Source organism: Gymnodraco acuticeps, unplaced genomic scaffold, assembly GCF_902827175.1.
Source record: "Gymnodraco acuticeps unplaced genomic scaffold, fGymAcu1.1, whole genome shotgun sequence".
NCBI classification, from domain to species: domain Eukaryota; kingdom Metazoa; phylum Chordata; class Actinopteri; order Perciformes; family Bathydraconidae; genus Gymnodraco; species Gymnodraco acuticeps.
Window position 1 is genome coordinate 1 of NW_022990903.1, and position 69,451 is coordinate 69,451.

Below are 69,451 nucleotides of genomic sequence, written 5' to 3' on the forward strand. Positions count from 1 at the left end.
ATGTTTGCAAGTTCAGAAAGTGACCATTGTAGAAATGCTTAGTATAATCGTTTTTTTTTTTCAAGTTCAGTTTGGGACAGAGAGTAAATGAGTGGACAACGTTTGGATAGTTATTTAGGTTAGACCATTTCCGAGTTTGTCGTGGACCAGGAGTGATAGATTGACTGGAGACTTCACATGTGAAAGTAATCGGAATAAATTCTTATTTTTTTTTAATAAACAGTGCAGCTGCATTGACTTAATAAGCTACATTAACTGGCCGAGTATGGGATTGAACCCATGACCTTGGCGTTATTAACACCAAAAACGGCTTCTAACCATCTGAGACTAAACAGGCCTACCTTATTAGATTTTTGAAGCGAGAAAAGTTAAAAAAAAGGTACTGTTCAAAACGGTAAAATATCGGTGCAAATTGTTGAATCGTCAATCAGATCTGATCAAATCCCAGTTTGGAGTGTGGTGGAGAAGAGATAGCTTGAAAAGTAGACAGCAGATTTCACGAGAGCTAGTTGTTGGAATACTTGCTTTTCTTTCACAAAAGGAAATGGTCTACTATTGGACCAGAGGGTGTTTTGAATGATGTCAAATTTGCAGGAAGGATTAGATCAATGACTGAGGCTAGATATTTCAACCACGAAGGGACTCGAACCCTCAATCTTCTGATCCGAAGTCAGACGCCTTGTCCATTAGGCCACATGGTCACAAAAATTGCACCTTTCACAATTCACAAGTGCCATTGTTCATCTGCTAATTTAAACTAATGTTTGCAAGTTCAGAAAGTGACCATTGTAGAAATGCTTAGTATAATCGTTTTTTTTTGCAAGTTCAGTTTGGGACAGAGAGTAAATGAGTGGACAACGTTTGGATAGTTATTTAGGTTAGACCATTTCAGAGTTTGTTGTGGACCAGGAGTGATAGATTGACTGGAGACTTCACATGTGAAAGTAATCGGAATAAATTCTTATTTTTTTTTAATAAACAGTGCAGCTGCATTGACTTAATAAGCTACATTAACTGGCCAGTATGGGGATTGAACCCATGACCTTGGCATTATTAGCACCACGCTCTAACCATCTGAGCTAACCGGCCTACCTTAGTAGAACTTTTGAAGCGAGAAAAGTCAAAAAAAGGTACTGTTCAAAACGGTAAAATATCGGAGCAATTGTTGATCGTCAATCAGATCTGATCAAATCCCAGTTTGGAGTTAGTGGAGAAGAGATAGCTTGAAAAGTAGACAGCAGATTTCACGAGAGCTAGTTGTTGGAATACTTGCTTTTCTTTCACAAAAGGAAATGGTCTACTATTGGACCAGAGGGTGTTTTGAATGATGTCAAATTGGCAGAAAGGATTAGTTCAATGACTGAGGCTAGATATTTCAACCACGAAGGGACTCAACCCCTCAATCTTCTGATACGAAGTCAGACGCCTTGTCCATTAGGCCACATGGTCACAAACAATGAACAAGTGCCATTGTTCATATCCTAATTGAAACTAATGTTTGCAAGTTCAGAAAGTGTCCATTGTAGAAATGCTTAGTATAATCGTTTTTTTTGCAAGTTCAGTTTGGGACAGAGAGTAAATGAGTGGACAACGTTTGGATAGTTATTCAGGTTAGACCATTTCAGAGTTTGTCGTGGACCAGGAGTGATCGATTGACTGGAGACTTCACATGTGAAAGTAATCGGAATAAATTCTCACTTTTTGAAATAAACAGTGCAGCTATATTGACTTAATAAGCTACATTAACTGGTCAGTATGGGGATTGAACCCATGACCTTGGCTTTATTAGCAGCACACTCTAACCATCTGAGCTATCCGGCCTACCTTTGTAGAACTTTTGAAGCGAGAAAAATTAAAAAAAGGTACTGTTCAAAACGGTAAAATATCGGAGCAATTGTTGATCGTCAATCAGATCTGATCAAATCCCAGTTTGGAGTTGGTGGAGAAGAGATAACTTGAAAAGTAGACTGCAGATTTCACGAGAGCTAGTTGTTGGAATACTTGCTTTTCTTTCAAAAAAGGAAATGGTCTACTATTGGACCAGAGGGTGTTTTGAATGATGTCAAATTGGCAGGAAGGATTAGTTCAATGACTGAGGCTAGATATTTCAACCACGAAGGGACTCGAACCCTCAATCTTCTGATCCGAAGTCAGACGCCTTGTCCTTTAGGCCACATGATCACAAAAAATACACCTTTCACAATGCACAAGTGCCATTGTTCATCTCCTAATTTAAACTAGTGTTTACAAGTTCAGAAAGTGACAATTGTAGAAATGCTTAGTATAATCGTTTTTTTTTGCAAGTTCAGTTTCGGACAGAGTGTAATGAGTGGACAACGTTTGGATAGTTATTCAGGTTAGACCATTTCAGAGTTTGTCGTGGACCAGGAGTGATAGATTGACTGGAGACTTCACATGTGAAAGTAATCGGAATAAATTCTCACTTTTTGAAATAAACAGTGCAGCTGCATTGACTTAATAAGCTACATTAACTGGCCAGTATGGGGATTGAACCCATGACCTTGGCGTTATTAGCACCACACTCTAACCATCTGAGCTAACCGGCCTACCTTATTAGAATTTTTGAAGCGAGAAAAGTTAAAAAAAGGTACTGTTCAAAACGGTAAAATATCGGAGCAATTGTTGATCGTCAATCAGATCCAGTTTGGAGTTGGTGGAGAAGAGATAGCTTGAAAAGTAGACTGCAGATTTCACGAGAGCTAGTTGTTGGAATACTTGCTTTTCTTTCAAAAAAGGAAATGGTCTACTATTGGACCAGAGGGTGTTTTGAATGATGTAAAATTGGCAGGAAGGATTAGTTCAATGACTGAGGCTAAATATTTCAACCACGAAGGGACTCGAACCCTCAATCTTCTGATCCAAAGTCAGACGCCTTGTCCATTAGGCCACATGGTCACAAAAAATACACCTTTCACAATTCACAAGTGCCATTGTTCATCTCCTAATTTAAACTAGTGTTTGCAAGTTCAGAAAGTGACCATTGTAGAAATGCTTAGTATAATCGTTTTTTTTTGCAAGTTCAGTTTCGGACAGAGAGTAAATGAGTGGACAACGTTTGGATAGTTATTCAGGTTAGACCATTTCAGAGTTTGTCGTGGACCAGGAGTGATAGATTGACTGGAGACTTCAAATGTGAAAGTAATCGGAATAAATTCTCACTTTTTGAAATAAACAGTGCAGCTGCATTGACTTAATAAGCTACATTAACTGGCCAGTATGGGGATTGAACCCATGACCTTGGCATTATTAGCACCACGCTCTAACCATCTGAGCTAACCGGCCTACCTTAGTAGAACTTTTGAAGCGAGAAAAGTTAAAAAAAGGTACTGTTCAAAACGGTAAAATATCCGAGCAATTGTTGATCGTCAATCAGATCTGATCAAATCCCAGTTTGGAGTTGGTGGAGAAGAGATAGCTTGAAAAGTAGACAGCAGATTTCACGAGAGCTAGTTGTTGGAATACTTGCTTTTCTTTCACAAAAGGAAATGGTCTACTATTGGACCAGAGGGTGTTTTGAATGATGTCAAATTCGCAGGAAGGATTAGATCAATGACTGAGGCTAGATATTTTAACCACGAAGGGACTCGAACCCTCAATCTTCTAATCCGAAGTCAGACGCCTTGTCCATTAGGCCACATGTTCACAAAAATGCACCTTTCACAATTCACAAGTGCCATTCTTCATATCCTAATTGAAACTAGTGTTTGAAGTTCAGAAAGTGACAATTGTAGAAATGCTTAGTATAATCGTTTTTTTTGCAAGTTCAGTTTGGGACAGAGAGTAAATGAGTGGACAAAGTTTGGATAGTTATTCAGGTTAGACCATTTCAGAGTTTGTCGTGGACCAGGAGTGATAGATTGACTGGAGACTTCACATGTGAAAGTAATCGGAATAAATTCTCACTTTTTGAAATAAACAGTGCAGCTGCATTGACTTAATAAGCTACATTAACTGGCCAGTATGGGGATTGAACCCATGACCTTGGCGTTATTAGCACCACGCTCTAACCATCTGAGCTAACCGGCCTACCTTATTAGAATTTTTGAAGCGAGAAAAGTTAAAAAAAGGTACTGTTCAAAACGGTAAAATATCGGAGCAATTGTTGATCGTCAATCAGATCTGATCAAATCCCAGTTTGGAGTTGGTGGAGAAGAGATAGCTTGAAAAGTAGACAGCAGATTTCACGAGAGCTAGTTGTTGGAATACTTGCTTTTCTTTCACAAAAGGAAATGGTCTACTATTGGACCAGAGGGTGTTTTGAATGATGTCAAATTTGCAGGAAGGATTAGATCAATGACTGAGGCTAGATATTTCAACCACGAAGGGACTCGAACCCTCAATCTTCTGATCCGAAGTCAGACGCCTTGTCCATTAGGCCACATGGTCACAAAAATTGCACCTTTCACAATTCACAAGTGTCATTGTTCATCTGCTAATTTAAACTAATGTTTGCAAGTTCAGAAAGTGACCATTGTAGAAATGCTTAGTATAATCGTTTTTTTTGCAAGTTCAGTTTGGGACAGAGAGTAAATGAGTGGACAACGTTTGGATAGTTATTTAGGTTAGACCATTTCCGAGTTTGTCGTGGACCAGGAGTGATAGATTGACTGGAGACTTCAAATGTGAAAGTAATCGGAATAAATTCTCACTTTTTGAAATAAACAGTGCAGCTGCATTGACTTAATAAGCTACATTAACTGGCCAGTATGGGGATTGAACCCATGACCTTGGCATTATTAGCACCACGCTCTAACCATCTGAGCTAACCGGCCTACCTTAGTAGAACTTTTGAAGCGAGAAAAGTTAAAAAAAGGTACTGTTCAAAACGGTAAAATATCCGAGCAATTGTTGATCGTCAATCAGATCTGATCAAATCCCAGTTTGGAGTTGGTGGAGAAGAGATAGCTTGAAAAGTAGACAGCAGATTTCACGAGAGCTAGTTGTTGGAATACTTGCTTTTCTTTCACAAAAGGAAATGGTCTACTATTGGACCAGAGGGTGTTTTGAATGATGTCAAATTCGCAGGAAGGATTAGATCAATGACTGAGGCTAGATATTTTAACCACGAAGGGACTCGAACCCTCAATCTTCTAATCCGAAGTCAGACGCCTTGTCCATTAGGCCACATGGTCATAAAAATGCACCTTTCACAATTCACAAGTGCCATTCTTCATATCCTAATTGAAACTAGTGTTTGAAGTTCAGAAAGTGACAATTGTAGAAATGCTTAGTATAATCGTTTTTTTTGCAAGTTCAGTTTGGGACAGAGAGTAAATGAGTGGACAAAGTTTGGATAGTTATTCAGGTTAGACCATTTCAGAGTTTGTCGTTGACCAGGAGTGATAGATTGACTGGAGACTTCACATGTGAAAGTAATCGGAATAAATTCTCACTTTTTGAAATAAACAGTGCAGCTGCATTGACTTAATAAGCTACATTAACTGGCCAGTATGGGGATTGAACCCATGACCTTGGCGTTATTAGCACCACGCTCTAACCATCTGAGCTAACCGGCCTACCTTATTAGAATTTTTGAAGCGAGAAAAGTTAAAAAAAGGTACTGTTCAAAACGGTAAAATATCGGAGCAATTGTTGATCGTCAATCAGATCTGATCAAATCCCAGTTTGGAGTTGGTGGAGAAGAGATAGCTTGAAAAGTAGACAGCAGATTTCACGAGAGCTAGTTGTTGGAATACTTGCTTTTCTTTCACAAAAGGAAATGGTCTACTATTGGACCAGAGGGTGTTTTGAATGATGTCAAATTTGCAGGAAGGATTAGATCAATGACTGAGGCTAGATATTTCAACCACGAAGGGACTCGAACCCTCAATCTTCTGATCCGAAGTCAGACGCCTTGTCCATTAGGCCACATGGTCACAAAAATTGCACCTTTCACAATTCACAAGTGTCATTGTTCATCTGCTAATTTAAACTAATGTTTGCAAGTTCAGAAAGTGACCATTGTAGAAATGCTTAGTATAATCGTTTTTTTTGCAAGTTCAGTTTGGGACAGAGAGTAAATGAGTGGACAACGTTTGGATAGTTATTTAGGTTAGACCATTTCCGAGTTTGTCGTGGACCAGGAGTGATAGATTGACTGGAGACTTCACATGTGAAAGTAATCGGAATAAATTCTTATTTTTTTTTAATAAACAGTGCAGCTGCATTGACTTAATAAGCTACATTAACTGGCCAGTATGGGGATTGAACCCATGACCTTGGCGTTATTAGCACCACGCTCTAACCATCTGAGCTAACCGGCCTACCTTAGTAGAACTTTTGAAGCGAGGAAAGTCAAAAAAAGGTACTGTTCAAAACGGTAAAATATCGGAGCAATTGTTGATCGTCAATCAGATCTGATCAAATCCCAGTTTGGAGTTGGTGGAGAAGAGATAGCTTGAAAAGTAGACAGCAGATTTCACGAGAGCTAGTTGTTGGAATACTTGCTTTTCTTTCACAAAAGGAAATGGTCTACTATTGGACCAGAGGGTGTTTTGAATGATGTCAAATTGGCAGAAAGGATTAGTTCAATGACTGAGGCTAGATATTTCAACCACGAAGGGACTCAACCCCTCAATCTTCTGATACGAAGTCAGACGCCTTGTCCATTAGGCCACATGGTCACAAAAATGCACCTTTCACAATTCACAAGTGCCAAATGTTCATATCCTAATTGAAACTAGTGTTTGAAGTTCAGAAAGTTACAATTGTAGAAATGCTTAGTATAATCGTTTTTTTTGCAAGTGCAGTTTCAGACAGAGAGTAAATGAGTGGACAACGTTTGGATAGTTCTTCAGGTTAGACCATTTCAGAGTTTGTCGTGGACCAGGAGTGATAGATTGACTGGAGACTTCACATGTGAAAGTAATCGGAATAAATTCTCACTTTTTGAAATAAACAGTGCAGCTGCATTGACTTAATAAGCTACATTAACTGGCCAGTATGGGGATTGAACCCATGACCTTGGCGTTATTAGCACCACGCTCTAACCATCTGAGCTAACCGGCCTACCTTATTAGAATTTTTGAAGCGAGAAAAGTTAAAAAAAGGTACTGTTCAAAACGGTAAAATATCGGAGCAATTGTTGATCGTCAATCAGATCTGATCAAATCCCAGTTTGGAGTTGGTGGAGAAGAGATAGCTTGAAAAGTAGACAGCAGATTTCACGAGAGCTAGTTGTTGGAATACTTGCTTTTCTTTCACAAAAGGAAATGGTCTACTATTGGACCAGAGGGTGTTTTGAATGATGTCAAATTTGCAGGAAGGATTAGATCAATGACTGAGGCTAGATATTTCAACCACGAAGGGACTCGAACCCTCAATCTTCTGATCCGAAGTCAGACGCCTTGTCCATTAGGCCACATGGTCACAAAAATTGCACCTTTCACAATTCACAAGTGTCATTGTTCATCTGCTAATTTAAACTAATGTTTGCAAGTTCAGAAAGTGACCATTGTAGAAAAGCTTAGTATAATCGTTTTTTTTGCAAGTTCAGTTTGGGACAGAGAGTAAATGAGTGGACAACGTTTGGATAGTTATTTAGGTTAGACCATTTCCGAGTTTGTCGTGGACCAGGAGTGATAGATTGACTGGAGACTTCACATGTGAAAGTAATCGGAATAAATTCTTATTTTTTTAAATAAACAGTGCAGCTGCATTGACTTAATAAGCTACATTAACTGGCCAGTATGGGGATTGAACCCATGACCTTGGCGTTATTAGCACCACGCTCTAACCATCTGAGCTAACCGGCCTACCTTAGTAGAACTTTTGAAGCGAGGAAAGTCAAAAAAAGGTACTGTTCAAAACGGTAAAATATCGGAGCAATTGTTGATCGTCAATCAGATCTGATCAAATCCCAGTTTGGAGTTGGTGGAGAAGAGATAGCTTGAAAAGTAGACAGCAGATTTCACGAGAGCTAGTTGTTGGAATACTTGCTTTTCTTTCACAAAAGGAAATGGTCTACTATTGGACCAGAGGGTGTTTTGAATGATGTCAAATTGGCAGAAAGGATTAGTTCAATGACTGAGGCTAGATATTTCAACCACGAAGGGACTCAACCCCTCAATCTTCTGATACGAAGTCAGACGCCTTGTCCATTAGGCCACATGGTCACAAAAATGCACCTTTCACAATTCACAAGTGCCAAATGTTCATATCCTAATTGAAACTAGTGTTTGAAGTTCAGAAAGTTACAATTGTAGAAATGCTTAGTATAATCGTTTTTTTTGCAAGTGCAGTTTCAGACAGAGAGTAAATGAGTGGACAACGTTTGGATAGTTCTTCAGGTTAGACCATTTCAGAGTTTGTCGTGGACCAGGAGTGATAGATTGACTGGAGACTTCACATGTGAAAGTAATCGGAATAAATTCTCACTTTTTGAAATAAACAGTGCAGCTGCATTGACTTAATAAACTACATTAACTGGCCAGTATGGGGATTGAACCAATGACCTTGGCGTTATTAGCACCACGCTCTAACCATCTGAGCTAACCGGCCTACCTTAGCCTGTTAAGCCCGAAGGTCCCCGCCGGCGGGGACCCTGGGTCTTTTTTTCACGATACTGTGTCTCAGGGGATCTTAATATTTAAGAACCTATTAATGTGTTATACCAGATTAACAGAAATAATCTCAGCTAACTGCCGATACAAACCATGTTTACCAAAACAAAACACAAGTCTCACAAGAAGCATCTAAATTACCCCTGAGCGAAAAATGCTAACGGACATTGGCACAGAACTCAAGATAAAAGTACCCTTATTACTTATCATAGCTGCACATACAATATATCCGATTAAAGCTGAGACTCCATAGATTATGTAGGTATATAGTATCATCACTGAGTGATCCGGACTCGCGACAGGGGAAGCAAATACAGTCATCACAACACGTACCTTTACGAAGCTTCTAGGGAGATCGTCTCACAAGTAGCTGTCAATCTGATCAAAGTACGTGTTCAATGGCATTAAAATGAGAAAAAACGCGGCTGAATCTGTTAATCCATAGGTTCTTAACGTCCATGTATAAAAAACTGATTGAATTTATAATCCATAATTCCATTTTTATGTAAAGATCGGAGAGTAAATGCTAGCTGCTAATGGTAGCCACCACAGCTAGCTGCTGCTTCCGGTCTCGGCGATGCAGCAGTCTCACACATAAACATGACCAAATAAGGACTATGTGGGAGTTCCCCTCGATTCCATTGGCTCTGACTGTCAGAAAGAGATGTCACATGTCAAAATCGAGCAAGGGGGGCCAGAGATATGGAAAATCCATCCAAATGGCCCCAGAAGAGGGTTTTTTTTTGCTAAATCTGTCTAAAAAGGTCAAATATCACTTGTTTTGCATCAATCTTGATACAGGGTACTTATTATATGTTGTACTTTGGATTCCTAAAGCTTTTAGTCTACTAACCCATCATCCAAGGTTAGTTTTCACTATAAGTACAACATATTTTTTGGACGGACACTATAATTTACAGTTTTTTACCATGTTCAATCTGAATTTTCTTTAAAATAAAAAACATCTATATTGAATCTGACTCTTCTACATCCAACTCACAGGTTTATCATTACTTTGAGAAAAAAGATTATTAATGTAACCCTTTTAGAAGGGAAGATATTGTCATTTGTTCTGGGAATGTCATTTTCGAGCCTGAAACCTGAAAAACAGGCTCGGGGTTTAACAGGTTAGTAGAATTTTTGAAGCGAGAAAAGTTTAAAAAAGGTACTGTTCAAAACGGTAAAATATCGGAGCAATTGTTGATAGTCAATCAGATCTGATTAAATCCCAGTTTGGAGTTGGTGGAGAAGAGATAGCTTGAAAAGTAGACTGCAGATTTCACGAGAGCTAGTTGTTGGAATACTTGCTTTTCTTTCAAAAAAGGAAATGGTCTACTATTGGACCAGAGGGTGTTTTGAATGATGTCAAATTCGCAGGAAGGATTAGATCAATGACTGAGGCTAGATATTTTAACCACAAAGGGACTCGAACCCTCAATCTTCTAATCCGAAGTCAGACGCCTTGTCCATTAGGCCACATGGTCACAAAAAATACACCTTTCACAATTCACAAGTGCCATTGTTCATCTCCTAATTTAAACTAGTGTTTGCAAGTTCAGAAAGTGACAATTGTAGAAATGCTTAGTATAATCGTTTTTTTTGCAAGTTCAGTTTCCGACAGAGAGTAAATGAGTGGACAACGTTTGGATAGTTATTCAGGTTAGATCATTTCAGAATTTGTCGTGGACCAGGAGTGATAGATTGACTGGAGACTTCACATGTGAAAGTAATCGGAATAAATTCTCACTTTTTGAAATAAACAGTGCAGCTGCATTGACTTAATAAGCTACATTAACTGGCCAGTATGTGGATTGAACCCATGACCTTGGCGTTATTATCACCACACTCTAACCATCTGAGCTAACCGGCCTACCTTAGTAGAACTTTTGAAGCGAGAAAAGTAAGGTAAAATATCGGAGCAATTGTTGATCGTCAATCAGATCTGATCAAATCCCAGTTTGGAGTTGGTGGAGAAGAGATAGCTTGAAAAGTAGACTTCAGATTTCACGAGAGCTAGTTGTTGGAATACTTGCTTTTCTTTCACAAAAGCAAATGGTCTACTATTGGACCAGAGGGTGTTTTGAATGATGTCAAATTTGCTGGAATGATTAGATCAATGACTGAGGCTAGATATTTCAACCACGAAGGGACTCGAACCCTCAATCTTCTGATCCGAAGTCAGACGCCTTGTCCATTAGGCCACATGGTCACAAAAAGAACATCTTTCACAATGCACAAGTGCCATTGTAGCAGAGATGCGTGCAACGACCTGGGTCTCTGAGCGGGGAAAGGACAGAATTAATTGGGTGTCATCAGCGTAGCAGTGGTAAGAAAAACCATGCGGGCTAATGACTGATCCGAGCGAGTTTGTGTACAAGGAGAAGAGGAGGGGACCAAGTGCAGCTGCATTGACTTAATAAGCTACATTAACTGGCCAGTATGGGGATTGAACACATGACCTTGGCGTTATTAGCACCACGCTCTAACCATCTGAGCTACCGGCCTACCTTAGTAGAACTTTTGAAGCGAGAAAAGTTAAGTAAAGGTACTGTTCAAAACGGTAAAATATCGGAGCAATTGTTGATCGTCAATCAGATCTGATCAAATCCCAGTTTGGAGTTGGTGGAGAAGAGATAGCTTGAAAAGTAGACAGCAGATTTCACGAGAGCTAGTTGTTGGAATACTTGCTTTTCTTTCACAAAAGGAAATGGTCTACTATTGGACCAGAGGGTGTTTTGAATGATGTCAAATTGGCAGGAAGGATTAGATCAATGACTGAGGCTAGATATTGTTCAAAAAATCTTGTATATTACTTTTTTCTCAGGTACCTGGCAACCGGTGACTCGTACAGGACCATAGCATTCAGCTATCGGGTCGGGCATGCAACAGTGGCTGTCATCGTCAAGGAGGTTGCGGGTGCCATCTGGACCGCGCTGGTCGAGGAGACCATGCCGGTACCACAGACGGAGGACTGGAGAGCCATCGCTGCTAGGTTTCAGGATCGCTGGATCTTTCCAAATTGCGTTTGTGGCATTGATGGGAAGCACGTGGTGATCCAGGCTCCGGCAAATTCTGGGTCCCTCTACTTCAACTACAAGTCCAGCCACTTCTTGGTACTTTTGGCTGTCGTGGATGCTGAGTACCTCTTCAGGGTAGTGGATGTCAGAGGTTTTGGAAGGAGCAGCGATGGTGGGAGCCTGCGGAATTCCGCTTTTGGAGAGAGCCTCAGAGATGGCAGTCTGCAGCTACCACCTGACACCGTCATCCCAGGAGCAGAGCGGGTGGGCCTTCTTCCCCATGTGTTTGTTGGAGATGAGGCTTTTCCGCTGCTGGACAACCTGCTGCGTCCGTTCCCTGGACGTCAGCTCACGCGTGAAAGGAGGCTGTTCAACTACCGCCTCAGCCGGGCCAGGTTGGTGGTTGAATGTGCGTTTGGCATCCTCTCATCTCAGTGGAGAATGTTCCGGCGTGTCATCACCACCAGCCCGGAGGTAACAGAGTTGTGTGTGAAGGCCACCTGTGTGTTGCACAACTTCCTCCGCAGGAAGACGATAGGAAGGTCATCACGCACACCTGTCGTCCCTGTCGTCGCAGAGTCGAGTGATGAAGCTCCAACCCTGCGCGATGCACCTATGATGGGCTCAAACAACGCCACACGCCGATCCATCCAACTGCGGGAGACCTTCTGCTCCTATTTGAATGAGGAGGGTGTAGTGTCATGGCAGCATAAAGTGGTGTAGGGTCACCATGGCTCCTCCAAACCAAAAGCTCTTTTAAGAGCTACCCATTTTCTTAAAAGAGCAAATATTCCAAATGAGCCATTTTTAAAATCAAACATTCCTAATAAACATGTTTCTTGAATTGATATTATTATATCATGATATGACTAACAACCTTTTTCTTTCAGCCCTGTTTTTACTGATAAACCACTCATAATTTCAATAGGTTTTCACATGACCAATTACAGAAGAAAGCACATTATATATACCGACATACATGAAGCTTCTGGTATGTTGCAACTGACAAACCACATGAACAAGTGAAGACACAGTATAGCCATAACATACTTGAAATAATGTTTTATTTGGTGAATTTGAGTGTGTGTGATGAGTGATGAGTGTAAAAAAATGTAATGTGGATCAGTATGTGTGAAAAAATTATTAAATTATAAATTGTCCTGCTGGTCCACGTCAACAATTATTTGGTGTACCCCGAGGCGGACTCTTGCCCTCTGTGCCCTTGTCATCTGCCTCATGGTGGGCAAGAGGCTCTTGAAAAATTGCAAGTCCTCGTTCTCCTCCACCACTGGTGGGGTTGGCTGGGCAATTGCTGGGTAATTGCTGACAGCAGACTTCGTTCAAATGAGGACATCTCCCTCCCCCTCCCCCGTGTTTTGCCCCGGACCTCAGCATTCTCCTCCTGGCTGACTGCTGCTGGCTGACTGGCGGACTGGCTGGTGGACTGGCTGGCTGACTCACTGTCCACCTGGCTCTCTTCCTCTGCCACCAGGGTGGATGGAGGCAGGGTCTGCCGGGGGACATTGCTGGACGTCTCACGGTCTATGATGAATGGGGTTAAAAACCCCATCACTGCCATGAAACGCCAGGGCTTGTACCCCCCTGCAGACCCTGCCCCGCTTCTTTTGGCCTCCTTCTCCATATTATTTCCCTTGCGGAACCTGTCCCTCAGACTCTTCCATCTCTTCTTGCAGACATTATCTAATAAAATGAAATGAAATAATAAAGTTAATAAATAATAAAGTGAATTTCTTGAATTTACTAAATTATTCCTCCATTAATGAATGCTATTTGTATGCTACATTCCATGCTGGCTAAATATACTGTCTATGCTTGATAGCTGTGAATCAAATCAAGTTTGATTTATATAGCACATTTATAAACGATTTTTGGTCGAGCCAAAGTGCTGTACATATAATACAATTAGCCTACAGTAGAGACACTTTACAGCAAATACAACAGCACAGATTGTTCAGAATATCAGTATGAGAAAAACGACACCCTCTGCATGTATTATATGTTATATATTATGCTTATACTTATTATATTATATATAATATTTTTGTATTAATATACATTATATGTTATGCTACATTACTAGCTGGCTAAATATACTGTCTATGCTTGATAGCTATGCATGTATTATATGTTATGTTATATATTATGCTTATTATAATGTTTTTTTATTATTAATATATATTATATGTTATTATGCTACATTATTAGCTGTCCATTCAATGCTAAAACGAAGTAAACTGGATATAAACTCCCCAAACAGTTGAAAACCTACCAGTTTCACCAACTGTCTCTGCCACCTCCCGCCATGCCTGGTTCCTCCGGTTTAGGTCCCGGTAGGTGAACAGAGTACAGTCATACAGGACTGGGACATTTGCCACAGCAATGATTAATTTGTCCTCCATTTTATGACATATGGAAAATAGTCAAGACCTGCGGGATCAGCATACACGCGGTTTGATTGGCTAGCGCTTGTACTGGCGGGAATTGCAAAAACGGGATTTGATTGGCTGACGCCAGCTTCGAGAAAGCATCGAGCCTCAAAAGTTGAACAATGTTCAACTTTTGAGGCTCGCGACGCTTGCAACGCCTTGCCAAGCTACCATCAATGCAGTTCGGCGAAGTTTGAAAATATCCTACGTCACCCCATTCAAATGAATGGGCGAAGCGTTGAAAGCATTTTTTGACGCCTGTAGTGTAGACGGGCCGTAAGTGAATGGACAACGTTTGGATAGTTATTCAGGTTAGACCATTTCCGAGTTTGTCGTGGACCAGGAGTGATAGATTGACTGGAGACTTCACATGTGAAAGTAATCGGAATAAATTCTCGCTTTTTGAAATAAACAGTGCAGCTGCATTGACTTAATAAGCTACATTAACTGGCCAGTATGGGGAATGAACCCATGACCTTGGCGTTATTAGCACCACGCTCTAACCATCTGAGCTAACCGGCCTACCTTAGTAGAACTTTTGAAGCGAGAAAAGTAAGGTAAAATATCGGAGCAATTGTTGATAGTCAATCAGATCTGATCAAATCCCAGTTTGGAGTTGGTGGAGAAGAGATAGCTTGAAAAGTAGACTGCAGATTTCACGAGAGCTAGTTGTTGGAATACTTGCTTTTCTTTCACAAAAGGAAATGGTCTACTATTGGACCAGAGGGTGTTTTGAATGATGTCAAATTTGCAGAAAGGATTAGATCAATGACTGAGGCTAGATATTTCAACCACGAAAGGACTCGAACCCTCAATCTTCTGATCCGAAGTCAGACGCCTAGTCAATTAGGCGACATGGTCGCAAAAATGCACCTTTCACAATTCACAAGTGCCATTGTTCATATCCTAATTGAAACTAGTGTTTGCAAGTTCAGAAAGTGACCATTGTAGAAATGCTTAGTATAATCGTTTTCTTTGCAAGTTCAGTTTGGGACAGAGTGTAAATGAGTAGACAACGTTTGGATAGTTATTCAGGTTAGACCATTTCCGAGTTTGTCGTGGACCAGGAGTGATAGATTGACTGGAGACTTCACATGTGAAAGTAATCGGAATAAATTCTCACTTTTTGAAATAAACAGTGCAGCTGCATTGACTTAATAAGCTACATTAACTGGTCAGTATGGGGATTGAACCCATGACCTTGGCGTTATTAGCACCACGCTCTAACCATCTGAGCTAACCGGCCTACCTTAGTAGAATTTTTGAAGCGAGAAAAGTTAAAAAAAGGTACTGTTCAAAACGGTAAAATATCGGAGCAATTGTTGATCGTCAATCAGATCTGATCAAATCCCAGTTTGGAGTTGGTGGAGAAGAGATAGCTTGAAAAGTAGACTGCAGATTTCACGAGAGCTAGTTGTTGGAATACTTGCTTTTCTTTCACAAAAGCAAATAGTCTACTATTGGACCAGAGGGTGTTTTGAATTATGTCAAATTGGCAGGAAGGATTAGTTCAATGACTGAGGCTAGATATTTCAACCACGAAGGGACTCGAACCCTCAATCTTCTGATGCGAAGTCAGACGCCTAGTCCATTAGGCCACATGGTCACAAAAGTGCACCTTTCACAATTCACAAGTGCCATTGTTCATATCCTAATTGAAACTAGTGTTTGCAAGTTCAGAAAGTGACCATTGTAGAAATGCTTAGTATAATCGTTTTCTTTGCAAGTTCAGTTTCGACAGAGTGTAAATGAGTGGACAACGTTTGGATAGTTATTCAGGTTAGACCATTTCAGAGTTTGTCGTGGACCAGGAGTGATAGATTGACTGGAGACTTCACATGTGAAAGTAATCGGAATAAACTCTCACTTTTAGAAATAAACAGTGCAGCTGCATTGACTTAATAAGCTACACTAACTGGCCAGTATGGGGATTGAACCCATGACCTTGGCGTTATTAGCACCACGCTCTAACCATCTGAGCTAACCGGTCTACCTTAGTAGAACTTTTGAAGCGAGAAAAGTAAGGTAAAATATCGGAGCAATTGTTGATAGTCAATCAGATCTGATCAAATCCCAGTTTGGAGTTGGTGGAGAAGAGATAGCTTGAAAAGTAGACTGCAGATTTCACGAGAGCTAGTTGTTGGAATACTTGCTTTTCTTTCACAAAAGGAAATGGTCTACTATTGGACCAGAGGGTGTTTTGAATGATGTCAAATTTGCAGAAAGGATTAGATCAATGACTGAGGCTAGATATTTCAAACACGAAAGGACTCGAACCCTCAATCTTCTGATCCGAAGTCAGACGCCTAGTCAATTAGGCCACATGGTCTCAAAAATGCACCTTTCACAATTCACAAGTGCCATTGTTCATATCCTAATTGAAACTAGTGTTTGCAAGTTCAGAAAGTGACCATTGTAGAAATGCTTAGTATAATCGTTTTCTTTGCAAGTTCAGTTTGGGACAGAGTGTAAATGAGTAGACAACGTTTGGATAGTTATTCAGGTTAGACCATTTCCGAGTTTGTCGTGGACCAGGAGTGATAGATTGACTGGAGACTTCACATGTGAAAGTAATCGGAATAAATTCTCACTTTTTGAAATAAACAGTGCAGCTGCATTGACTTAATAAGCTACATTAACTGGTCAGTATGGGGATTGAACCAGTGAGCTTGGCGTTATTAGCACCACGCTCTAACCATCTGAGCTAACCGGCCTACCTTAGTAGAATTTTTGAAGCGAGAAAAGTTAAAAAAAGGTACTGTTCAAAACGGTAAAATATCGGAGCAATTGTTGATCGTCAATCAGATCTGATCAAATCCCAGTTTGGAGTTGGTGGAGAAGAGATAGCTTGAAAAGTAGACTGCAGATTTCACGAGAGCTAGTTGTTGGAATACTTGCTTTTCTTTCACAAAAGCAAATAGTCTACTATTGGACCAGAGGGTGTTTTGAATTATGTCAAATTGGCAGGAAGGATTAGTTCAATGACTGAGGCTAGATATTTCAACCACGAAGGGACTCGAACCCTCAATCTTCTGATGCGAAGTCAGACGCCTAGTCCATTAGGCCACATGGTCACAAAAGTGCACCTTTCACAATTCACAAGTGCCATTGTTCATATCCTAATTGAAACTAGTGTTTGCAAGTTCAGAAAGTGACAATTGTAGAAATGCTTAGTATAATCGTTTTTTTTGTAAGTTCAGTTTCGGACAGAGAGTAAATGAGTGGACACCGTTTGGATAGTTGTTCAGGTTAGACCATTTCAGGGTTTGTCGTGGACCAAGAGTGATATATTGACTGGAGTCTTCACATTTGAAAGTAATCGGAATAAATTCTCACTTTTTGAAATAAACAGTGCAGCTGCATTGACTTAATAAGCTACATTAACTGTTCAGTATGGGGATTGAACCCATGACCTTGGCGTTATTAGCACCACGCTCTAACCATCTGAGCTAACCGGCCTACCTTAGTAGAACTTTTGAAGCGAGAAAAGTAATGTAAAATATCGGAGCAATTGTTGATCGTCAATCAGATCTGATCAAATCCCAGTTTGGAGTTGGTGGAGAAGAGATAGCTTGAAAAGTAGACAGCAGATTTCACGAGAGCTAGTTGTTGGAATACTTGCTTTTCTTTCACAAAGGGAAATGGTCTAGTATTGGACCAGAGGGTGTTTTGAATGATGTCAAATTTGCAGGAAGGATTAGTTCAATGACTGAGGCTAGATATTTCAACCACGAAGGGACTCGAATCCTCAATCTTCTGATCAGAAGTCAGATGCCTTATCCATTAGGCCACATGTTCACAAAAATTGGACCTTTCACAATTCACAAGTGCCATTGTTCATATCCTAATTGAAACTAGTGTTTGCAAGTTCAGAAAGTGACCATTGTAGAAATGCTTAGTATAATCGTTTTTTTTGCAAGTTCAGTTTGGGACAGAGAGTAAGTGAGTGGACAATGTTTGGATAGTTATTCAGGTTAGACCATTCCCGAGTTTGTCGTGGACCAGGAGTGATAGATTGACTGGAGACTTCACATGTGAAAGTAATCGAAATAAATTCTCACTTTTTGAAATAAACAGTGCAGCTGCATTGACTTAATAAGCTACATTAACTGGCAAGTATGGGGATTGAACCCATGACCTTGGCGTTATTAGCACCACGCTCTAACCATCTGAGCTAACCGGCCTACCTTAGTAGAACTTTTGAAGCGAGAAAAGTAAAGGTACTGTTCAAAACGGTAAAATATCGGAGCAATTGTTGATCGTCAATCAGATCTGATCAAATCCCAGTTTGGAGTTGGTGGAGAAGAGATAGCTTGAAAAGTAGACTGCAGATTTCACGAGAGCTAGTTGTTGGAATACTTGCTTTTCTTTCACAAAAGCAAATGGTCTACTATTGGACCAGAGGGTGTTTTGAATAATGTCTAATTTGCAGGAAGGATTAGATCAATGACTGAGGCTAGATATTTCAACCACGAAGGGACTCGAATCCTCAATCTTCTGATCCGAAGTCAGACGCCTTGTCCATTAGGCCACATGGTCACAAAAATTGGACCTTTCACAATTCACAAGTGCCATTGTTCATATCCTAATTGAAACTAGTGTTTGCAAGTTCAGAAAGTGACCATTGTAGAAATGCTTACTATAATCGTTTTTTTTGCAAGTTCAGTTTGGGACAGAGAGTAAATGAGTGGACAACGTTTGGATAGTTATTCAGGTTAGACCATTTCCGAGTTTGTCGTGGACCAGGAGTGATAGATTGACTGGAGACTTCACATGTGAAAGTAATCGGCAATAAATTCTCACTTTTTGAAATAAACAGTGCAGCTGCATTGACTTAATAAGCTACATTAACTGGCCAGTATGGGGATTGCACCCATGACCTTGGCATTATTAGCACCACGCTCTAACCATCTGAGCTAACCGGCCTACCTTAGTAGAACTTTTGAAGCGAGAAAAGTAAAAAAGTAAAGGTACTGTTCAAAACGGTAAAATATCGGAGCAATTGTTGATCGTCAATCAGATCTGATCAAATCCCAGTTTGGAGTTGGTGGAGAAGAGATAGCTTGAAAAGTAGACTGCAGATTTCACGAGAGCTAGTTGTTGGAATACCTGCTTTTCTTTCACAAAAGGAAATGGTCTACTATTGGACCAGAGGGTGTTTTTAATGATGTCAAATTTGCTGGAAGGATTAGATCAATGACTGAGGCTAGATATTTCAAACACGAAGGGACTCGAACCCTCAATCTTCTGATCCGAAGTCAGAAGCCTTGTCCATTAGGCCACATGGTCACAAAAATTGCACCTTTCACAATTCACAAGTGCCATTGTTAATCTGCTAATTTAAACTAATGTTTGCAAGTTTAGAAAGTGACCATTGTAGAAATGCTTAGTATAATCGTTTTTTTTGCAAGTTCAGTTTGGGACAGAGAGTAAATGAGTGGACAACGTTCGGATAGTTATTCAAGTTAGACCATTTCCGAGTTTGTCGTGGACCAGGAGTGATAGATTGACTGGAGACTTCACATGTGAAAGTAATCGGAATAAATTCTCACTTTTTGAAATAAACAGTGCAGCTGCATTGACTTAATAAGCTACATTAACTGGCCAGTATGGGGATTGAACCCATGACCTAGGCGTTATTAGCACCACACTCTAACCATCTGAGCTAACCGGCCTACCTTAGTAGAACTTTTGAAGCGAGAAAAGTTAAAAAAAGGTACTGTTCAAAACGGTAAAATATCGGGGGAATTGTTGATCGTCAATCAGATCTGATCAAATCCCAGTTTGGAGTTGGTGGAGAAGAAATAGCTTGAAAAGTAGACAGCAGATTTCACGAGAGCTAGTTGTTGGAATACTTGCTTTTCTTTCACAAAAGGAAATGGTCTACTCTTGGACCAGAGGGTGTTTTGAATGATGTCAAATTGGCAGGAAGGATTAGTTTAATGACTGAGGCTAGATATTTCAACCACGAAGGGACTCGAACCCTCAACCTTCTGATCCGAAGTCAGACGACTTGTCCATTAGGCCACATGGTCACAAAAATTGCCACTTTCACAATTCACAAGTGCCATTGTTCATCTGCTAATTTAAACTAGTGTTTGCAAGTTCAGAAAGTGACAATTGTAGAAATGCTTAGTATAATCGTTTTTTTTGTAAGTTCAGTTTCGGACAGAGAGTAAATGAGTGGACACCGTTTGGATAGTTGTTCAGGTTAGACCATTTCAGGGTTTGTCGTGGACCAAGAGTGATAGATTGACTGGAGTCTTCACATTTGAAAGTAATCGGAATAAATTCTCACTTTTTGAAATAAACAGTGCAGCTGCATTGACTTAATAAGCTACATTAACTGTTCAGTATGGGGATTGAACCCATGACCTTGGCGTTATTAGCACCACGCTCTAACCATCTGAGCTAACCGGCCTACCTTAGTAGAACTTTTGAAGCGAGAAAAGTAATGTAAATTATCGGAGCAATTGTTGATCGTCAATCAGATCTGATCAAATCCCAGTTTGGAGTTGGTGGAGAAGAGATAGCTTGAAAAGTAGACAGCAGATTTCACGAGAGCTAGTTGTTGGAATACTTGCTTTTCTTTCACAAAGGGAAATGGTCTACTATTGGACCAGAGGGTGTTTTGAATGATGTCAAATTTGCAGGAAGGATTAGTTCAATGACTGAGGCTAGATATTTCAACCACGAAGGGACTCGAATCCTCAATCTTCTGATCAGAAGTCAGATGCCTTATCCATTAGGCCACATGTTCACAAAAATTGGACCTTTCACAATTCACAAGTGCCATTGTTCATATCCTAATTGAAACTAGTGTTTGCAAGTTCAGAAAGTGACCATTGTAGAAATGCTTAGTATAATCGTTTTTTTTTGCAAGTTCAGTTTGGGACAGAGAGTAAGTGAGTGGACAATGTTTGGATAGTTATTCAGGTTAGACCATTCCCGAGTTTGTCGTGGACCAGGAGTGATAGATTGACTGGAGACTTCACATGTGAAAGTAATCGGAATAAATTCTCACTTTTTGAAATAAACAGTGCAGCTGCATTGACTTAATAAGCTACATTAACTGGCAAGTATGGGGATTGAAACCATGACCTTGGCATTATTAGCACCACGCTCTAACCATCTGAGCTAACCGGCCTACCTTATTAGAACTTTTGAAGCGAGAAAAGTAAAAAAGTAAAGGTACTGTTCAAAACGGTAAAATATCGGATCAATTGTTGATCGTCAATCAGATCTGATCAAATCCCAGTTTGGAGTTGGTGGAGAAGAAATAGCTTGAAAAGTAGACAGCAGATTTCACGAGAGCTAGTTGTTGGAATACTTGCTTTTCTTTCACAAAAGCAAATGGTCTACTATTGGACCAGAGGGTGTTTTGAATGATGTCAAATTTGCAGGAAGGATTAGATCAATGACTGAGGCTAGATATTTCAACCACGAAGGGACTCGATCCCTCAATCTTCTGATCCGAATTCAGACGCCTTGTCCATTAGGCCACATGGTCACAAAAATTGCACCTTTCACAATTCACAAGTGCCATTGTTCATCTGCTAATTTAAACTAGTGTTTGCAAGTTCAGAAAGTGACAATTGTAGAAATGCTTAGTATAATCGTTTTTTTTGCAAGTTCAGTTTCGGACAGAGAGTAAATGAGTGGACACCGTTTGGATAGTTGTTCAGGTCAGACCATTTCAGAGTTTGTCGTGGACCAGGAGTGATAGATTGACTGGAGTCTTCACATGTGAAATTAATCGGAATAAATTCTCACTTTTTGAAATAAACAGTGCATTGACTTAATAAGCTACATTAACTGGCCAGTATGGGGATTGAACCCATGACCTTGGCTTTATTAGCACCACGCTCTAACCATCTGAGCTAACCGGCCTACCTTAGTAGAACTTTTGAAGCGAGAAAAGTAATGTAAAATATCGGAGCAATTGTTGATTGTCAATCAGATCTGATCAAATCCCAGTTTGGAGTTGGTGGAGAAGAGATAGCTTGAAAAGTAGACAGCAGATTTCACGAGAGCTAGTTGTTGGAATACTTGCTTTTCTTTCACAAAAGGAAATGGTCTACTATTGGACCAGAGTGTGTTTTGAATGATGTCAAATTTGCAGGAAGGATTAGATCAATGACTGAGGTTAGATATTTCAACCACGAAGGGACTCGAACCCTCAATCTTCTGATCCGAAGTCAGACGCCTTGTCCATTAGGCCACATGGTCACAAAAATTGCACCTTTCACAATTCACAAGTGCCATTGTTCATATCCTAATTTAAACTAGTGTTTGCAAGTTCAGAAAGTGACAATTGTAGAAATGCTTAGTATAATCGTTTTTTTTGCAAGTTCAGTTTCGGACAGAGAGTAAATGAGTGGACACCGTTTGGATAGTTGTTCAGGTTAGACCATTTCAGAGTTTGTCGTGGACCAATAAGCTACATTAACTGGCCAGTATGGGGATTGAACCCATGAACTTGGCGTTATTAGCACCACGCTCTAACCATCTGAGCTAACCGGCCTACCTTAGTAGAACTTTTGAAGCGAGAAAAGTAATGTAAAATATCGGAGCAATTGTTGATCGTCAATCAGATCTGATCAAATCCCAGTTTGGAGTTGGTGGAGAAGAGATAGCTTGAAAAGTAGACTGCAGATTTCACAAGAACTAGTTGTTGGAATATTTGCTTTTCTTTCATAAAAGCAAATGGTCTACTATTGGACCAGAGGGTGTTTTGAATGATGTAAAATTGGCAGGAAGGATTAGTTCAATGACTGAGGCTAGATATTTCTACCACGAAGGGACTCGAACCCTCAATCTTCTGATCCGAAGTCAGACGCCTTGTCCATTAGGCCACATGGTCACAAAAATTGCACCTTTCACAGATAGCTTTAGATAGTTTGGGCACACTAAGTTACCAGCTTCCGCCACTAATGGCCTTGGATATGTCATGCCCTGGAGTCCTCAGACAACAGAGAAGGAAGTGTCCCAGTGTACCCACAACACAGACCATCTGTGACCCAGTATTGACCGGTCACAGAATGGGAACAATAACATTATTGGCTGAAGCAGCCTGTGTCCTTAAAGGAGGTAAACAGACGTCAAGGTTTGTCCTGTATGTCACATCTTGGCGTCTATGATAATTATTTCCCTAACAGTCCTCTCTTTTTATCATTTATGATAACCTAAAAACATTAGCCTAATAATAATTTGGTCAATAATTAACTCAATAGGCGTCTCCAGATTCGAGTGTGGTCTCACCTTACATTAATTACATCACAAAGTAGAATAAGATTGAAACATTCAATCACAATGATTGATACAGCCAATCATAATAGGAAAAATCATCTCTCATCAGTGGTTTGATCATCTTTTGTCAAAAGCATAATAATTCAGGTTAGACCTGAATTAGCCACCTGTGAAATTGCACCTTTCACAATCAGCCACCTGTCTGTGAAACTTTCTCAACATGTCGGTCAGATATTTTACATAGTTAGTCATGTAATCATCTGTCCACAAAAGAGTAAGTTTATGGGGTGTTACTGGGGGACTGGACCCTGTCGACATTACCCTTCCCATCAATACTTCGTGGGGGCTAAGCCCTGTCGTAGCATTCGGTGTGTTTCTGATGGAGCACAGGACTAGTGGTAGTGCATCTACCCATTTAAATCCTGTGGTCAACATTGTCTTGGTGAGTTTCTCCTTTATGGTCAAGTTCATTCTCTCAACCTGGCCTGAGCTCTGTGGGTGATAGGGAACGTGCAACTGCCATCTGAACCCTAACACTGTAGCTAGACTCTGGGTTATCTTAGAGACGAATGCTGGACCTCTGTCACTGTTAATCCCTGCTGGAACACCAAATCTAGGAATAACATCTTTGAGAAGACACTTTACAACTGTTCTAGCGTCTTCTTTTCTGGTTGGGTAAGCCTCTACCCATTTGGAGAACTGGCACACTATTACCAAGAGATACTTGCAACCTTGGCATGGTGGCATGTGTGAGAAGTCGATTTGCATATTTACAAAGGGCCCAGGCGGGGGTACCAGGTGTTCGTGTTGGACTGGGCCACTTTTCTTTCTTGTCTGCTGGCATGTCATGCATCTATCTACTAGGGCCTGTGTCGCTAGTGTGATGCCTGGGGCAAACCATTGTGATTGTATAATCCCATTCATCCCTCCTTTTCCTACATGTGTAGAGCCATGAGCAACATGTGCCAAAACATGGAGGAACGAGCGGGGGCAGACCATTCGGCCATCTGGGTGGAGCCACAAGTGTACAACTGCGCAGCCATAAGTCTTTCTCCCTAGCATCAGCGCGGGCTTGCATGTCTGCCACATCATTAAAGGAAGGCAAACAAATGGGTTCTGCAGGTTGTGTGGAGGGACATTGGAGCACCATGGAGGAGGAGGAAATGGCCGCTTGTTTAGCCGCCGTGTCGGGTAACGCATTTCCGTGTGAAATAGGATCAACAGAGTTTGTGTGAGCAGCACATTTAACTACTGCTAGCTGTGCTGGGAGCAGGATAGCGTCTAACAGTTGAGCCACTAACGCATGATGTTGAATAGGCTTACCAGCCGATGTTAAGAAACCGCGCATTTTCCACAGGACTCTAAAATCGTGGCATACCCCGAAAGCATACCTGGAGTCTGTGAAAATGGTCGCAACTTTATCTTTAGCCAAAATGCACGCTCTGAGTAGAGCATACAACTCTGCCGCCTGAGCCGACGTGCCATTGGGCAACGCTCGGCTTTCTAAGACTTCCCAGTCGTTCACAACAGCATAGCCAGCTAAGCGTAATGTGTCAGACGGTCTGCAGGCAGACCCGTCTGTGTACAGAATCATATCTGAATTTGGGATTGGAGTTTGCAACATATCAGTTCTGGGAGAAGAAGACAGATCAATGGTTGTGATGCAGTCATGTGTTAGATCAAAGTCTGGTATTGGGACCAGTGCGGCTGGGTTCAGAGGAGGGGAGCGCCTGAGAGTGATGTGCGGGCTTGAAAGAATGACCGCCTCATAACCAGAGCGCCTTGCTGCTGTCATATGCTGAGTAGCAGAGGTGTTCAGAATGTGCAAAACTGCATGTGGGACATGAACTACACAGTCATTGGCCAGTACAATGGGAGAGGATTGCTTGATAACTATTGCAACTGCGGCCACTGCTCGCAGGCATGAAGGCATACCAAGTACCACAGGGGAAAGTCGAGACGAATAATACGCCACAGGCCGAAAATTAGAGCCATGCTTCTGTACCAAGATGCCCGTTGCAAAGCCCCCCTTTTCATGGACGTGTAGATGAAAAGGTTGATGGTAATCAGGGAGACCCAGGGCCGGAGCCGATGTGAGGGCCTGCTTTAAGTCCTGAAAAGCAGTGTGCATGTCCTCAGACCATTGAACAATGTTAGGGGCGGCCTGCAGAGTGGCAGCACGCAGGACGGAGTCCATAGCAGCGTACTCATATATCCAATGTCTGCAGTAGTTTGCCATGCCCAAGAAGGAAAGCATCTCCTTCTTTGTGTGCGGTGGTGGCACTTTGTTCAAAAGGCAGACTCTCGCAGGTGAGAGGAGGCGGTGTCCATCTCTCAGAATGTGACCCAAATACGTGACCTCAGTCTGGCAGTATTGCAACTTGGCCAGGGATGCTCTGTGTCCGCATTCAGAAAGTCTTTTCATGAGCAGAATGGAGTCGATGCGACAGGCGTCTTTGATAGGGGATGCAATCAACAGGTCATCAGCATACTGAAGCAAGGTACTACCTCCTGTAAGGACCAGTGTCCAGATCTCTCTTAACAGCTGCTGCGTACACAGTAGGTGATTCAACAAACCCCTATGGGAGGCGCGTGTATGTGATCTGTTTACCTCTGAAAGTGAACGCAAACAGATACTGGCTTTCTGGATGCAAAGGTATAGAGAAAAATGCTGAACAAAGATCAATGAATGTGTAGTGTGTGCTGTCTGGAGGCAAAGAAGCAAGGATTGAATTGGTGTCCGGCACAATGGGTGCTGTGGGAATGACAATGGCATTAATAGCTTGCAAATCTTGGACAAAACGCCACTCCTCAGGGCGGTTGTGCTTTGGGATTGGCAAAATTGGTGTATTGCAGGGGCTGGAGGTGTAAACCAGGACCCCCTGAGCGAGTAGCGACTCTATTACCCCTGTAATGCCCAAAATGGCTTTTTGGGGTAAGTTGTACTGTCTGATCGCTGGCAATCTGGCATTGGCTTTAAGTGTCACTCTGTGAGGGGGTGCAGACTTTACAAACCCCACATGGTTCTTGTGTTTGGCCCATAAGGTGGCTGGGACCTCTGAAAAATCTGAAGGGGGGCCATACTCTGTGGGGAGGGGTGGTTGAAAGTGAGAAAATGTGCTTTGGGGGAGACAGATGGGCTTAGGGAGACGTAGCATGTAATGTTCCTCCCCTAGGTTGATCAGATTAGGTGTGTGTGTGCGTGGGAGAGAAGCTGTTGCAACTTCTAGCCGGGCCTGGCAGTGGGCTGCCATGGCCCCCACCTCCTCAGGACTACTGCCTGTAGTGACAGCTAGTGTGACGTGTGGGGCAGTTTCTACAACATGAAGGCCCTGTTGTGAGGGTGTGAGCCTAATAGGCAACGCGCACCCCTGTGGACCTATAAATAGAAAATGCTCGCATTCCAACCGATCTGACCTATTGCAAAAACTCCTCACTGACAGTGCATACTCACTTGATGGGTTAAATGCAGCTGTGCAGTGACAATGTAACACAGGCCTCATAGATGACATCATAGAGGTGCATGCTGGGGAAATGCTAGCAATGTTTTGAATTCCCTCTGTGGAAAAAATGGAAAGCATTTGGAAATCTGGAAATGACCAACAATAAAGATTGTTTAGAGATGATTGTATGAATTGAACAGCCTGATATACTCTGCTGTCTGGTATTGTAAATTACAGCCCGTCTGGTGTGCAATGTATGGTTGCTTGTAGCTTACACAGTAGGTCTCTGCCCATTAGGTTAATTGGGCTGCCATCTGAGATAATGAAAGAGTGTTGCACCTGTGATCCATCAACGGAAATATTAGTTCTCTCTGAAATAGGCTCTGCTATTGGAACGCCGGAAACGCCTACAGTGGTAACAAAACTGTTAGTTGCTTTACACACTTGCTCCTTTGTTCGTACAGCTGATAATGTGGCACCACTGTCAACCAAAATGTCAACAGTTGTGCCATTAACCTCAACCGGCATCATTGGATCTTCGCGGGGGTTATTGGAAAGGCGAATAGTTGCTGCTTGAATGGAGATTTTTTTGTGTTATTGATCCTATTCCTCCATGGCCTCCCTATTGTTCATTATAGCCACCCTGTGCTGCGGCATACTGCCCCTGCTGGGCCTGCCTGTCATAGTGTGGAAAGTGGCTGTTGGACATAGGTGGGGGTGGTGGGGGAGGCGGCAGTGCGGGCTGCAGGGGTGGGGGCAGGGCAGGCAAATTGTGTGTGTGCTGCTGTGCTCCCCACCTCCTAGGACATTTCCCTGCCCAATGATCAGTGCTGCCGCAGACGTGGCATTGCATTTGTTTTTGGGGGTTCCTGTTTTGCTGCTGCCTGTTCTTGTTTTGATAACCTTGTGACTGTCCTTGGTTCTGATACTGTGGTGTGCGGTTTTGTCCCTGAGTCTGCTGGGAGTTATTCTGACCTTGATAAGCCTGTGTGCTGCTCTGAGGAAGATGTTGCAGCACCTGGGCCGTTCGGGGAATCAGACAAATCTGGCTTCTGTGTAGGGCTCGCATGGTGGCAATAGTAACTTTCCAGGTTTTTATCTGCCAATCAGGGGTGGCTAACATGTAAGCTTGAGCTGTCTCTGGGATAAGGTTATGCAATAAGCTCTGTACTGCAAACAAATCATTGATCTCTCTTTTAATGCCTGCATTGTTGTCCCACACTGTTATGAATCTCTGGATAAAGTCTGGCACTGTCTCTGTAGGGCCCTGGATGCAAGCCATCACTTGGGAAAAGTCAGTGTGAGTTGTAGCACATGCTTTGATAGCCTTAGCTCCGTCAGCTTCTAGCCACTGAGTGAGGGACTGTGTTACAGGCCAATCTCCTGCGTTTGTGCACACTGGAAATTTAAACTCATCTTTGCATGCTGGCCATTCGGCTTTGTATGTGAGGACGATCAGCTGTTTAACATCATGCACCAAACAGTTATAGACCATACACACATTAGTCAGCCATGATAGATATTCATCTGGGTTTTTAGTGGGGTTGGGGGCGTGTCTTGTGACATCGATAACCTCTGAGGGAGTCCATGGTTTAAATACCGGGACTTCTCCTATCAGGATTTTCGGGGCATTGTGTGTTTCACTGGCGGCAGCGGCTTGTTGTGCTTCCTGCGCTGCACTATGTGTCTCTTGCTCTTGCGCAGCCTGTGACGCCTTTCTTGTGATCATTTTTCCCCTGAGTGCCGCTATCTCCTTAGATGTGAATTGGCGTGGTGTGTGTGCTGCTCTGCTGGGTTCTAAACTGAGCGGAGGAGGAGGAGGAGGGGGAGGAGGAGGAGGAGAAGAAGAAAAAGAAGGAGGGGGAGGGGGGCTTTGCGCTGGAGATGGCCCTGTCTCTGCTGAAGACTGGCCACCTGAATAACCAGAAGCCTCACCTCCGCCCCTGTAATCTGCCATTTCCTGTAAACCTGCGTTTCGCTCTGTGTGTGCGTCAAGTATTTCTTGCTCCCTTTCCATTTCCCTCTTCACTTCTATCTGTCTGCTGTTTATGATAGCTGCAACTGCCTCCAACAAGTCGTTATCTGAGTTTCTGGCAATATGATTTATTTCTTTTGTCTCTGTGGTGGGGATTACTTTGGGGCAGAGAGTTACAGTGTGCTCCTTGATAATGCTCTGTGTTAGTTGGACCCCTGCGTCTGTCAAGATGCTAATCACTTGGGACGGGAGGGGCGCTTTGCCCTGGCGCCTAAGCCAGTCAAACATTATAGCCTTAGCTACGGCCGCTACATCGTTGCCATGTCTCTCTCTTATTCTGGACATGATATCTGCTCTGACGTCAAAAGCGGCTTGTAAGCTGAGTAAGTGACAACCTGCAACACATTTGGAAACATTATCAAGCAGTCTTCTGAGTTCACTAGAGCCCCATTCACATCCACCTTCACTTTCACTCTTTTTACCCACAGACATCCATGCTCTCACGCTTTGTTTCATGTACACTTTGTCCCAAGCTGGGTTAGGATCATCATCTACAATCTGAGAAGCCTGCCGCAGCACACTCATATCAAAAGTCCCTGTGTATGGCCAGTCAAACGGGGTTCTCCCTATCTGATTGTTCTGTTGTGAGAATTCGCACATCGATGCTGTAAAAGGCATCACATGATTCCAGCCTACAGCTCTGCCGACTATCCCAGACGGCATATTTGGGGAAAACATGTGTGTGTAGTTCTGTTTGTCTGTTGCGAATTTTGGTAGGTGTGATGGTTGATTATCGTATGTTTGAGTTTTAGTTTTAACAACCGGCTCAGGTGTGGACAGATGATTACCCATGTTTGTGGTTAGTATTTGAAGATCAACACTGCAATTTGGACAAACAAACATGAGCTCACTAATAAACACCAGGGTGACAGCAAAGCTCTTCAACTCAATATTAGTCCGGATTTTAGAGAGATCTTAGAGGGGGTGGGGAATTATCTCCAGTGGGGCGTCTTCTTACGCCTCACCCTTGTATACAAGTGATTTATCCGTGCCTGAAAGCCGTCCAAGAGCGATAACTAGCTTATCCTCTTGCGACAACCACTAGGCTATTTGTTTCTAGTGGCGCTGTGCCCCCCCGATCGGAGCCCACAGACTTTTTCCCTGCCCTTTCTCTCCAAACAACAGCTCAGTTGACTGTAGTCCGTACGACCAGCCTATATATACTTGCTATCGAGTTCACCTCAAGGTGAAACACAGTTTGCCTATGCTTGCTTGCCACTACACACCACTGATCAATTAGCCTATCATTTTTATGTATGCACTCCTGACCGCCACCTGCTCCAGAGAGCCGTAGCGCATCGGGTGATGCACGCACTTCGCGCTGGCCCGTCTTACTATGAGAAAGCGGTCCTAAACAACGAGTGCTTTTAGACCGTCCCGTTTGAAGGACGGCGATGCCGTGAGTTAAAGCCTAGACAAAAAACTGTGATTTTCTCCCTCTCAGCTATACTGCCCCAGCTCCACAAACACGGGGGAGGTATTTTTACACACACTCCCAAGGCTGCAGCCGGAGCCGTTTTTACAGAGAGGTGATAACAGTATGGTATCTCTTGGCTGCTTATTTTCAACTGCTGTGCTGGCTACTAAGACCCTCAAAATCCGGCGATTTGTCCAGTACAAATCTTTTGCATTGCTTTCAATTCACACAGAAGCTCCACCTCACTGATGCCCTTTCTTTAAGGTCTCTCTAAACATGAGCTGTGCATGCTTGTATGGCACTTCCGTCCCGAGCAGCATACACAGAGGAAATCAGCCAGGACTGAGTCCCCAGACACTGATTCCCTAGGTTTAACTATCCCCAAATGTTCATTAACCAAAAGGAAACGCAGCTGCTCAGTTTCACAGGTAATTTTAGGATACCGTCAATCACAGAGTCTGGCAAGGCAATTCAAAATGTAGATTTGAAATCACACTTACCAGCTCTGAAAATGTGTTGGTTTCCTGCCGACAACGCCAATTTGTAGAGGAAACTTCTGTGTAGCAATGCAGTGGAGTCACCGACTCAGGAAGGAGACACGGGAAGAGCAGGAGCTTTGATGTCAAACCACTGTGATTTATTTGGAGTTTCTGGCCAGAGTATTCACATCACAAGTCACGGCAGTCACGGTGAGACTGCACGGGTGGGTTGCCACGTCAATTCTGGGGAGCCTGTCTCTTGCTAGCCCATTTAACTGGTTCCACAGAGAGTCATCAACATGTTTTGATAAGATAGCTTTAGATAGTTTGGGCACACTAAGTTACCAGCTTCCGCCACTTATGGCCTTGGATATGTCATGCCCTGAAGTCCTCAGACAACAGAGAAGGAAGTGTCCCAGTGTACCCACAATACAGACCATCTGTGACCCAGTATTGACCGGTCACAGAATGGGAACAATAACATTATTGGCTGAAGCAGCCTGTGTCCTTAAAGGAGGTAAACAGACGTCAAGGTTGGTCCTGTATGTCACATCTTGGCGTCTATGATAATTATTTCCCTAACACATAGTATAATCGTTTGTTTTGCAAGTTCAGTTTGGGACAGAGAGTAAATCAGTGGACAACTTTTGGATAGTTATTCAGGTTAGACCATTTCAGAGTTTGTCGTGGACCAGGAGTGATAGATTGACTGGAGATTTCACATGTGAAAGTAATCGGAATAAATTCTCACTATTTTGAATTAAACAGTGCAGCTGCATTGACTTGATAAGCTACCACACTCTAACCATCTGAGCTAACCGGCCTACCTTAGTAGAACTTTTGAAGCGAGCAAAGTAAAAAAAAAGGTACTGTTCAAAACGGTAAAATATCGGAGCAATTGTTGATCGTCAATCAGATCTGATCAAATCCCAGTTTGGAGTTGGTGGAGAAGAGATAGCTTGAAAAGTAGACAGCAGATTTCACGAGAGCTAGTTGTTGGAATACTTGCTTTTCTTTCACAAAAGGAAATGGTCTACTATTGGACCAGAGGGTGTTTTGAATGACGTCAAATTTGCAGGAAGGATTAGATCAATGACTGAGGCTAGATATGTCAACCACGAAGGGACTCGAACCCTCAATCTTCTGATCCGAAGTCAGACCGCTTGTCCATTAGGCCACATGGTCACAAAAATGCACCTTTCACAATTCACAAGTGCCATTGTTCATCTCCTAATTGAAACTAGTGTTTGCCAGTTCAGAAAGTGACCATTGTGGAAATGCTTAGTATAATCGGTTTTTTTGCAAGTTCAGTTTGGGACAGAGAGTAAATGAGTGGACAACGTTTGGATAGTTATTCAGGTTAGACCATTTCCGAGTTTGTCGTGGACCAGGAGTGATAGATTGACTGGAGACTTCACATGTGAAAGTAATCGGAATAAATTCTCCCTTTTTGAAATAAACAGTGCAGCTGCATTGACTTAATAAGCTACATTAACTGGCCAGTATGGGGATTGAACCCATGACCTTGGCATTATTAGCACCACGCTCTAACCATCTGAGCTAACCGGCCTACCTTAGTAGAACTTTTGAAGCGAGAAAAGTAAGGTAAAATATCGGAGCAATTGTTGATAGTCAATCAGATCTGATCAAATCCCAGTTTGGAGTTGGTGGAGAAGAGATAGCTTGAAAAGTAGACAGCAGATTTCACGAGAGCTAGTTGTTGGAATACTTGCTTTTCTTTCACAAAAGGAAATGGTCTACTATTGGACCAGAGGGTGTTTTGAATGACGTCAAATTTTTTAGGAAGGATTAGTTCAATGACTGAGGCTAGATATTTCAACCACGAAGGGACTCGAACCCTCAATCTTCTGATCCGAAGTCAGACGCCTTGTCCATTATGCCACATGGTCACAAAAAATGCACCTTTCACAATTCACAAGTGCCATTGTTCATCTGCTAATTTAAACTAGTGTTTGAAGTTCAGAAAGTGACAATTGTAGAAATGATTAGTATAATCGTTTTTTTTTGCAAGTTCAGTTTGGGACAGAGAGTAAATGAGTGGACAACTTTTGGATAGTTATTCAGGTTAGACCATTTCAGAGTTTGTCGTGGACCAGGAGTGATAGATTGACTGGAGACTTCACATGTGAAAGTAATCAGAATAAATTCTCAATTTTTTAAAGTTCTACTAGTTCTGCAGCTGCATTGACTTAATAAGTTAAATTAACTGGCCAGTATGGGGATTGAACCCATGACCTTGGCGTTATTAGCACCACGCTCTAACCATCTGAGCTAACCGGCCTACCTTAGTATAAGTTTTGAAGCGAACAAAGTTGAAAAAAAGGTACTGTTAAAAACGGTAAAATATCGGAGCAATTGTTGATCGTCAATCAGATCTGATCAAATCCCAGTTTGGAGTTGGTGGAGAAGAGATAGCTTGAAAAGTAGACAGCAGATTTCACGAGAGCTAGTTGTTGGAATACTTGCTTTTCTTTCACAAAAGGAAATGGTCTACTATTCGACTAGAGGGTGTTTTGAATGATGTCAAATTTGCAGGAAGGATTAGTTCAATGACTGAGGCTAGATAATTCAATGACGAAGGGACTCGAACCCTCAATCTTCTGATCCGAAGTCAGACGCCTTGTCCATTAGGCCACATTGTCACAAAAATGCACCTTTCACAATTCACAAGTGCCATTGTTCATATCCTAATTGAAACTAGTGTTTGCAAGTTCAGAAAGTGACAATTGTAGAAATGCTTAGTATAATCGGTTTTTTTGCAAGTTCAGTTTGGGACAGAGAATAAATGAGTGGACAACGTTTGGATAGTTATTCAGGTTAGACCATTTCAGAGTTTGTCGTGGACCAGGAGTGATAGATTGACTGGAGACTTCACATGTGAAAGTAATCGGAATAAATTCTCACTTTTTGAAATAAACAGTGCAGCTGCATTGACTTAATAAGCTACATTAACTGGCCAGTATGGGGATTGAACCCATGACCTTGGCTTTATTAGCACTACGCTCTAACCATCTGAGCTAACCTGCCTACCTTAGTAGAACTTTTGAAGCGAGAAAAGTTTAAAAAAAAGGTACTGTTCAAAATGGTAAAATATCGGAGCAATTGTTGATCGTCAATCAGATCTGATCAAATCCCAGTTTGGAGTTGGTGGATGTTACGTTCCCACTTGGCTAGGGTACAAACGGGAAACGACACGACCAGATTGGATTTGGTATATTTGTTACCGGTGGTTTTATTGTTACTGAAACTAAGTAAAATGATGGTCACACAGATTGGCCCCACAACACGGGTCAATCTGTCACTATAACACAACACAAAGGGTCTCCAAAAGAGAGTTGCCCCGCTATAGAAAGAAAAACAAATCTCACTACTCAAGTGGAAACAAGCAATAAACAAAACGAGACTGTGGAAACACACAGCTGGTGCGGGTCTACAGGTGCTAATCACCTGGCTCTACGCAATATCCACTCACAGGAACGCTGGTCTACAGGTGCTAATCAACCTGGATCTAAGCAGTATAAACACACAGGAATGCTGGTCTACAGGTGCTAATCAACCTGGATCTAAGCAGTATACACACACACAAAATCCCTACGCTAACACAGAACCCGACGACACACTGCTACTCAGTGTGCTCGCCTAGAACCCTACTATAGAGACTGCTAATCAGTGGAGCTAATACCAAAGACACACGCTAAATCTCAGAATTCACAGAATGAAGGCTTATCACAAGGATAGGGTTGAGGCATCTGACACAAAATACAGAGCCTCCCGACTGTTGTCCGTGCTCAGCCTTTATACTCCTCCCCCGGATGACGTGGCAGAAGCGAGCAGGGGTTGGGCGACGTCTGTCCAATCCCCGCGGATGTTGAGCGGTCCGGACGGTCAATGACAGCAGAGGAACTGCACAGCTCATTTACATACACAAACAGACTTAAGCTCACAAGGTAGCAGCGGCTGTAACAGTGGAGAAGAGATAGCTTGAAAAGTAGACAGCAGATTTCACGAGAGCTAGTTGTTGGAATACTTGCTTTTCTTTCATAAAAGGAAATGGTCTACTATTGGACCAGAGGGTGTTTTGAATTATGTCAAATTGGCAGGAAGGATTAGTTCAATGACTGAGGCTAGATATGTCAACCACGAAGGGACTCGAACCCTCAATCTTCTGATCCGAAGTCAGACTCCTTGTCGATTAGGCCACATGGTCACAAAAAATGCACCTTTCACAATTCACAAGTGCCATTGTTCATCTCCTAATTGTAACTAGTGTTTGCAAGTTCAGAAAGTGACAATTGTAGAAATGCTTAGGATTATCGTTATTTTTGCAAGTTCAGTTTCGGACAGAGAGTAAATGATTGGACAACTTTTGGATAGTTATTCAAGTTAGACCATTTCGGAGTTTGTCGTGGACCAAGAGTGATAGATTGGCTGGAGATTTCACATGTGAAAGTAATCGGAATACATTCTCACTTTTTGAAATAAACAGTGCAGCTGCATTGACTTAATAAGTTAAATTCACTGGCCAGTATGGGGATTGAACCCATGACCTTGGCATTATTAGCACCACGCTCTAACCATCTGAGCTAACCGGCCTACCTTAGTAGAACTTTTGAAGTGAGCAAAGTAAAAAAAAAGGTACTGTTAAAAATGGTAAAATATCGGAGCAATTGTTGATCGTCAATCAGATCTGATTAAATCCCAGTTTGGAGTTGGTGGAGAAGAGATAGCTTGAAAAGTAGACAGCAGATTTCACAAGAACTAGTTGTTGGAATATTTGCTTTTCTTTCACAAAAGGAAATGGTCTACTATTGGACTAGAGGGTGTTTTGAATGATGTCAAATTGGCAGGAAGGATTAGTTCAATGACTGAGGCTAGATATTTCAACCACGACTCTTAATGGCAGTTTGTGATGTTGAGGCTATTTCAGTGAAACAAGGCTGTTTTGAACATTTTGACAGATTTATGCTTACATTCTCTGAGAAAAGTTACTGAAAGATACACTTTTGTGTATAAAAGCTGAAAAAGTAGATAATGAAGTACTTTGTTTTAGTAGATTTCGTCAATTATCTGACTCTTAATGGTCCTCTCTAAATTTGATTCTGGGTTTGTTTTAAATGATTTGTGCTTTGTGTGTACAGACACACAGAAAACACTGAAAAACACAAAAAGAAGGACTGTAATACACATGTATCAGACACGCTCCCCTTGCTATAATGAAGACAACAGTTTTTAAATGTAAAAATCCACTTTTTTTATTTTTTCACACACAAAATCAAATAGTTATACTGATTGTAACATCCCCAGGACCGTCTCCAGCTTAGAATTCCCCATATTACTGGAGATATCGTGATGGAGTTTTTTCACTTCAGTCAAAATATTCATGTGTATGCTGTTTTCGACACAAAGATGCATTACATCTACAAACAGAGCATACAATGAGAGCATATGATACACTTTTGATGTTTGTTTCATTTCTGAGATAATGTTACAGAATGTTTCGGAAAATGAAGATTCCAGGACCACTTTAAATGTTTCGTTTACAATCGTTTCCCAATGATCTGGAATAGTACTGCCAGAACGAACGATATCCAGAATGTCTTCCAGTTTACAAACTTCAGCCATTCTTTTTACACAGGGGTCACTACTCGTTCTGTTTTCAATCGTCCTCATCACCACACTTATTAAAAGGGTATTGATTACATTCTGATCAATATATACAGAGCGTTTTGCATAGTAGTTTCCCATTTTTATTTTACTTAAAGAAAAAAGTCACTGTATCGAACAAGTCTTCAGTCAACTGCTGGTTGTTAGTCTTCTTCTTCTTCTTCTTCTCCATCCAACTCGGCATGGATCTTTTCAAGTCTCTCCTTGAGGCGATTGCAATTTTTGAGATTGTGAAGAAAAGCCTCCGAAGCGCCTTGGATCCTCCAATCATCCGTGAAAATGTCTTTATCAATAAGAGTCTGGTCGATCTCAGTAATGAAGTAGGTGAGCCAGAGTCTTTTCATTAACGCGTTGTAATTGTTTCTGAAGAAAAAAATCGGGCATGTCATTCAGAAAATCGTGTTGCCTCTGGCCGGGGTGACTGACTCGGCACTCGTTGAATATTTCTTCTCTGTACCGATGTATCACCCTCTCCAAAATATCAACCAACACCGATTTCACTGTGTCCATAAACAGAGACGTCTTGGCCCAAGGAGCGAAATCAGTAGCAGTAGTATTGCAAGATTCGGTTGTCCAAAATGGTGGTGATGATGGTAGTCCAGGAGTCTGTTCCTGGCTGCAACTCGAGGGGGGAGTATTGGTTTTTCTCAGATCCGTGGCTAGTTTACAGCGGTCGTCTTAGTGGGGTCCTTCGTTTTAGATGATTTGCTGAGTGGAGGGTGGGGCTTATTGCGTTGAATGGGGGGAGTCATTTATAGAATTGAGAGTTTTAAAAAAAAAAAAGTTCTTTAAACCATGTAGCTTTTTCATCTATCATCTCCAACCAAGCAGCAATAGGTCAACATTTAAGAATAAGTAATAGTTTGTCAAGATTTTACGGAAAAAGTCAAAAAAGTATAGTTTGTCAGAAATATGGAAAAGTCATTGTGTACAAATAGTATGTTGAAAATCAAAAGAAAGAAAACTCAATTCATTACAAATTAATGAATATTTGACCCTGTTCTAAAGTTTTGCACCCCTTAATGAAAAACCCATTCCTTACCAAGTACTTCATATTATACCCTTTTGTTAAGTGTTGCGTACATCAAGGTGTATCTTAAAGTATCTTGGTAGCAGAAAATAACTAAAATATGTAAGGTTATCAGAAAAGAAAAAACCTTGTTTAACTGAACAAGTGTTGCATACGCCAAAGTGTGTCTAAAAGTATCTTAGTAACACAAGAAAAGAGAAAAAAGCATTGATGTTAACAAAAACTGTATTGTTCCACTGAAATAATAAATAAATAATTTCAAAAAGTGCGTTTAAAAAAAAAATGTATTCAGATAAAGTATTGTGTTAGACCAGTGCTTCTCAAAGTGTGGTCCGCGGACCACTGGTGGTCCGTGAGCGCCCCCTAGTGGTCCGTGAGTATATTGGTAAAATGTCACATTTAAAAGAAATACATTTATTTAAGTTTTTCGCACTCTCGCGGGAATATCTCCGCAATGGAATGAGCTTAAGTTTCACTTTTGATTGCATGAAATAGCCCAGATAAACACCTTCATCACACATTTTGCCACTTGTTTGTACCATTTTCAGGCGATTTGTAAAAAACGATGTGTTTTTGGATATTTGTGGAGTTAGGTGGTCCGCGAGTGTTTTTGTATTAGTTAGGTGGTCCTTGGTATGAAAAAGTTTGAGAAACACTGTGTTAGACTATTAAGTCCAAGATGGTTACATTTACCCCCTAAACCATTTGTATTATATTTTTGTTTTCCTAATAAAGACAGAGTCACCTGAATTAATTTAGTCCCTCTGTCAGAAATCTTGGAGTCATCTTTGACAACTGTTTTAAATTTGATAAACAGATAAGCTCAGTTGTCAAGACCAGCTTCTTCCAGCTGCGGCTTCTGGGGAAGGTAAAAGCCTATCTTCCTAGTAAGGAATTTGAACAGCTAATCCACTTATTTATAACGTCTCGCTTAGACTATTGTAACTCCCTCTATATTGGTGTTGACAAGTGTTTGATCCGTCGCCTGCAGCTGGTCCAAAATGCGGCTGCAAGCCTTCTTACTGGGAAGAGACGTTATGACCACATCACACCCGTTTTGGCAGACCGTCATTGGCTTCCTGTCAGTTTCAGGATCCAGTTCAAGTACTTACTTGTTGTTTTGAAATCATTGCATGGACTGGCACCACATTACCTGTCTGAGTTGTTGCACCACCATGCTCCAGCTAGAGCATTGCGCTCAGCTCAGCAGAATATGTTGGTGGTTCCTCGGAGCAGGAAAAAAACCAGAGGTGACAGGCAGGGGCATCCCCTGGGGTAGGCATCCGGGGCTTTAGCACCGGATGTTTTTTCTTTAGCCCCGGACAAATTCTCCCTCAATAATATAATACATTAACCTACTTTACCTATAGGACGGACGGCAGAAGTGTAATTTCCTATGTTCAGTGAATGCAACACAGAGGCAAGACGACGCCACCAGACCAATCAGAGAGTTGCATGGAAATAAACGTGTTTTATTGGCTGACAGGTACGTCTGTGACAATGTTTAAACTTTAAATTGTCAGCCCCGGACGCGGAGATTCTGAAGATGGACATTAGACATTTTTTTAATAAAAAAGACGGCAATTCTCAAGTGGTGGCTCACACAACAACCCCAGAGCCACCACCTGAGTCAGGTGAACAAGGTATGTACCTGTCAGTAAACTTACAAGTTATGCGAACATGTAAGCAAAGCATAAATTACAGCTACGTTGACGTTACTTTGAATCGCGCGGGTAAGCTAAACCGTTAGCAAGTAGCTATAGCTAGCCAGATATATTAAATAAACACTTTGTCATACAATATAAATGTTGTGTTTTTTAGCGTTACTTGGTGATTTCAAAGAAAGCTCTCTGGGAAATGTTGACTTACTGTCAGTGTTCGACATGAAGCTAGAAGCTACCTTACAGTAAGTAGTACACAGTTGATCCTGATTCCTTACTCACAGTTGGTGATTACTTTCCAGCATTTCAATGGACAGCATATAAAAAGGACATGTGAGCTTCATTGCTTAAGAGATCCTCACATGCTATCTCTTTTAAAAAAGAAGTGTCCAGTCAACAACAAAATATCAGTGATCGTATAGTGATAGTATATTTTTCACAAGCGATGTGAAACATTAAACTTAAAAAAACTCTGTGAGGGCCAAAGATATTCTACAAAATAATATTTAAAAACATTTTAGTTATATTTTTCATTAGTTTTACCAAAATAACTTGATTTAATTGTATTTAAAATAACATTTCCAAAGAAATAAATCCTTCGAATCTGCCTATTCAGTTTCTGTTGGAATGTGAAGGGTTAAATGAAAGAAGCCCCTCTCTGCGAGTCTGTGAAGACAGGAGCTGTTGGACTTCCAGCTATGAATTCACAGAGGGCCCGCTATAGTAACTAAAACGAGAGAGTAATGTCAAATGACAGTACAATTGACCAATCATATCTTCCCTCTAAATGGGTGGGTGTTATTATCGCGGACTTTATGACAAGTTCTGCCCGCTGTGCAACTTTTATTGTTTCCATAGCAACAACAACTTCCTGTCAACAGCGTTAACTCGCCTTCAAAATAAAAGCATGCCAAATTTCACTTAAGACATATGTAACCAATGTATAACTTCACTTGTTTATATTTCAGTAAAATCATTGTCCATACTTTATTTGTAAAACTTGTCACTGTCACTTTATTTTTTAGATGCTTTTATTTTGAAAAGTACGTTTTATTTTGGTACTCTTGGCACCGGCACATTTCTGCAGACTCGCGCTACTTTCCTCAGTTAGCTTCAGGCCCCACTGAGGAGAAGTAAGTGGAACGAGTGGTGTCATAAATGTTGTATTTTATATGTTAATAGATTGTTTAATGTTACACTTCACACAAGCCAAACCTATTTGCAGTTAATATCTATATTTTGCCGTGTGTGACTGTAGTTTATATAATGTGCAGCGCTTCAAACAGTGTTTGGGAGCTTTCTAAAGTTTAGCTATATGCTAACCTAACATGTGCGTGTTTTCTTCCACTGAAGGTGTGAAGTTAGAAAGCTGATGAAGCCATTTCCTGCTTTAATTATTATATTCTGTTTTGCACAGGTATGTGGGTATTCTTTTTGTATTTTGTAACTGTAAATTGTATTGTTTGTTATGGAAGTGTAAATTAATGGTTATATTTGTGTATATTGGTTTACAAGGAAAAACTGGTTTGCCACCATGGATAGATGTATATCTGTTAATTGTATTATTTAGAACTCTGTATACTTTCCTGAGTTAGCTTCAGGCCCCACTGAGGAGAAGTGTGAAGTTAGAAAGCTGATGAAGCCATTTCCTGCTTTAATTATTATATTCTGTTTTGCACAGAGAATAAATCCTGGTTGGCAAGAAAGAAGTCGTTCTCATTTACACAACATAACACAACGCAGAGATCACATGTGGCGTCAAACCAGACCGGTTACAGTGGTGCCGTGACCCGGATTCACAGTGCTTCAGACTGTTCCATCGTCGTTCCTGAGGCTGTGGATCAACACCAGCTTGGTCACCAGAGGTTGCTACACGCTGCACACTTACTTTCATGTATTGAAGAGAAGGAATTACATAGAGGAAACTGTTTTTTTTGTTTTGTTTTTTTTCTCTCTGTAATTATTTTTACATTCATTGTTTAGAGAGTACATTTGTCATTTCTGTATTTTATTGTATACTGAATTTTGAAGTTTGGTATACAGGGTTAAAAATGACATATGTTACTGGTAAAATGGATGAGGACAATGTTCTAACTGACAGTTTTAGTTTCGGTTTTGGAAGAGGGAAACCCATCAGCGGGTACCCTTTTATACCAGTCAGAGGTACAGCTAATGTAGATTCGCCAGCTTTTTGTTCTACTCGCTTGCCAGGTAATGTAGCATCTCCTCAGAGGGAGGAGGATTCACATTCAAGCCTTCCAGATACAAATGATGCAGCTTTAAATAACCTGATAACACACATTGCTCAGCAGATAGGACAGACTATAAGAGATCAGTTAAGGGGGGAATGTGAAGAGAGGGGTGTTGGCCAGTTACCCAGTGACCACACTTACCTCAACTTGACTGGTGCAAAGTTAGTGTTGCAGTCAGATGTGAGAGAGCCTCCAGTCTTCAGAGGAGATGGATCTGACAAGAATACAGTCTGTGAGTGGGAAGAGTTAATGGGAGTGTATTTCAGGAAACGAGCCACACCTCTGAGAGAACAGCACATTGAGATAATGTCTAAGTTAATGGGCAAGGCTAAAGACATAGTGAGGATAACTGAGGAGCTGCCCATCCATGAAGCCTCAAGATAACCCACAATTGATCTATGACATCCTCAGACAACACTTTAGTGATGTGACCTATTCATGTATGCCCATGGCTGATTTCTACAGTACAGTTCCAGTGGCAGGAGAGTCCCCCGTAGAGTACTGGCTTCGGCTAAACAAGGCAGTTGATGCAGCGGAGGAGGGCTTGAAGAGGCTAGGGCGGAAGATGGAGGATTCTTGTCAGGAAGTAGCGATGATGTTTGTCAAATACTGCCCAGATCCCACCCTTGCTGCTGTTTTCAAGTTTAAGGCACCAGATAAGTGGACAGCTAGTGAAATCCAAGAGCATATTGATCGCTACCAAACTGAAATGAAAGAACAGGTGCTTTCCAAATCAAAGAGAGTTAAACCAGTGACAGTTCATGTCCAGGTTTCCGCACCTGACGTTTCAGAGATAGTATGTCACACACGGGAGCCATCTATGCAAGGTGAGGACAGCACAGCATCCAAGCCCTCTTGTAATGATGACTGTATGAAAATGTTAGTCAGTTTATTTGACAGAGCATTGTCACAGAACAACCAGGTTACACACAAACCACTCCCCTCTGATCCATTTCAACCGAAAGCCTGCAGGGTCTGCCAGTCTCTAGATCATTCCACCCTTGCACACTGCAGGCAGAAACGCCTCTGCTTAGTGTGCTTCGAGCCAAACCACATCAAGAAGAACTGTCCTAACTGTCAGGCTGGCCGAGGTTCTCCGGCTTTCCCGCCACAGAATTCTCAACCTTTAAACTAACTGGCCCGCATTTAGTGAGGGAATGTGTGGGAAACAGAGAAGAAACCCTCAACAGTGGTGATATTGAAACTCATTATATAAAAGCATGCGCAGCAGCACCAGCCGATGCTAAGGTAATAGTGCAAAATACACAGAGAGTGGGCCCTTTTGATGAGTTGTTTTACACCCCTGTTAGCATTAACAACACATTTCAGGTGCAGGGGATGCTTGACTCTGGTTCCATGGCTTGTACTCTCAGCGAGCAGGCAGAGCAGAAGATGTTGAGTGAGAATATACTCTCAGAATCCATTCCTTTGACTCAAGAGATTGTGCTAATAGGCTGTGGAGGGACACTTAGCAAACCCAAGTGTATGTACGAAGTGGAAATGAAACTGTATGGGGAGAGCTGTATCGTACCTGTCCTTGTGGTGCCTGGCCAACGAGATGACTTAATCATAGGCACAAATGTCATCAGATTTATCATGCATCAGCTGAAAATAACCAGTGACTATTGGCGCCTGGTTTCCAGTGGCGATCTTCTCCCAGAGTGTGAACAGTTCCTTGATCTCATGGCAAACTCATCCAGGTGGAGAGGCGAGGAGCTTCCAGACAGAATCGGGACCGTTAAACTCCAGCATGCGGTTACGCTGTTGGCTAAGAAAGAACATCTTGTTTGGGGTAAGTTGCCAAATAACGCTCCCATGTCTCCAGGCAGCACAGTAATAGTTGAGCCCACCTCATCCAAGTGCATGCCTCGTAACATCATGATCGGTCGTGTTATTACACCATTGTGGGGTGACAGATGGATCCCAATGAAAGTCACAAACGTGTCAGACAAGCCTATCACCCTGAAAAGAAACAGCAAGTTGGCCGACGTGTTCCCCTGTCTAGCTGTTGAAGAGTTTGAGGTTTTTCAAGGTACCAGCCAACTCAACAACGTTAAGGAGGAGGAAAGTCATGGCAAGGCTAAACCTACAGATTTCAAGCAGCGACTACAACAGGTTGGACTGACTGAGGTTGATATCGATCAGTGCCAGGCTGGCCGAGGAGGAAAAGAGAGGTTGGTCGCGCTGCTTGAAAAGTACAATGACATTTTCTCCAAACATGCTCTGGACTGCGGTGAGGCAGAGGGCTTCATGCACCGCATCAGGCTCACTGATGAGAGACCATTCCGTCTCCCTTACCGGCGGGTGCCACCAGCCCATTACCAGAAACTGCGACAGGTCCTTTCAGAAATGGAAGAACAGGAGATCATCAGGAAGTCAGTAAGTGATTATGCCTCTCCCCTCGTACTTGTGTGGAAAAAAGATGGCAGTTTGAGACTCTGCACAGACTTCAGGTGGCTGAATGCAAGGACGCTCAAGGATGCGCACCCATTACCACACCAGTCAGACTGCTTGGCTTCCCTGGGTGGGAACACCTACTTCAGCACAATGGATCTGACCTCTGGCTTCTATAACATCTCAATGGCAGAGGAGGACAAGAAATACACTGCATTCACTACTCCAATGGGACTGTATGAATTCAACAGGATGCCCCAAGGTTTGTGCAACAGTCCTGCCTCATTCATGCGCATGATGCTCAGCATATTTGGAGACCTGAACTTCAGCAGTTTGCTGTGTTATCTTGATGATCTGCTTGTGTTTGCTGCAACTGAAGAAGAGGCGTTGGAGAGGCTGGAGGTTGTTTTTCAGCGGCTCAGGCTTCACAACCTTAAACTGAGTCCAAAGAAATGCCACCTGATGAGATCTTCAGTCAAGTTCCTAGGTCACATTATAGATGGTAATGGAGTGGCTATGGATCCAGCAAAAGTTGAGGTCATATCAAAAATGTCAAAGTTGGACCTGATGGAAGACGATGGTTGCACACCATCAGTAAAGAGGATAAAGTATTTTCTGGGGATGGTGTTCTACTATCAACATTTTATCTCTAACTGTTCTGCTATGGCCAAGCCACTGTTTGCTCTTACTGCAGGCCAAAAGAGACGAGGGAGAGTCAAACTAAACTCCAATACCGGCTCCTTCAGGAAACTGAAACCCTCTGATTGGACAGAGGAATGTGATGCGGCTCTTTGTAATCTGAAAGACAGTCTCTTGAGCTACGTCGTCCTCTCACACCCAGATTTCTCTCGCCCTCTGATTCTATCTATTGATGCCTCTCTGGACGGGCTAGGGGCCGTGCTATCACAGATACCAGCTGGTGAAGAGAAAGCACGTCCCATTGCATTTGCAAGTAAGACTCTCAGTGGCTCTCAGAAGAGATATCCTGCCCATAGGCTTGAATTTCTGGCCCTGAAATGGAGTGTGTGTGAACAATTTATCCATTGGTTAAAAGGCCATGAATTTACAGTATGGACTGATAATAACCCTCTTACCTACATCCTGACGAAACCGAAGCTTGATGCGTGCGAACAGCGCTGGGTGTCTAGGCTCGCTCCTTACACATTCGACCTGAGACATATACCTGGCACCAAGAACATAGTGGCTGATGCTCTCAGCAGAGATCCTTTCGCAAGATCAGTAAGCCACAGGCTCATCACAGAGCAGTACAGTCACCTTCTTGCTGAAGCCGAGGGTGTTAGTCACGACGGCATTCAAGACACTTTCCGACTCAAAGTCCAGTGTCAGCGGATGAAGAAGTTACCTGGTGGCAGCATTAAGTCTCAATCTGACCCCCTCATGTGTCACAGTGATTATGTAGCAGTCAAGGCTCTTTTGGATGTTCATGCTCAGTGGGAGATTGCTGCCGAGACGAGAGCTGTGGAGTTGGCTCAGACTGTCCAGGATCTGTTGCTGCCGGGCCAAGACTCCCTTCCTGTGTTCTCGTTAGAGGAACTCAAGCACAGTCAGGAATTTGATCTCATTATTTCAAAACTCCTACCATTTGTGCTTCGCAACCGCCGTCCTTCCAGACGTGAACGATCAGGACTAGATGCCAAAGTTATGGTTCTCATCAAACAATGGGAGAGACTGAAGGTTCAGAATGGTGTCCTCCATCGGGTCACCAAGGATAATTTCAGTAAACAAAAGAGGCATCAGTATGTTCTGCCTGACAGTCTTAAAGAAAAAGCATTACATGGCATTCATGATGTTGCTGGGCATCAGGGACAGGCTAGGACCTTGCATCTAGCAAGACAGCGGTTCTTTTGGCCGAAGATGGAGTCTGATGTCAAAGAGTATGTCAAATGCTGTCAAAGGTGCATTCTGGCGAAGACACCAGAACCCTCGGCTCGAGCCCCACTTGAAAGCATCAGGACGTCTGCCCCCATGGAGTTAGTGTGCATAGACTTCTGGAGTGCGGAGGATAGTAAGCAGCACTCAGTGGATGTTCTTGTCTTGACAGACCACTTCACAAAGCTAGCCCACGCTTTTCCATGCACTAATCAGACTGCAAAACAGGTCGCCAAGAAGCTGTGGGATCACGTGTTTTGTGTGTATGGCTTTCCAGAGCGTGTTCACTCCGATCAGGGAGCTAATTTTGAGAGTGAGCTCATAGCAGAATTGCTCAAACTTTCCGGAGTCTCCAAATCACACACTACTGCATACCATCCAATGGGAAATGGAGGAACAGAAAGATTCAATCGAACACTTGGGAATATGCTGCGGTCTCTCTCTCTAAAAGAGAAACACAAGTGGCCTCAACAGATACAAGCTCTGACTTTTGCATATAATGCAACAGTACATGAAACAACAGGATATGCACCGTTCCAGCTTATGTTCGGCAGAACCCCGAGGCTCCCTGTGGATGTGATGTTCAAGCAAGTGTTGCATGATCCAGTGGTTGTTGATTACAAAAGCTATGCCAAAACGCTCATGTCACATCTTCATGAAGCAGTAAGAATTGCCCAAGAACACAGCATCAAAGAACAGGACAAACAAGCAAGTGGTTACAACAGAAAATTGAGAGGCATTCACCTGAACTTAGGGGACAGAGTGCTCATTGCAAACAAAGGTGAGAGAGGAAAGAAGAAACTGGCTGACAAATGGAGTGCAATTGTGTACACAGTTAAAGACAGAAACCTGCAGACACACACATACAAGCTGGTGGACAGTAGTGGAAACACTAAGATAGTTCATCGAAACCTGGTCTTAGACATCAGCTTTTTGCCTGTGGTGACAACTGGAGAATAATTGTGTGATACTGAAGTGGAGGAAAGGTCGTATACGACTGATTCCCTGGACTTTTTGGAGGAGGAGGAGGATTCAAGAGGCAGGACCAGTACGTGGATAATGAGTGGATCAGAGGAAACCCGGAGTCAAATGATTATGAGTGAACGATCGTCTGAGGTGGATCAGTCAAGTCAGGGCATTCCAGAAGTGGACTGGTCTGCAGATGGTCCAATTCAGTGCTTCCCAAATGACCAGAACCGGTCCAGCAGAGACACTAACTTCGACAGTTTAGTTGCAGGGGCTGACTCAGACTCATCATTCATGTCACATGTACATTCAGGACACCTAAACACTCAGTCACATCCTGCAGACACAGGTCATGTCACAGTTACACAGGTACAATCGACAGTAGAAACTGAACCTGTAGTCAGGACAAGGGCAGGCAGGGTTAGCAAAATAATCAATCGACTCATTGAGTCCATGGTCCAAAAGCCTTTTGATTTAAGGGGTTTTGTGAGTTCAGTTAACAAGAGATCTCAGTCACTTCTTACACTGTTTTAAAGTGACAAGCTTGTAGTTTTTTGTTTTTGTTTGTACCTCTGATCTGGTGAATATGCCTTTTTAAGGGACAATGTCTAATGTATGTGGTTTGTGTAATATGTTACATGTTTGAGAGTAGCAGGGAGTTGTATGGTGTACAAGGCATCATATTGATCTAGGAGGGACTAAGGCTTGCTCTCCCTTATGTTTTCTCTGAACCTATATAGTAGGTGGCTTTTACAGCCGATGGTAAAGCTAAGAGTTTTTCAGTTAACCCTGCACAAGTTTGATGTCAGTTGTCTTGGAGGTCAGAATGGTTTATTCAGAGGTACACTATGGTCTGGATTTTTGCGAAATATAGGAGGGGTGTATGTAACCAATGTATAACTTCACTTGTTTATATTTCAGTAAAATCATTGTCCATACTTTATTTGTAAAACGTGTCACTGTCACTTTATTTTTTAGATGCTTTTATTTTGAAAAGTACGTTTTATTTTGGTACTCTTGGCACCGGCACATTTCTGCAGACTCGCGCTACTTTCCTCAGTTAGCTTCAGGCCCCACTGAGGAGAAGTAAGTGGAACGAGTGGTGTCATAAATGTTGTATTTTATATGTTAATAGATTGTTTAATGTTACACTTCACACAAGCCAAACCTATTTGCAGTTAATATCTATATTTTGCCGTGTGTGACTGTAGTTTATATAATGTGCAGCGCTTCAAACAGTGTTTGGGAGATTTCTAAAGTTTAGCTATATGCTAACCTAACATGTGCGTGTTTTCTTCCACTGAAGGTGTGAAGTTAGAAAGCTGATGAAGCCATTTCCTGCTTTAATTATTATATTCTGTTTTGCACAGGTATGTGGGTATTCTTTCTGTATTTTGTAACTGTAAATTGTATTGTTTGTTATGTAAGTGTAAATTAATGGTTATATTTGTGTATATTGGTTTACAAGGAAAAACTGGTTTGCCACCATGGATAGATGTATATCTGTTAATTGTATTATTTAGAACTCTGTATACTTTCCTGAGTTAGCTTCAGGCCCCACTGAGGAGAAGTGTGAAGTTAGAAAGCTGATGAAGCCATTTCCTGCTTTAATTATTATATTCTGTTTTGCACAGAGAATAAATCCTGGTTGGCAAGAAATAAGTCGTTCTCATTTACACAACATAATACAACGCAGAGATCACATGTGACGTCAAACCAGACCGGTTACACATACAACTGCAACGAAAGTAACAAACACAATGCAATATCCTTTTCAATTTCAAAGAACACAAATAGGGTTATTTACAGGTGTTGTTTTGTGTGGTCGAGGGTCGCTTTCATTGATGCGTTTTGCACCCCGGGCCGTTGTTTTGATATTCCGCTGAAGTATACTCTGCTGTGACATAATAACTCGAGGGAAGGGGTGGGGGTCAGAGGGCCTAGGTATAAAAGTCACGGCTCGCCACTGCAAATAGCCAATCACACAAAAAACATATTGCTGTGACTGTGAGCATTACATAATTAACATTAAACTAAACAAATGTGACCCACACAGTGTGTGATCACAATTTTATGTTTATATTTAATATCATTTTAGAAACCTGTTTAACAATGGACAGCAGGGGGCAGTAGATGGCAGGTTAACACTGCCGTAAACGGGTTTGTTGTGATTAGCGCCTGCCATAAACGGACTGATGTGGAGACGGTGCTGCCGTTGGCTTGCCATTCTGGCAAGACCCGCCAAACGAGCAGCTAAGAATTTGGTTGTTCATCATTTCTCCTGTTTTGCAGGTCAGTTTTGTGTACATATTGTCACAAGTGTTATAAGAATCCACGGTAGTGTTGTGTCACGATGTCCTAGTGTTTGAAGTGGTGTTTGGACGTTATTTATTGTCTTCAATGCTGCGTAGGAGACTGCCTCGTGGTTGCTGTGTGCGTGTGTGTGTAATGGCGGTCGCTATTTTAATGTAGCATAACCAGTGTTGGGACTAACGCGTTACAAGTAACGCGTTACTGTAACGCCGTTGTTTTTGGCAGTAACTAGTACTCTAACGCATTACTTTTTAAATTCAGTAACTCAGTTACCGTTACTACATGGCGCATTACTCCGTTACTGCGTTAGTTTTTGTATGTAGTCAACAGCCAGGCAAACAGAGATGAGAACTGTACTTAAGTACAGTACTTCAGTAAATGTACTTTGATACTTCCTGTGTCACATGCGGAGACGCGCTGTGGGCGTGTTTGTGTTGTTTACTAACAAGACTATCATGGCGGCGGCGGAGCTCAAGTCTAGTTTCTCCACCTGGAGATATTCTCACTATTTCACTTTTGTCGAGCACAAAGAAAAGAACGTTTTAGTTAAATGTAAGTTGTGTCCTGGCGGGTCAAAGATCCTATCTACTGCCCAAACCAGTAATTCAAATCTCTTAAAACATCTGCAAAAACAACATGCTGGGACGAAGCTAGTAGCTAAGACCACAGAGACTCAGCCGACGCCACTCCACCTCCACCTAAGCAACAGCGGCTGGATTTTAACCAAGGGACTGCTAGCCAGGGAAAAGTCGATAAAGCCATTGCACGGTATGTTGTAGAACACATGCAGGCTATTGCTACAGTGGAGTCACCCGCTTTCAGGGAGCTAGTTAGCATGATAGCATGTCGGGGCGGCACACGGCATATGGGACGGAAAACTTTTTCCAACTACCTGGAGAAAGAATATACAAAAATGGAAAGCCAGCTAATATCGATGCAATCCAGATTGCATATAATGCATGTCAAGTTGATCAACAGATTGTATTATTCTCCAATGCAATAACAGTACTGAAATGAAGGCTATAAGGGCATTAATGGGAGCCCTTTTTTGCAGGTAACGAAAACGTTACTTTTCACAGTAACGCATTACTTTTGGGTGTAAGTAACTAGTAAAGTAAATGAGTTACTTTTGACATGAAGTAACTAGTAATGGTAACTAGTTACTGGTTTTCAGTAACTAGCACAACACTGAGCATAACTGAGCTTTGATCAAAGTGAATGCAAGTAAATGTAATTGTTTACAGCTCCTATACATTTTGTACTTACATATTTTCCAGGTTTATATCCTAAGTATTTTGTGTGTGTGTTGTGTCAAATGGTTAAGGGCATTATCAATTGTGTGTGTGTTGTGTCAAATGGTTAAGGGCATTAACAAATGTGTGTGCCAAATGAATAATAAATTCTGGCAAGACCTGCCAAACGAGCAGCTAAGAATTTGGTTGTTCATCATTTCTCCTGTTTTGCAGGAATACTATCTGTCATCGCGCCCTGCATAGCAGGGCTTGGTACACAAACACAACAGTACGTTATTGTCCTTAGAAAATAAAAACATACATTTTGTCCACCGACATAATACAGGCACCTTACCCTCAAGAGATCCTCACGTGCTATGAGAATCTCCCACAATCCATTGCCGTAACAAAGCTAATGCAGGCATACGTTTGTGACACTAGATGGCGCAATTGTGTATGTGCGTTTGGGGAGTCTTGCAGTAGAACATTTGACTGTAGCGCCGCCACTGTGTGCTAAGCCCCGAATGTTTCCAGGTCCAGGCGACGCCCCTGGTGACAGGGCCTTCAGTGTTGCAGCTCCCAGACTGTGGAACAGCCTCCCAGCACATATCCGGACTGCTGAGTCTATTGAACTTTTTAAATCTCAGCTAAAAACTCACCTCTTTGCACTGGCTTTTAATACTAGTTGAACATTACATTTTTATATTTGTATGTGTTTTTTATTTATTTATTTTGTATATGTTTCTAGTTATTGTGCTTTTTATTATGTTTTTAATTCTCCCATTGTGTTATTTAATATTGTAGTTACTGCCTGTACAGCACTTTGGTCAACTGAAGGTTGTTTTAAATGTGCTATATAAATAAATAAAGATTGAGATTGATTGATAGTCTCCAGACCTTTTTATTTTTTACATTTTGTAACAATCTTAAAACATTTGTAGAGAACAAACACTGTGGTTAAAATGAGTGTCTTTATGACGTCTCTCACACAGTTGGTATTTTTCACAAAATTCATTTTTAAACACATCATCTTGATACAGAAATAACACATTTTTGTAAGACAACCCCGACGCTCTTTTTACATAGGTAGAAAACACAATGCTTTTCTTTGAGGGGTCCTTAGTTTTAAATGATCTGGTGAGGAGGGTGTGACTTGTTATGTTGATTGGGAGGCGGAGTCTTCTGCAAAAGTGAGAGTCTTTTTCACCAGTATAATGTCGATCGATGTCTGACTCTGTTAAAAAAGTTCTTTAAGCTTTGTAGCTTTTCCATCAATCATTTTCAGCCAAGCAGTCAGAGGCACCCGCAAGGATGTCTGAAAAACCCCGCGTGTAGAGTTGAAATACTCCAAAACAAAATCATCAGAGGGGTCCTTCCCCAGCGTCACCATACGGCTTGCGCGGTAATACCATCGCCCCGATGGTCCGCTTTTAGTTTCCCAGATGGTGCTTGTCAGGACTCTTCTCACTTCTGGCGGCGGGGAAATATCTCCTTCTTCTTCCTCCACCTTGAGGGGCAGCGGTGTAAACTCTTCTTTGATCTCGCATGCTGTCTGCGTTTCTTAGCTTTTCTTTGCAAATATCTTGTACACCGCTGGTTCCACTATGGTTTCTTGATGCACTACTTCTTCCGATACAGTGGTTGCGTGGAGATCTCTGGAGGACACCAGAGTTAACACAGCCCAATCTTTTGAGGTCAGTGTCGCTTTAACACTACGGGGTCCATACGTTTCTCCATTCTTCAGATTGTAGAAATGCAGTTAATTCGCCATATAGTTGAATACATAACCCCAAACATTGCCATTTTTCAGAGTCCATTCTTCATGAAGTTCTTCGGCTGGAGGCGTCTGAACCCGGCCCAGATACTGCAATCGTTTCTTGATTGGCGCTCCGAATGGATGGCGGTAAGTTGTCACAGGCGTCTCACTGATTAAACCCATATCGAGGCGTCTCTTGGCCATTTTTCTTTTTTGAAAGGTGACTTGGCGAGGGAAAATGACTGGCTTGTTATTTAGTTTGAGCGTATTTCTTTTTTCATCTATTTCCATCCCCTTACTTTTAAATGATCTGGTGAGGAGGGCGGGACTTGTTATGTTGAGTGGGAGGCGGAGCCCTCTGTAAAAAGCTGGAGCCGCCTTGGAGTGAATGGAGCAGAAACACATTTTAAGAAAACTTCTCTTTTATGGATACAGCAACATTCTAATATTACCCCTAATACAACCTCACACAACTTCATATTGGGTTTCCTTATTTTCCTTATATAATTAGGTGTAAAGTAATTATAAAAAAGACAAAGATCATGGGGGTAATAGGATATTTTATTATTTCCCTCTTAAGAGAGACGTTTCTTATAGTTAATAAAGTAATTACACATTAGTTCACAATCCATACAACTAAAGAGAATATCCTTAGGTATCACTATTAAAAAAACCTAAATAAGATATTTTTAAATGAATATGAATACCCTCTTTGCAAAACAGATACTTCCTTGTAGTTAACAGTTTCACAAAAACTTAAAAAGAAACATCCTTAGCAAGCACAAACCATTTAAAACAAACCCTGAATCAAATCTAGAGAGGACAATAACGTTTTTAGGTGTCTTAGTGAGTGAAAAATAATGGCTGTTTTATTTAGTTTGAGCTTATTTCTTTTTCAAAAACGTACTCCATCCCCTTGCTTCTCACCTCACAGAGAGTGTCTTAATCAACATATAGATTAACATCCCAGGCTTATCTCAACCCTCACATCAAAGGCCAACTCCTGAGAGTATTTTTCAGTCAAACCTTTTGTGTTGTTACATACAACAAAATCTTATATTACACCCATACAACCTAACACAAACTTCATATTGGGTTTCCTTATAGTGGTGTAAAGTAATTGTAAAAAAGACAAAGATCATGGGGGTAATAGGATATTTTATTATTTCCCTCTTTACGTATTTGAAAAGTACACAACCGGGGGGTAATCTGCCACTTCCTCACAGAGCCCCTCCTCCAGCACACATGAACGCGCGCACATGACCAAAAGAGGGCACGAGATAAGTTTGTGCACAGATCTTCGGCTGTATGCGTCTGAACCCCGCACTGATGCTGCATTCGTTTCTTGACTGGCGCTCCGGACGGATGGCGGTAAGTTGTCACATGCCTCTCGCTTATTAAAACCCATATCGAGGCGTCTCTTGGCTATTTTTCTTTTTTAAAAGGTGACTTGGTATGTGGAAATAACTGTCTTTTTATTTAGTTTGAGCATATTTCTATTTTCACCTAATTCCATCCCCCACTATCTGCTGGCGTCATAGCCACAGGAAGGGGTGGAGAAAAGGGGGGAGAGGCCGGGGCTGGGAGGAGGCGGGTAGACAGTCTCACACATAACTTGAAAGAGACACCTAGATTAACATCAAAGGTTTATAACACACCAGTGTGAAATCACACCTGAAATCACACCTCACATCAAAGGGCAAACATCAAAGGCTAATTATTCAACTCTGAGGGGCAGGGGCCAGACAGCATAACTTCAAAGAGACTGCCTTAATCAACACCAAGATTAACATCAGAGGCTTATATCACACCTACCTGCTATAACACCTCACATCAAAGGACTAGACTACAAAGGGGTGTGAGGGGACAGGGGCCAGACAACATAACTTCAAAGAGACTGCCTTAATCAACACATCAAAGAATTAGACAACAAAGGGGTGTGGGGGGACAGGGGCCCAGACAACATAACTTCAAAGAGACTGCCTTAATCAACACATCAAAGGATTAGACAACAAAGGCACTACACAGGGGGGCTTTTCACACCTACCTGTTATAACACCTCACCCCTCACATCAAAGGATCTCGAACAAAAGGGAGGCGGGACTTAGCTCATTAACATAATTGTACCCACTCACATCAAAGGATCTCGAACAATTGGAGGCGGGACTTAGCTCATTTGCATAATTGGGGGCGTGTCACCTGTCACTTTTTCATGCATACTAATGAAACGAAAGCGGTATCCTTATAACTACTGCCCTATTTTATCAGTAGCCATGTCTGCCGAGCAGTTACAATGGTCAAACTACATTAAAACAGAATTGTCCCCATTTTTCTTTAATAGTTACTAACATTAGATATTTTAATGAGATATGGACCGCAACAAATTTGCCTGAATAACGAATTTAGCAGTTGGACATGAAAGTCAACTGAGTGTCACTTGTAATGACAGTGTTGTGCTTTTATTACATTACATTACATGTCATTTGTTGACAGACACTTTTATCCAAAGTGACTTACATACATTCAGTACTGTGGACAATCCCCACAGGAGCAATTTGGGGTGAAGTGTCACCAGGGAAACAACGACATGCTGACTGCAGTGGGACTTTTGTATTGTATTGTAGCCTTTATTTAACCAGGTGAAAATCCCATTGTGATCAATGATCTCTTTTTCAAGGGAGACCTGCAGCAGACTTGAACTTCCTATCCCCAGATTTGAAGTCCAGCACACTACCCACTGAGCCACAGCCACCCCATTTTATATCATGAACCTTTTACATTAAAAACAAGGGGGAGGCCCTTTTTCCAGTTTAGAGCAATAGCCCCTCCAAATGTCTGTGCACGTCCCTGAATAGGTCTCATAACGACAAAAGGTATGCCGAAGCTTAGGCCTTCTCCAAGGAGGGAGTGGTGCAGTTTTGGATATTAGACGAATAGAAGTGCAGGAATATGTCAGAACTCTGAGTAATATTATCCAAGTTTTGTCTAAACAGGCTAGGAAAACTACAGGGATACCAGACGAGACACCAGAAGAGACTCCTGTTCGGCGAACTAAAGACGAATTGTCTTTAGATTTGTATAGATTGTACACTAAAGTGAAAACCTATTTTTTGTTTTACACCCGAAAAAGAGTCCCATTTTTGTATACGTTATTTTTGTACTCATCATTTAAATTCTGTAACTGACACAACCAGGGAGAAAATAGAGATGATGTCAAGAACAAAGCCAAACCAATTGTGGGGTCCCCTAGGGATAAGAGTTAGATTAGCATTGTTGATTGTGCTCATTACACTTGGCACCTTTCTGGTTGGATGGGGAGTACAATATCACGTAAGACATGGATCCATTAGTCCACTCATAGATAATGCCCACATCACTAACAAAACTCCAGCTGTGTTTCAGAGACTTTCACTTATCCCCAGAGCCAAAAGATCAGCTGAGCAACAAGAGGAGGAGTTAGAAATACTCGTTCCAAAAGGTGAGGCAGTTATAATCAAGATGATTCACCCCCCTATATGCAGTTATTGAATCAAATGATGAGATGGGTTTAAGTGATCGGGATATGTAAGTGATGGGAATTTACAGATTAGGGGAATCTCCAAACACACTGGATCCATGTTTTAGTCTGTACCAGAAACACCCCCTGTTAAGTTTATGAACAACCGACCGGTGACCTGAGCACAATTATTGAATTACAGTAGAAACAGGCTACTAACCCACAAGTACAGCTTTGTACGTACAAAGATCAGGAGCCGGGTAAATGAGAGACTGAGGAGCCCCCGAAAAACAGATCCCGAAATAGCTCGTCCTGGTTTCCGCAGCAGATAGGCCTACAGTATGGTGTCTGTTATGTCAGTTATTTTAAATAAAACGTTGAAAACTGAACTTGAAATGGTTTCCTCTTTTTATTTTATTTATCATTTTCGGGACGGGGAGACGTGGGGAGACGTGTGTGATTAAAAATTAATTTGCAGAAATGTAAAGTGATCTAACTAAGTTCTATTCATATTCTTGACGGGAAGAGCAGTGTAAATGGGTGGCCATATGCATTTGAAAAGCAATATAAATCACACAGTTATTATACAATAGGCTATAAAAACACCATCGATAACCATTACCTTTATCCAATTCAAACTTTGGACGGGAAAAAAGGAAGGTGTACATGGTTGGGCTATACTGTAGGCCCAGGGGCGGCGGGTGCTGTAGGCTAGGGAAGGCTAAGCCTTCCCAAATATTTGTGTAACTGCATCCTGGTAAAATACAAATATAATGTCTTTGACATTAGTGCTGCTATGCAGCCACCTGTGCCCTGTACCAAGAAGCCAGTTCAACAGACCCTGATATGCTTGATATGCTAACCCTAACAAACGTGATCTCGCTAAACGGTCCTACGGCGCTGGTTATCAACTCGGTAAATCAAGCCAGGGTTTCTCTCTCCAGCTGAGAACGCGTTCACGTGAAAGGGGCGGGGTTAGCTACATTTGACCAATCACAAACGGGGACAAGTGTACTGACAGCATCCTACTTCATTAATGAAAAGTAAACTAATATTAGACAAATATGAACTTTAAACAAAAGTCCCCAGCAGATTGTGGCGACATTGCACAGATATGTCCAGTCACAAAAGTTACTAATGTTCTAAATAACAGTGAGATTTAAAATGATGGAGAAAATATGCGGACGTTCTTTTATGGTGTGTAAAATATGTGGTGCTTGAAACATGTAGGTATTTCAATTTATAGAAGAAAATGGTTACCTGAAATAGTTATTTGGAGTAGCCATGTTACAGTGGGTGGAAACAATGTTTAGGGATATGGTACAATTATTAGTAGACATTAATTGTGTTTGGATGGCATTTAACATCTAAGACAGATAGTATGATTAGGAAAATAGAGTGGAAAAGATTGGATTTATTTTACCTCAGTGTGTTAGAATTTTCTATAGGTAATGCGTCCCGAGATCTCTCTCTCTCTCTGCCTGTCAGACCGCTACGACCCCATCTTCCAGGCAGACAAAAGACCTCACCGCAGGAGACTCCTCCTCCTCCATCGAACAGACAGAGAACCGGAGCTGAAACAACAATGACGAGACTGCATCCAGAACCATCTCCACCTGAGGCATCCAGAACCAAAACAGCATGCTGACATAAAGAGGCACACTTTCATCGGTCCCTCAAACAGGACATGAAGTTCCAAATTGAGCCACGAGATTTGGCACAAGAGCAGAGTGTGGGACATGAGAGCTGAATACGCCCTCCATGCAACAGCGTAGAGACTGAAAAGGAGGAGATGAAATGCAAAGCAGTTGGGCCACTGGAAAGAGTTAAAGCAGAAGGATTCAAGAGCGGATGGACTGAGGAGAAGACAGGACGGAGGAGAGGACAGAACCTGAGGAGAAGACAGAATCAGAGGAGTTGGCATGATCCAGCAGAACATGAGGGGGTCGTGGCTTGACAACCAGAGGGGGAGAAAAGGAAAACGGGAGTGAGTGAGTTTACACATAAACACATTTATTCACCAATGAAAAATACGTAAATAAAAAGATTTATTAGCCATGAATTAATCAATTGGTACATTTATAAAGTAAGAAAGAGGAAACTATTAAAGTAAAATGAGAAAATAATCCTAAAAACACACTGAGGGTAGAACATATTATTCAATTTTCCCATCATATAAACAAATTATTCTTTAAGAGATTCTTATTCATGTGCGAATTTGGGGAAGATTTAATTTGTTACAATATAGATTTACAGTTTAAAGCGATAATTTTAATAACCACTCTATAAAGGCAGACAAATCTTTATTTGTATGGAAAATGTTAAAGGTAGAGCTAGTACAAAGCCAAATATAGTATTTAAATCTAAAGTATTGATTTCACCATTGTAGCATAGTTATTACCACAAGAGAACTGTTAAGGTGGAAATAACATTTGCTTGTCGTCCAAGATGTAGAGTTTTTTAAAAAGACACTGGGCAAAGAGAGATTGCACATTTTTATTTTGGAAAAAGCAATATAATTGGGAGTAATAGATGCGGGACCTTGGATCACTCATTGTAATGGTGCATTTTTCGACAGCCAATATCGTTCAGGGAGAAGGGGTCGCTCAACCCACCCTGCAGATGTTTTAAAACTTACTTGCAGCTTCACAGGGAGCGCACGGCACCAGAGTATGAGTTTTAAAAGACAAGTGTCACCAGCTCCTAATGGTCATCCATTTAATCAGTGATGACCTGAAATGTAGAGATGTTAATTAAAGTATAAACATATCTGCCATCAGTGAAAATTCCTAAATTGAACTACAAACCATTAATGAAATGATTTCTGTTTTTAAAATCCTTGTTAAAGGAGGGAGTAATTATCACATGCTCGGGCACCCAAGGTTCCACACACTGTTAAAGCGGTTACATTGTTCTTTAAGTAGACCAGAATTGAAGATAAATTAGTATAATGAGTTATTAATATTCCACCGGTTTTCACACCATTTCAGGGACTTTATCACTGCATTAGAACAGACCACCCAAAGGTGCTGAAGTAGGAACTTTTAAGTGATGAAATTCTACAACTGTTGTAACTGACCAAAATCTTCTCCCAGAAATGACTGTCTAGAATGCAGTATCCCAGAGTAGATGTTTGGTGGTATCATGGAACTAAAACCTTGTACTCAGTCTTGCCACAGGATTGGGCTGGGACCTGTGCACTAGCACAGCCAGTGATGTTTTGTATGTAGTTAATCAACATGGCGAAACACCCCAAAGCCAGTAGGGCTAAGAGACCAGTCCCAGGGGGAGTTTAGGCTCCACAGTGTACAAGGATAGTATAGGGGCGCCCAGGGGAGGCCTAGATGTTGCATTCCATGTCCTAACGTACCGATTGATCACGACGGCCTCTTCTAGAGAACATATTACTTTCATACCTTAAATGGTATGAAAGGAGGGAGGGTACATTTCTCATGAGGAGACAGTTACAAATGCTAGCAGAACAAGACGACCCACCCCCATAAACAGAGATGGATGTAGAAGATGAGCTTGTCCAAATGATGTGATACTGCTAATGATGAAATAATTAGAATGAAGAACCAGCTACTAGGTAGTAGTATTGTTTTGTGCTATTCTAAAATGGTTTGTTTCTTTTCACTTTGTAAAAACAAGTGCCTTAACACTGAGCGTGGTATGAGAACGGTTTCTGTGAAAGGCGGGAGAAAGACATTTTCTAATACTAAGCCATTGCTGCTATTTTGAAGAATGATATTGAATGTTAACACTAGAAGTTATGCACAAGGGAAAACATTTATGTTTGAACACAGTCAAAGTATTTTTTGTATTTTTGCAAAGTTGGGGCTATTGAACCATTCCATTTGTATTGTATGTTTTTGATATGAGTTATGTACTATGCAAGGTTCAGATGAATAACTCATTGATTTCAGTATACACACCTTTTAGGTGTGTAAGGAGGGACTGTTAGAAATTAAAATCAATTTTTTATGGCATAATTTAGCATTTAGCATGTGGCTAATATTCCTTATCCTACAGAGGTGAATATAGAAGTGAAATGACACGGAGTGTTGCACACCGAAACCTACTGATTTTAACACTACAACTATAGACGTCGAGATATTATTATTGCTGAATATTAAATGAAGGTACAGTTTATTTTAATACGTTTTGTTTACAGACGTGGGTAGCATATGACAACATCCGGGACTACCGTAAATGATAACTGCCGTGAAGTATTTCCAGTATTATTAAAGTAATGAATTACAGCCGTTAAAATGAAATAAATGAAAAGTCATGAAAGAGAATATGAGGAGAAAAGGCGTGATTAGTTATGTATTGAATGTACAATGGCTGAGTCCTCTGTTATACGCAACAACGGACATTGGAGACGAGTGGAGGGCGGACCCCCAGCAGCGCCAACCGGCACACGAGGAGGGGCCATCGGAGGATACTTAACCTCTTAAACCCGGCCCCCCCGATACCGGGCGGAAAAACACGTCTGGGGGCTTCTTAATATTTAAAAACCTATGAATGTCTTATACTCAAATAACGGGAAAAAACTCAGCAACCTAATGATATGAGCCATTTTTACCGAAACAAAATACAAGTCTCACAAGAAGCGTTAGCATTAGCCCTTAGTGAAAACAGGCTGATGCTACTTCCGGTGCTAACTAGCAAAAACGATCTTTAAAACGTAATTGTTTCTGCACAAACTACATATTAGCTGAAAGCTGATACTCCACAGATTATTTGTATATAAGTATCATCACTGTAGGACACAAACTCACTGAGATATCAGCCAGAACAGAGCAAGAAAACAACAACAGTGTTCTAAAGCATAACAATAATGATGTCTTACCGTTGCTGTTTTGTGATCAAAAGTCGTGTTCAAGGGAATAAAAACGCTGCTCAAGGTTAATCCAATGTCTCTTAGTCACTTTAGAATTGTTCCTGATAATCCATCATTACATTCATGGCCGCATCGTAGGTATAAAGTTTTGCAGTCGGGGGCTTAGGCTTTCTCACGTGCTGTTTACGCAAGCCTCTCTCTCCTTGAAGTAAGTGTAAAGCGGGATTTACTAACTCCCCCTCGATTCTATTGGCTCCAAAGTTTCAAAAAAGGTGTCAATCACCCAAATCGACCAATGGGTTCCAGAGATAGGATCCTGCGTAGTATGAATAATGCCAGCAGCGGCTGCTTTACGCACAGACGGGAGCAGAAGCAGCCGCACAACCGCTCCAGCACAGCAGCAACGAACACAGCGAAGCGACAACACAGCGAACAGAGACAACAGCAGGAAACCCTGATTATGAACTTCAGGAAAGGTATGTACTCTCTCTGTTTGTATCTATTAGTTGTGTATTTGGTGTAATCTATAGTAATTCCACACTCGCAAAATGGACGCCGCTTTGTTGTTGTAGCATTATCGTTCCGTGAGAAACTAAAACAATGGCACCATCATGTTGGTGAACGTATAAATAGATTAATTGTATTTCGTGACTATAACACGGCAGTATATAAATAAAGCTGTATTGTATATCAACCCAGTATATATATATATATATCTATATATATACTATAGCGTGTGTGAAATAACAGTATACATATATATATATGTATACTGTTATTTCACACACGCTAAATGGAGGAATTATTTCTGATTTGCGTTACATTTTTGAAAGAATAAGCCAGTGAAGTAATCAAAGTAATTGTTTTTTCCACATTTGTTTTCACAGTGATGAAGACGAGTATTAAATGGCTTCTGGATCACAGCCATCAACATCTGCCTCATCCGAGCTACGACGTGCATCAGACCAGCATACAGTTGCCCCAGAGCCATCAACATCCAAGCTACGCCGCCGGACGTCTGCACCAGTACTAACTCAGCCTCCCTCTGTATCTTCTGATTCAGTGGACAGACTGTCAGGAGGAAAGTGAAACAGGCTGGTGTGTGGAAGACTAAGGTTGTTACCGTTCCTGACACTGTGATGGACTACAACAGAAGCATGGGCTGAGTGGATGTGTCCGATGCTTTGATTGGGTACTACAGCGTTCACCACAAAACCATGAAATGGTACAAGACCTTTTTTTTTACCATTTTCTGGACATTGCAGTGGTGAACAGCTTCCTTCTCCACAAGGAGCTCCACAAGATGAGGGGTGACCCCGGCAGGACGAAGCCACACACCCAGAAGTCCTTCAGGGAGCAGCTCGTATGCATTCCCAAGTATTATGGGGAAGATGCCACCGCGCTCAGGAGGTGCTCTGATGCTGGCAACAAAATGGTGAAGACCTATCTACTGCACTAAGTGCCTGGTGCCTCAATTCAAAAACACTAAACACATTCAGGTTGTGTACATTTTTTCTTTTTTGCCAGTATTTACAAAAAAAATGCTTGTGGTGTTATTTCGGTTTTAGTGTCGTTTTTTAGTGTTATTTTTGAAATAAATCTGCTCAAGACAAGAGACAAGTGTATCCTATGTTTCCTAATTGTTATTGTGTAAGTAAACCTTCCTAGAAGTGTTAGTCGGGTGATAAACAAGTAAGGGCTGTGGCAAAGTCCACACACACACACACCATTTACATACAAAAAAAAATGTAATTTAAAAATAATAATAATAATAATTTTTTAAAACACTTGTATTTGGATGGAATGATTACCTGTAGTGATAATACAATTATTTTTACAGTATGGTACCTGAAAAAAGTCAAATGGCACTGATGGTATCCAAATGTGCCAAAATGTGCCCAAAGGTCAGTCCGCCTGGACTACTTTTAGCTAAACCTCTCTAAAAAGGTCACATTTAACTTGTTTTGCCTCAATCTTGATACAGGGTACTTATTATATGTTATACTTTGGATTCCTAAAGCTTTTAGTCTACTATCCCATCATTCAAGGGTAGTTTTCACTATAAGTAATGTTTTTTTTTTTAGGCGGGGGTAAGAATTTATCTTTTTTTTACTATGTTCCATCTGAATTTACTCTGACTGAGAAATATCTATATTGATTCTGACACTTCTACATCCAACTCACAGATGTAACCTTGCTTTGATAAAATAAATTATTCATATAACCCTTTTAGAAGTTAATTTATAGTCATTTGTTTTGGGCATAGCATTTTCGAGCCTGAAACCTTAAAAACAGGCTCAGGGCTTAAGAGGTTAAGGAGCTGATGTGCGTGTTTCTCGCTCTCTCTTTGGCTCTCGAGCGCCCGAGAACACAGCTATTTTCTCTCTGAACCATATCTCTGCTTGTAACATTACCGCGCCATTTTAATTAAAGTACCCATTTTAACCTTATGCCAGAGACTCCATTGGTCTCATTTATCCTAAGCTTCTCTCCTGGACGCGAGAATAACGAACAAAGCTAATACGCCCTAAAAAGAGTTAAGGTAGGGTAGGTAAGAATGGAGAAACCAGCTCGAGTGCGCTAGAATTTGAAAATACACAACCGGAAAAAATCTGCCTCTTCCTTCAGACTTCCTTACAGAGCCCCTCCTCCAACACACACAAACGTGCACATGACCAATGAGGGCACGAGATAAGTTTGTGCACAGATGGAAGGCTGACAGGCAGGTACATAGACATATAAAGAGTAGACGCCGCATTGGCTGCTGGGGCGCAATAAATACGGCCGCCATCTTGGACCGGTCATCCTACCCATATTGTACAGACATTCTACCCATAGACAGCAGAGGTTTCAAAATGCCAGAGCACTGTGCGGCCGGCGTATTGCTGTGCAAATCGGCGGACGATTGCGAACAGGGGTCGGGGATTACTTTTCACAAGTAAGATTCAACATTATTATTGGTTGTATTTTGTAAATTGAATATTATTGTACTGTATTGATGTCCGCCAGCGAAATTGTAGCCAGCAAACATTATGTTTATGGCCAACTGAGACTTTATAAATCATATGCTGCTGTAACAAGTGCATTTCCCCGTTGTGGGATGAATAAAGTAAAATCTAATCTAATCTATCTAGGAAGAAGAAGGAAGAAAATAAGCTTGACCTCCTTCTTAAAAAAATGTTGTGTTGACTCTCAAATCTCCCGTTTTTATTTTGAAGGTTTCCCAAAGATATGAGGAAGAAGTGGGAAGTTGCTTTGAGGAGGGAAGGGTTCACTGCAAGCGAGTCATCCGTGATTTGCAGTGAGCATTTTAAGCAGGACGAGTTTGACAGGACAGGACAGATTGTCCGACTCAGAGATGGTGTTATTCCCTTCAGCTTCCCGGTTCACCTCCAAAGAGTAGGTGTATCATCATAAGGCTATTAGCATTCATAAATGTAAATATTCTATTCTCAATAACAGGGCAGGGTGAAATACCTATCCCTGTGTGTGCGTGTGTGTGTATATATATAGATATATATATATATTATTTTCAAGTATTATGCTTCTTCATTTTAGCCGGAAAAGGGCAGGACTACGTCTACTTCCAGAAAAGCTGAAGAGAGCCTGTCTGTGGCCCCTCAGGACGACCCAGAAGCTTCAACCTCACACTCACAACCTCAGCCTAATGATGTGAGTATTTCTGTTTTCAACATCATATCATAATGGTCCTAGACAAAGTAAAATCTCTCTTGTTTGCTGCCACTCATATTAAACACACTCACAAATAAACCCATACACACACAATTGAAGACATGTTGAACATGCATTCCTGACACACACACACACACACACACACACACACACACACACACACACACACACACACACACACACACACACACACACACACACACACACACACACACACACACACACACACACACACACACACACACACCACACACACACACAACACACACACACACACCACACACACACACACACACACACACACACACACACACACACACACACACACACACACACGCATGATGCTGGCAGTGGCTTTGACTGGTGATGACTATAAGAAAGAATGTGGGCCATACTCTAGTTGTGTCAAAGTGATGTGTGTGAAGTGAAACATCACTCAAACCATGTTCATCCCTCTTTCTACTAGGATCATAGCTATGTCTTGCCTGCTTCTCCTACTGCTCTTAAGGCCAGACTCAATGAAGCTTTAGCAAGAGTGGAGAGTGGAGAGTCTCGAGCGAGAGAGGAAGAATGCCATGGCTAGAGAAAAGAGGGCAAAGACCTCAGTGATGAGTCTTTTGGGGGATTTGAGGGAAAAGAACCTCATTAATGAAGAACTCAAAGAGAGGCTTGATTTCTACTCAGGTAAAATGAAATTAGCACTTTGAAATTCATGTACATCTTACTGTTACGGTTATCCGAGAGGACCCAAACGCAGGACACGGCAGAGTGTTAAAAAGGTTTATTTTGAGGTGGAGGAGCGTGGAGAGTAATCCGGCTGATGGCGGCTGTTGAGGTGGAGGAGCGTGGAGAATAATCCGGCAGGAGAGTGATCCTGGAGCACAAGAAGAACAGGTAAGAAGAACATTCAGGTGTAGGGGAAATAGCTAAGAAGGCTGAGAAGGCTGAGAGTTTTACCACTGGGGTTTAAACAACGATCTGGCGCTGACAGGTTGTGGAGCCTCCGCTGATATGCCATTAGTAATGGCTGATGGAAATCAGGTGTGTAGCAGAGGAGAGTGCCCAACTGATTGCAGCAGGTGGAGGTTGAACCGGGAGCCAGGAGTGACAGCCACCACGCCCACACAGACAGGGGAAGGGAAAAACACACAAGGGAGGTGGCTGGAGAATACAACCACCACACTTACTCTTACACTCTTTATTAAACTCCTTTGTTATTATATGAAGCGGACTTATTAATTTTTTCTCATACAATTTCAGATCTTCAAATAGACATAGCAAAGCAGGGCCATGAGTACTCAAAGGACCACAGAGAGTTTGCCCTCACACTCCATCTACATGGTCCAAAGGCATACAAATACCTCAGAGAGACTAACAATTTTCCCCTCCCTCATCCACATACATTACAAAGGTAGTCTTAATGTTGTTCAATTTAATTTTTGGAAATTACGTTAAATAGCTACTTCTCCATTTTTTTTTACAGGTGGCTGTGTTCGGTGGATGGCAAGCCTGGCCTGAACAAGATGATGCTGGATATGCTGGAGAGAAGATGCCAGGAAGACCAGGCTAAATATGGATGTGTTGCACTCATGTTGGATGCCATGGCCATCAGAAAACATGTGCAATATAATCCACATAACCAGTCAATGTCTGGTTTTGTAGACATGGGTGATGGAAACAATGAGACCGATGTTGCTACTGAGGCTCTTGTGTTCATGGTGGTTGGCCTACAAGGACATTGGAAGGCTCCCATTGCATATTACCTGACGAAGTCTCTGTCACCTGAAACACAAAGGGTCCTTCTCAGTCATAATTTGGAGGAGCTGCATGCACGGGGCATTCGGGTGGTATCTGTCACCATGGATGGGCATGCCTCCAACGTCAGCATGTGCAACCAACTTGGGTGTGAGCTGAAGGGAAACCCACAGGAGCCACTTAAAACCACTTTCCCGCATCCCTCGACTGGTGACAAAGTATTTGTAATGATGGATGCATGCCACATGCTGAAGTTGGCACGTAATATGTTGCAGGTAAATGATGATTGTTGTAGACCTATTTGTACAAGTTATGTCTCTGCTGCTAGAAGTTGTATCTAAATATTGTTGTCTGTTCATTTGCACAGTTATGGCTGGACGTGATGATCAACATTTTGCTGTTTGTACTTGTTTGAGCAGTGACTGAATCTTTCTCTGCAGGCAAACAGTCCAATTGCAACGACCACCGGACAGATCAAGTGGAGGTTCATCAATCATCTCAATGATGTGCAAAAAAAAGACGGACTGCATGCTGCCAATAAAATCACAGACAAACATGTCTACTAGTGATGTTACGTATTGCGCCGAGGCTTCGGAGCGTGTGTCGAGTAATCCCCGAAGCTTTTTGTGAAGCATGTATCGAGGCTTGTATCGTTTTGGGCCAGTGACGTCATCGATGACAAACGAAGCCTCGCTGCGTGCCGATACCACGTGACTGCTTCAGGAAGACATTCAGATCGGTTGAACCGTTGAACCACAACGCTCATAATACTCATGGATGTATAATAAGAACCATATTACCCCTCCTGTTCCCGGGCCCGGTGACACGATGGAATCAAGAGAGACATGTCATAAGTATAAATAGATACCAGCATAAATAAAAGTAGGAATAAAAACATCAATAAATACAGGAATACATATGTTGCAGTGTTTTCAGGGAGCTTTAGTGTGTGTGCTGTGGCTCAGCTGGAAAGCAGTTGACTCACGGCCGCAGGGTCCCTGGTTCAACGACTGAACAATACGTATTTTTTGTTGTTTATAAAAGCTACAGCTAAATGAGATAATGTAGTTAATAAATGTATTCTTTGATATGGTTTAGCCTTTCTCAGGCTACAACATGGTTACGTTTATGAATATTATTAAGGAATACTAATCCCTCTTTGCAATGTTTACCAGCCTCCTTAGGCTTTTCAATCACAATCATTAAACTGGAATAAATACAATATTGTTAACATGAAGATATGATTTAATGTTCGTTGTTTAGAGTTATTCTAAGGCTTTACTAAATGGGAACTCGGTATGAGATAGAGCACACTGTTGAGATGTCCAATCTGCCTGTTTTACACACTTTGACCAACAGGGGGTTTGTGTTCAAATGAAGCCCATGATGAAGCCTCATGAGATGAACCCTTTTGCGAACCAATTGGCTGGAAAGCTTCATAAGGCTTCATCTCGCCATCACTAATGTCTACTTTGAGAACCACAGGATGAGGGTGTCCCTGGCTGCACAAACACTGAGTCGCTCCGTGTCAGTTGCTCTCCGCACAATGAGGGATCTTAGGTACTCTCAGTTTAAAGACTGTGAGGCAACGGCAGAATTAATTGAGGTAAACAGTTAGTGATTATAGAACCAAGTACGTGTTGTTTTTTAAATAATTGATCAAAATGTGATTTGAGCATCAGGAACAATTTGTTGATAATTCTCTAAGTTCAACATGCAAATATTTTCATGAACCGTGATATTGCATATTCATAAATACAAAAGTTTGTATATAACCTTACACATACCTTCACACATTTTAGAGTGGTAAAGCTCTGTGTGAAATGTGCTGTAGCACAAAGCAGGCCTATGGAGAGAAGGAAGTCAAGCAAATACTAAGTTTGCACGTTGAACATACAGTTTAGAAATAACTACTCTGTTCTCTTTATATCTTGAATAGATGAGTATTGATTACAACTATCTGATACCTAATGAAACACTGTAATGATAGTGATTTAGATGCCGATATTTCTTTATAGATTATTGACAGGCTGTTTGACACAATGAATGGACGCAATCCTCGTGCCAAAGGATTAAAATCTCCCTTGGGTGCTTTGAATTGGATAGAGAGGAAAGCATTTTTGTCAAGAGCCAGGGAGTACTTGCTCACTTTGGTGACAAAAGATGGAACACCACTTCACCGATCTAAGAGGTCTTGTTACGGCTGCTGTTTGTCTGCTCCTTAATCTGTCTGGGATTGTTTGCAGCTGTGTGTGTGTGTGTGTGTGTGTGTGTGTGTGTGTGTGTGTGTGTGTGTGTGTGTGTGTGTGTGTGTGTGTGTGTGTGTGTGTGTGTGTGTGTGTGTGTGTGTGTGTGTGTGTGTGTGTGTGTGTGTGTGTGTGTGTGTGTGTGATTATGCAAATGAGCTGTGTGGTAGCCCCAACATCATTGGCTGCCCATCTCCTGGTCCGCCTCTGAAGATGGTGATTGGATCGACGTCGTCCAATCGCAGCGCACAGCCGGCGCACACCTGCTGGGGAGGAGTACAAAGGCTGCGGACTATCACCACTCTGGAGGCTCTGTTGAGTGAACAGACTCCTCTCGCATTTTGCTCTTCATTCTGTGGTTAATCTTGTGTGTTTATCTCCGTGTGATATTGTGTGTTAGTAGAGTGTAGAGTAGGTTAGTTAGTAGTGATGGCGAGATGAAGCCTTATGAAGCTTTGAAGCTTTCCAGCCAATTGGTTCGCAAAAGGGTTCATCTCATGAGGCTTCATCATGGGCTTCATTTGAACACAAGCCCCCTGTTGGTCAAAGTGTGTAAAACAGGCAGATTGGACATCTCAACAGTGTGCTCCATCATCTCATACCGAGTTCCCAATGAGTAAAGCCTTAGAATAACTCTAAACAACGAACATTAAATCATATTTTCATGTTAACAATATTGTATTTATTCCAGTTTAATGATTGTGATTGAAAAGCCTAAGGAGGCTGCTAAACATTGCAAAGAGGGATTTGTATTCCTTTATAATATTCGTAAACTTAACCATGTTGTAGCCTGAACCATATCAAAGAATACATTTATTAACTACATTATCTCATTTAGCTGTAGCTTTTATAAACAACAAAAAATAAGTATTGTTCAGTCGTTGAACCAGGGACCCTGCGGTCATGGGTCAACTGCTTTCCAGCTGAGCCACAGCACACACGCTGAATCTCCTTGAAAACACTGTAAGCTATGTATTCCTGTATTTATTGATGTTTTTATTCCTACATTTATTTATGCTTGTATCTATTTATACTTATGACATGTTCCGACCTCTATATGAGTGAGGGTCTGAGCTCTCTTGATTCCATCGTGTCACCGGGCCCGGGTACAGGAGGGGTAATATGGTTCTTATTATACATCCATGGGTATTATGAGCGTTGTGGTTCAACGGTTTAACCGATCTGAATCGCTTCGTGAAGCAGTCACGTGGTATCGACAGGCAGCGAGGCTTCGTTTGTCATCGATCACGTCACTGGCCTAAAACGATACAAGCCTCGGTACATGCTTCACAAAAAGCTTCGGGGATTACTCGACACACGCTCCGAAGCCTCGGCGCAATACGTAACATCACTATTAGTTAGTGTTTAGAGCAGGGGTCCCCAAACTTTTTCCTGTGAGGGCCACATAACTTTTCCCTTCTCTGATGGGGGCCGGGTCAGTTTGTAACAGAAAAAGTGTGACGATCGCATGGGTGTCTAAACGTAAACATTTATTGTTTTCTAGAAAGCCACACATAACCAAATATTAATAACCCTTTCCGGGATCTTCACAGAAAAAAAGTCAGGA

The 69,451-nt window shown here is 41.8% G+C and overlaps 40 non-coding genes and 1 pseudogene across 40 annotated transcripts; 1 reads left to right on the forward strand and 40 right to left on the reverse strand.

Annotated features, from left to right (window-relative positions):
* Window positions 1-628: 628 nt before the first annotated feature.
* trnar-ucg lies at window positions 629-701 on the reverse strand. Its single transcript has one exon. It is a non-coding gene; the product is annotated as a tRNA-Arg (tRNA).
* A 314-nt stretch (window positions 702-1,015) lies between these two features.
* Window positions 1,016-1,089, reverse strand: trnai-aau. The gene has a single exon. It is a non-coding gene; the product is annotated as a tRNA-Ile (tRNA).
* A 1,404-nt stretch (window positions 1,090-2,493) lies between these two features.
* On the reverse strand, window positions 2,494-2,567 carry trnai-aau. The gene has a single exon. It is a non-coding gene; the product is annotated as a tRNA-Ile (tRNA).
* Window positions 2,568-2,843: 276 nt separating this feature from the next.
* trnaq-uug lies at window positions 2,844-2,916 on the reverse strand. The gene has a single exon. It is a non-coding gene; the product is annotated as a tRNA-Gln (tRNA).
* Window positions 2,917-3,229: 313 nt separating this feature from the next.
* trnai-aau lies at window positions 3,230-3,303 on the reverse strand. Its single transcript has one exon. It is a non-coding gene; the product is annotated as a tRNA-Ile (tRNA).
* A 670-nt stretch (window positions 3,304-3,973) lies between these two features.
* On the reverse strand, window positions 3,974-4,047 carry trnai-aau. The gene has a single exon. It is a non-coding gene; the product is annotated as a tRNA-Ile (tRNA).
* Window positions 4,048-4,334: 287 nt separating this feature from the next.
* On the reverse strand, window positions 4,335-4,407 carry trnar-ucg. The gene has a single exon. It is a non-coding gene; the product is annotated as a tRNA-Arg (tRNA).
* Window positions 4,408-4,719: 312 nt separating this feature from the next.
* trnai-aau lies at window positions 4,720-4,793 on the reverse strand. The gene has a single exon. It is a non-coding gene; the product is annotated as a tRNA-Ile (tRNA).
* Window positions 4,794-5,080: 287 nt separating this feature from the next.
* On the reverse strand, window positions 5,081-5,153 carry trnar-ucg. Its single transcript has one exon. It is a non-coding gene; the product is annotated as a tRNA-Arg (tRNA).
* Window positions 5,154-5,463: 310 nt separating this feature from the next.
* Window positions 5,464-5,537, reverse strand: trnai-aau. Its single transcript has one exon. It is a non-coding gene; the product is annotated as a tRNA-Ile (tRNA).
* Window positions 5,538-5,824: 287 nt separating this feature from the next.
* trnar-ucg lies at window positions 5,825-5,897 on the reverse strand. Its single transcript has one exon. It is a non-coding gene; the product is annotated as a tRNA-Arg (tRNA).
* Window positions 5,898-6,210: 313 nt separating this feature from the next.
* On the reverse strand, window positions 6,211-6,284 carry trnai-aau. Its single transcript has one exon. It is a non-coding gene; the product is annotated as a tRNA-Ile (tRNA).
* Window positions 6,285-6,955: 671 nt separating this feature from the next.
* trnai-aau lies at window positions 6,956-7,029 on the reverse strand. The gene has a single exon. It is a non-coding gene; the product is annotated as a tRNA-Ile (tRNA).
* Window positions 7,030-7,316: 287 nt separating this feature from the next.
* Window positions 7,317-7,389, reverse strand: trnar-ucg. Its single transcript has one exon. It is a non-coding gene; the product is annotated as a tRNA-Arg (tRNA).
* Window positions 7,390-7,701: 312 nt separating this feature from the next.
* trnai-aau lies at window positions 7,702-7,775 on the reverse strand. Its single transcript has one exon. It is a non-coding gene; the product is annotated as a tRNA-Ile (tRNA).
* Window positions 7,776-8,446: 671 nt separating this feature from the next.
* Window positions 8,447-8,520, reverse strand: trnai-aau. Its single transcript has one exon. It is a non-coding gene; the product is annotated as a tRNA-Ile (tRNA).
* Window positions 8,521-9,993: 1,473 nt separating this feature from the next.
* trnar-ucg lies at window positions 9,994-10,066 on the reverse strand. Its single transcript has one exon. It is a non-coding gene; the product is annotated as a tRNA-Arg (tRNA).
* A 312-nt stretch (window positions 10,067-10,378) lies between these two features.
* On the reverse strand, window positions 10,379-10,452 carry trnai-aau. The gene has a single exon. It is a non-coding gene; the product is annotated as a tRNA-Ile (tRNA).
* Window positions 10,453-10,718: 266 nt separating this feature from the next.
* Window positions 10,719-10,791, reverse strand: trnar-ucg. The gene has a single exon. It is a non-coding gene; the product is annotated as a tRNA-Arg (tRNA).
* A 222-nt stretch (window positions 10,792-11,013) lies between these two features.
* On the reverse strand, window positions 11,014-11,086 carry trnai-aau. Its single transcript has one exon. It is a non-coding gene; the product is annotated as a tRNA-Ile (tRNA).
* A 3,408-nt stretch (window positions 11,087-14,494) lies between these two features.
* Window positions 14,495-14,568, reverse strand: trnai-aau. The gene has a single exon. It is a non-coding gene; the product is annotated as a tRNA-Ile (tRNA).
* Window positions 14,569-15,218: 650 nt separating this feature from the next.
* On the reverse strand, window positions 15,219-15,292 carry trnai-aau. The gene has a single exon. It is a non-coding gene; the product is annotated as a tRNA-Ile (tRNA).
* Window positions 15,293-15,962: 670 nt separating this feature from the next.
* Window positions 15,963-16,036, reverse strand: trnai-aau. Its single transcript has one exon. It is a non-coding gene; the product is annotated as a tRNA-Ile (tRNA).
* A 1,395-nt stretch (window positions 16,037-17,431) lies between these two features.
* On the reverse strand, window positions 17,432-17,505 carry trnai-aau. Its single transcript has one exon. It is a non-coding gene; the product is annotated as a tRNA-Ile (tRNA).
* Window positions 17,506-18,156: 651 nt separating this feature from the next.
* On the reverse strand, window positions 18,157-18,230 carry trnai-aau. The gene has a single exon. It is a non-coding gene; the product is annotated as a tRNA-Ile (tRNA).
* Window positions 18,231-18,512: 282 nt separating this feature from the next.
* On the reverse strand, window positions 18,513-18,585 carry trnar-ucg. The gene has a single exon. It is a non-coding gene; the product is annotated as a tRNA-Arg (tRNA).
* Window positions 18,586-18,898: 313 nt separating this feature from the next.
* trnai-aau lies at window positions 18,899-18,972 on the reverse strand. The gene has a single exon. It is a non-coding gene; the product is annotated as a tRNA-Ile (tRNA).
* A 675-nt stretch (window positions 18,973-19,647) lies between these two features.
* On the reverse strand, window positions 19,648-19,721 carry trnai-aau. Its single transcript has one exon. It is a non-coding gene; the product is annotated as a tRNA-Ile (tRNA).
* Window positions 19,722-20,008: 287 nt separating this feature from the next.
* Window positions 20,009-20,081, reverse strand: trnar-ucg. The gene has a single exon. It is a non-coding gene; the product is annotated as a tRNA-Arg (tRNA).
* A 312-nt stretch (window positions 20,082-20,393) lies between these two features.
* On the reverse strand, window positions 20,394-20,467 carry trnai-aau. The gene has a single exon. It is a non-coding gene; the product is annotated as a tRNA-Ile (tRNA).
* A 652-nt stretch (window positions 20,468-21,119) lies between these two features.
* trnai-aau lies at window positions 21,120-21,193 on the reverse strand. The gene has a single exon. It is a non-coding gene; the product is annotated as a tRNA-Ile (tRNA).
* Window positions 21,194-21,862: 669 nt separating this feature from the next.
* Window positions 21,863-21,936, reverse strand: trnai-aau. Its single transcript has one exon. It is a non-coding gene; the product is annotated as a tRNA-Ile (tRNA).
* Window positions 21,937-22,202: 266 nt separating this feature from the next.
* On the reverse strand, window positions 22,203-22,275 carry trnar-ucg. The gene has a single exon. It is a non-coding gene; the product is annotated as a tRNA-Arg (tRNA).
* A 221-nt stretch (window positions 22,276-22,496) lies between these two features.
* On the reverse strand, window positions 22,497-22,570 carry trnai-aau. The gene has a single exon. It is a non-coding gene; the product is annotated as a tRNA-Ile (tRNA).
* Window positions 22,571-22,836: 266 nt separating this feature from the next.
* Window positions 22,837-22,909, reverse strand: trnar-ucg. Its single transcript has one exon. It is a non-coding gene; the product is annotated as a tRNA-Arg (tRNA).
* A 9,256-nt stretch (window positions 22,910-32,165) lies between these two features.
* trnai-aau lies at window positions 32,166-32,239 on the reverse strand. Its single transcript has one exon. It is a non-coding gene; the product is annotated as a tRNA-Ile (tRNA).
* Window positions 32,240-32,506: 267 nt separating this feature from the next.
* trnar-ucg lies at window positions 32,507-32,579 on the reverse strand. Its single transcript has one exon. It is a non-coding gene; the product is annotated as a tRNA-Arg (tRNA).
* Window positions 32,580-32,897: 318 nt separating this feature from the next.
* trnai-aau lies at window positions 32,898-32,971 on the reverse strand. Its single transcript has one exon. It is a non-coding gene; the product is annotated as a tRNA-Ile (tRNA).
* Window positions 32,972-33,643: 672 nt separating this feature from the next.
* Window positions 33,644-33,717, reverse strand: trnai-aau. The gene has a single exon. It is a non-coding gene; the product is annotated as a tRNA-Ile (tRNA).
* Window positions 33,718-35,209: 1,492 nt separating this feature from the next.
* trnai-aau lies at window positions 35,210-35,283 on the reverse strand. Its single transcript has one exon. It is a non-coding gene; the product is annotated as a tRNA-Ile (tRNA).
* A 27,762-nt stretch (window positions 35,284-63,045) lies between these two features.
* On the forward strand, window positions 63,046-65,681 carry LOC117557756 (annotated as a pseudogene).
* Window positions 65,682-69,451: the final 3,770 nt, after the last annotated feature.